Raw genomic sequence first — 71,659 nt, 5'->3', positions numbered from 1 at the left:
TTTTTTTTCATTTTGTTTGTTTGTTTAGAATATGGATTCTGGGGCTCGACCTCAGGTGTTTACAAGCCAAGCACTTTACCAGGCTGAGCTATATTCCCGAGTCCCTAATCATTGTATTTGTAAGCCCAAGACAATAAAATTTAGAAGCTAGTAAAAGCCAAATAGATTTAAGGTAGCATGTTTGGTTTTAATTCTAATTGTATAAATACAATTATTCTCTGCATCTTACTTTTTCCGAAGTTTCCAATGTGGCCTCCCTTCGGCCCCCCCCCCCAAGTTGCTTCACCAGACCCAAATCTAACCTAGGTGTTAATATTCTGTCTAAACTCCACCCCCACAGCAACAGCCAGGTATGCTCCTCCCCACAGTTATGGGGCAATAGCCAGGTAGGCCTGGCCCACTATAAAAGGGGCTGCTTGCCTCCTCCTCTCTTGATCTCTTGCCTCTAGCTTCTCTCTGTCCCCTTGCCCCCACTTCCTTTCCCCCTCTCTCCACGTGGTCATGGCCGGGCTCTACTTTTCTTCTTCCTCTCTCTTCTTCCTCTCTCCTCTCCTCTCCTCTCTTCTTCCATCTTCCTCTACTTCTCCCCCACACACACACTTTTGCCCTATCTCCTGAATACCCCGCCCTTGGAACCGTTCGGTCTGGTGTGGTCTGTTCTAAGCTGTGCCCAGACATCTAACACTAGGTTTTAAGGTCTGAGAAGGCAAGCATGTCATATGGCCCATAGCACACACGGTGACAGTGATCTGGGCCACATGGCTCCTTTTCTGTTGTCCTGGAGGATCTAAATTTAGTTTACTGGATATGCTGCAGGGACATGAGCCTGCTGAAAGAATAAGAATCGGGCACAAAAAGGAGAAAGAGGTTTAATATGGCTGGAGATATTTTAATGTCATGGCAACTGTGAGGGGTTCACTATTATTTAATTTACTTCCTCGGGTCGGGCTATTCTGCCCACCCCCTGCACTTCCTGTTGCCAGCATCAAATCAGGTTACCCTGAATTTATGAGTCTTCATCTGCCTGCAGTCCTGTCCGTTTCCAGCAGCATGAGGCTCTTCTCCTTTGCTCCTTGGACCTTTTCATGTGGTGCCTTCATGTTCTCCCTGACCTCAGACGGAGAGCTTACTACCGTGGCCCTTTCATGCAGCCTCCCCCAGCCCTTGCCCACGCGGGCAAGAGTGCCTGCAATGCCTCTCTCCCCAGCACCCCGAATCCTGTCCCTCTGCCCTCCCCATCAACTTCTGCAGATGTCATTAACACTGTTAGGCACTGGATTAGTGTGGATTACTCAGAACCCAAGACCCACAGTCCTCATAAAAGCCCATGTCTCCCTCTCTAAGCTCAAGAAAATGGCCTCTCCAGTCCTCTTTTCCAGTTTCTTTCATACTTGGAAAAGATAGCATTAGAAAGTGAATGCTCAGTTTATCAGTCAGCCTAGATTATCTTTCTCTTATAGTGCTGGGGTTTGATGGTTTACTTAGCTTAAATGGTGAGTCCCCAACTCACTGCCTGCGTCTGATCCTCCTCACCTGCAAGCTGTACAAAGTAGGTTTGAGTGGAGGGTGGTGTAGCTCATTCTCTCCCTCTCCCCTCTCCCTTCTCCCCTCTCCCTCCCTCCTCTCTCTCTCTCTCTCTCTCTCTCTCTCTCTCTCTCTCTCTCTGTGTGTGTGTGTGTGTGTGTATACAAAGCATTTCGTCACCTAGCCACTAGTTCTTAGCTGGACCAAAACACACAAGGAAAAAATTCAAACTATTTGATTGTTGTTTATGTATGTGTGTCTGTAAATCTACTTTCTATTTTATTACTCTGGGGAGGTGGGAAGGTGCCAACAGAGGTCAGAAGAGGACATTTGATCCTGTTACAGGCAGTTGTAAGCAGCCTGCTCTGGGTGTTGAGAACCTAACCTGGGTCCTCTGGAAGGGCAGTACATGCTTTTAACTACTGACCCATCTCTCCAGCCCAGAAACAGCCTTTTAAAAGACTAAACAGAGCCAAATGGGACTTTATTACGTATGGTTTTCTGGGTTGAGAATGTGCACACCTGTGAACTAGCATTTACGAAGTAAAGACAGGAGGATCTGTAGTTTGAGGCCAACATGAGCTACATGAGACTTTCTCAAAAATAAATTTTTAAAATAATGGAAAATAAAATTAAAATTTTAAAAAAAAATCCCTTCACAGAGTCAGATATGGTAGCACCATAAGCTATAATTAGCCACAGGAGGATCACTGAGAGTTAAAGGCCAGCCTGGACTACACAATGAGTTCTAAACCAGCTGTAAAAGACCCTTTCTCCAAATCAGCAGCACAAAGAGCTCCTGACGAAGGCTGTAGAGATGGCTCGATGGTTAAGAGCACTGGCTACTCTTCCAAAGGACTACTGCTCAATTCCAAGAACCTAGATGGCGGCTCACAACAGTCTGTAACTCCAGCTCTGGAAGATCCTTTTCTGGATCCCATATGAACCAGGCATGTATATGATGCACATACATGTTATGCAGGCAAACACATAATAATTTAATTTAATTTTTTTTTCCAAAAGAGCTCCTGGTGTTAGCCCTTGGAAAATCCTAAACTCCCAGGAGCCTGTGGACCTATTCTGGGTGTTGAGACCTGTGAGTCTCCCAACCCTGATCTGCTGGGTAGGAATAGTTCTTTACTAACAACCACAAGTGAACCTACATTGGCTCAGTCTCCCCAGTGTGCTCTGTGTTAGATTTCGGCGCACAGCTTAGACAGATAACGCCAGACCAAATGGTTCCACGAAGTGGGGGGGAGGTATTCAGGGCAGAGGGAAGAGAGCGAGAGGAGAGAGAGAGAGAGAGAGAGAGAGAGAGAGAGGGAGGGAGAGAGAGCAGAAAGGTAGAGGAGTAGAGGCCATGACCATGTGGAGAGAGGGGGAAGGGAAGGAGGAGGGGGCAGAGAGAAGCTACAGGCAAGAGATCAAGAAATTAAGAGAGAGTAAGAGAGCAAGAGAGGGAGGAGGGGGCAGACAGCCCCTTTTATAGTGGGCAAGCCTGCCTGGCTGTTGCCAGGTAACTGTGGGGAGGAGCATACCTGGCTACTGCCAGGTAACTGTGGAGGCGGAGTTTAGACAGAATACTAACAGTCTCCTGTTTTGGTTTAATTAAAAAAGAAAGATTAGAAAGGTGACAGCAAAGCAGGAACAGGGTCACCGTGATATCTGGCTACTTCCTGCTGGCATTGGGGGCGACGTGTCTTTAGGGGGAACCTAGAAGAATGGGTATGGGGGATGTTTGTCTGGTCTTAGGAGAGCTAGTTGTTTTCTGCTGTCCAGGGTCTATGGAGCCATCTGAGGATAGGCCAGAAGGAACAGGTCCAGTAGAAGCAGCTGTGTGTGTGACGGGAGATGGAGCATCTGGAGGTTGTGTCTCTGGAGCTGTTTGGATGCACCTGGACTTGGGAAGATGTAGGGAATAAGATTAAGTATATCTGGGAGAAAGAAAATTTTTGTAAGATGTACATTTGAAACCCAGAGGGATCCCACCCTTTGGAATAGGTAGTAAGTGGGAACTTTACGCAGATGTACTTATCTGGATGGCATCTATTTGGTCAGTAAGAGGTAGATCTGAGTGTTTCCTGTAGCTTATAAGTTTACAAAACAGATAACAGCATGAGTTAACATGAAGAGTCTTTAAGATGAACCTTTGCTTGATCATATAGTGGAATGTTTTATTAGAGTTAGGCAAGTTTATAGGAACTCGGATAATTTAAGACAGTAGGATAGTAAGAAAAGGAAATATAAAGCATTTAATTGATGGCAACTGAGTTTAGGTAATGAGGTAACAGATAATATCTGTGGAAGCTTAGCTCTCAATGTAGTCAGAAGTCTGAGAAAGAGTAAACAATAATCTACCAGTTATATATCATTTTAAAAAGTGACAGAGTCCACTAGCCAACAGTTCCCATGGTCTCCATAGTCTCTTGGGTGAAGTCAGTTTGGCTTCCAAGAGCAGAAGACGCAGGGCTTTTTTTTCTGTTGAATGGATACACATGACATGAGAAATGACTTACCTTGGTTTAGCCAAGTCATTTGACTCAGAGGATCCAGTTTAGTCCACTGCATTTGTTTGCATACAGTCCAGGCTGTATCTTCTAGGAGTCCAGTGTCCAAGTCTTCTGAAACCATCTTGGGTTAACTGTTAGAGGCTTTGGGAATTCTGTCAGCCGTAAACTTAAATATACCATTAGCAGACTTCTGACAAGATTGAGAGCCATAAGGACTGGTTATAACTGAATAGAATTTAATAGCAGTAGTAAAAATCTATCAAGACAGAGTCTTTCCTATCCTGTCTTAAGTAACGTTGGTGGGTTATGTAGGTAGAGAAAAGCACATTTTTGTATTAGCAAAGAAACATTTATCTATGACCAGAATAAGAAAGCTGGCAACAGTGGCATACAGTACGGCTGGTGGGTTGAAGCTGTGAGCCACAGGTGCTGCAAGCAGTGGTGACAGGGCAGGACTTCCTACTAGCTGCCCGAAGTCACTGCCCAGTGACTCTGGCGGCTAGAGTCTGAGTGGGCAAAGAAAAGCAAGCATGTTCCATATCACAGCAACGCTCTAGTTAGTTGTTTTTGTAGCAGAGGCACTGCTAGCACTCACTTTACAGGTTCTGGGCAGAGAGGGAGAAAGAGTGAGCCTCCCTCACGTGTCGGGCAGCCAAGCCCTTTGTGTGAGTGGTTGCGCACATGGGGAAGCAAGTCTCAGAAAGGTCCCTGGCAGGGTGCAGGGGGAAGGGAGCGAGCAGGGTCCCAGACCGCTGCTTTTCAGGCAAGGCGCTGGAACTAAATGGGTCCAGTCGGCCACAAATGACGAAGGAGGCGAAGGGGGAAGGGAGTGAGCAGCATCCCAGACCACTGCTGCTTTCCAGGCAAACCGACAGTGGGCCTAGGCTGCTGCAGATGGCAGGGGAGGAGGGGAAGTAGCATGCGAAAGGCTGACCCTTGGGAAAGACACACTGGGAACTACAGTTGGGAACCAGTGCTCCTGAGGCAAAGAGAACAGTCTGTCCAGGCCTGGCCTGGGGTACTCAGCCATGAGAAACTGTCTCAAGAGGAGAGGGGAAGTGTCTCATCCAAGGGGAACAATCGTGGAACAAGGCTCAGGGAAGGACAGTGTTAGCTCTGAGCTCAAGAAATCTTTCTTGGGATCATGTGGATGGTTACTCTGGCCAGTGGGGGATGGGGAAGCTTGCCAGTTCTAGGCTAGGCTAGTGAGCGTGGAACCTGCAGACATCTGCTAGAGTCTCCGCAATTCCCCCATTTTGGTTTAATTAAAAAAGAAAGATTAGAAAGAGGTGTGGGGTTGAGCAGGTTTCATGGCTAAGAGAACCTGGGGTGGGGAACAGGCAGGACACATGGAAGGAGTATAATAGAGGTAGATGAATGCTTAGGGAATTTCTTTCCAGTTACCAGACTGTTGGCAGTATGTGTTAAGACTCTTTAAAATAATTGGGTTCAGTGTGCCATTAAGTGGCCACGTTAGTCTATTACCTAGAGGGTATCGAATCCAAGCCTTATTGCAAAGGCATATTAATTTGGAAGGCCTCAACTCAGGCATTAATCTTAAGGATTTGAGGTTTTTCAGTAGACAACCAAGTGAGGTGTCTGTGGGTATGGACAAAGACGATGTGCCCATTGGGTGATCATGATTGTTGCCAAGTTATCAGTTGGCATCCTGAAAGAAAAACTGGTAACGAAAATCAGGCTCAGCCTAGATAATCAGGTCGTCATGACTCTATCTAAGGGCCTCCGCAGAGCTAGCCCACCAGAAGCTAGTCCACCAGGAAATAGCCACCTGGTACCAGGATTTCCGGCAGCTGCGAGAGCTTGGGGGAGGGGGAGCTATTTCCGAGAGGGAAAAATCACCCAACAGGCCAATGTCCTAAGTCATAGGTCGGCTAGAGGCCAGTCATATGGACTAGGGCCATGAAAAGCCAACCCCTTAGTCCAGGAAATGCTGGCCAGGCGCTGAGTGTCCAGGTTCCCTCTGGCCAAACGGAAACTACTTACCAGTTAATATGCTGGTGTCTGTTTGCAAGTGTGTGCAGTCTGGTATCAGGAAAGGTGAAACCAGGGGATCTGTGTGCCTGTCCTGCTACCCAGCCCACGTGGCAGAGTACCACTCAGGCGGCCGCAGTGGCACAGCTCACGCGGTGGAAGTTTGGCGAGTCTCACAGCAGTGGATGGGGCTTGTCTTCAGCAGTGGATGTTAATTCACGCGCTCGGTGATGGCAGGTAGCAGCAGATGAAGTCTGCGTGGTGTAGCAGTGGCAGGAGTGGCGTGGCGTCCATCCTGCACGGTCACAGCAACTGAAGCCTGCGGCTGCATGAGCCTCGAGGTCCCCAAAGTCTTCGTTCCTGGGTTTCAGCACCATTGTTAGATTTCAGGCGCACAGCTTAGACAGATAATGCCAGACCAAATGGTTCCATGGGGGGGGGGGCGGAATTAGGGAGAGAGGGGGGGGAGAGAGAGAGAGAGAGAGCAGGGAGGTAGAGGAGTAGAGGCCGGTCATGACCCCGTGGAGAGAGGGGGAAGGGAAGGGGGGAGGAAAGAGGGGTCAGAGAACCTGCAGGAGAGGGATCAAGGGAGCAAGAGAGTGAGGTGGGGGCAAGCAGCCCCTTTTATAGTGGGCAGGCCTTACCTGGCTGTTGCCAGGTAACTGTGGGGAGAAGCATACCTGGCTGCTGCCAGGTAACTGTAGAGGTGGAGTTTAGACAGAATACTAACACTCTGCATGCGCATCTGCTCTCTGACAAGCTTGTTTACCCAGGAAGTGCCTCAGCTGGAGGAAGATTGTAGAAATATATTTACAGTAAAAGTTACATCATGTTTGCAAGGAGATGAATCTTGTGAGTTCTCTGGGGAAAGCCATGGGTGGGAAATGACTTTAAGTAGCTGGGTATTTCAATTTTACGATGACAATGGAGGAGGGGCTTGGGTTCCCCTGTGGAGGGATGGGCCACAGGTGAGGACAACAGAAGCTAAACCTCAGATGCTTAGCCCAGTCACTCCATGTCATGGCTCAGCAGGAGAATACTCACTAGGAGCTGGGGTTTGGGGAGTAGTGGCTCAGTGATGGAGTCCTGTCTGACTGGACCAGTGAGGGGTCGAAGGCATACTCAGCCAGGAGAAGCCCTCCTGAATCCACCACCAAGGGGCTAGGAGTAGCAGTAGCAGGCTTGCCTAGTATGTACAAAGCCTTGGCACTGCATAATTAACTAATTAAAATAGATTAATAAGTAAAACCACAGAAGTCAGCACTCCATATGGTGTACAAGACAGTCTCACACCAGGGTTTCACTGTGGGTATCGTGTGCACACCCTACTATACTGGAATCTATGAGCTAGGAGCAGCCAGCTGCTATTGTTGCTGTGCACTGTCTCTGAGCAAGAGCTTATTGATTTCTAGCTCATGGCCACATTGGTAAGAAACTGGTGGAAGCCACGTGGAGAGTTTGTAAAACGAGCTCTCAGAGAAATGCACTGAAGGAAAGAACAGGGTGTGGATACCTTTGCGGGGGCCTTCGGAACAATGCAAAAGGTGCCATTGACACTTGGGTTGAAATAAAGCATTTGGCCAAATCACAGAAGAGGATCAAGTCTGTGAGAAAAACTCAGCACTGTTTACAGGAAACAGGAAAGTCCTTTCTGCAAAACCATCACTGCCAATGTTCATCCTACATTTGGCTCCAGGGACTCTGTTGGGTTCTGGGGCTCCAAATAAGGATCCATCAGTCAACAGACTTAGCACAAAAAACACCTGTAAAGGTTCAAGCACCTTTTAAGGCAGCAGTTCTCAACCTGTGAGTCCTGACTCCTTTGGCAAACCTCTATCTCCAAAAATATAAAAATATTTACATTTTGGTTCATAACAGTAACAAAATTACAGTTATAAAGTGACCAAGCCAGTTCAGTCAGTCAACAGGTTCTCCAGGGCAGGAGCAAGGATTAAAAAGAAAAAGACAATTAGATAACATTGTAGCAGGACCCCAGCCAGTTCTGAGGTTGAGGCCTGTTTATTTTCTCCCAATTTGCTTTTATGCCATTTTAATTACATGTAAGTAATAAGGTCAGGCCTAGGCTAAGGAACAAGCAAACAATAAACACAAATAGTCAAGGAACAAGCAAGGCAATAAACAAAGTCCCGTGATCACTGTTTCTAAGGGCTTATCAGGATGACCAAGGTATCTGAGCCTAGTCCAAGGTCATATTCTTGCCTGAAGCCTACTTCTTTGTTCTAGCCTAAAATTAGATTCCTGCCTGAACTTACTTCCCTGTCCTGGCCCAATGTCAAATTCCTGCCAAGCAGCCCCAAAAAGCTCTCCCCAATGAAGTAGCAACAAAAACAATTTTATAGTTGGGGGTCGCCACAACATGAGGAACTTATTAAAGGGTTACAGTACTAGAAGGGGGTTGAGAACCACTGTTTTAGAGGACCCAGCAAACATCTTCCCTAATCTTGTGGTCTAGAGCCAAGAGGAATGAATGGTAAAGACTGAGATGAACCATCCTAATGGCTTCCTTCCTGATGGAAAGGGCCAGCGAGTTCCTTCCTGACCCATACCAGAGGGCCCTGCGTCCCCATCCAGAGCCTTCTAGGCATATTCAAGACTCATTTCTGTAGGGGCAGGAATGGACGTCTATCAAAGTAGCACATAGAAAGGTTCTTCATAACAGGCTGGGCTAACCTCACTCCTCCAAGAGGACATTCTCCTCTGAACCCAAAGACAGAGGTAAGACACTTATGGCAGACCCTCCCCCTCCCCACCACACACGCACCCTCCCACCATGAGCCTGTGCCTGTTCTGAGGGGATGTTTCCTGCCCTGACATTACCCTCTTTCAGTAAAGAAATAAGCCATTTTTGCTTCTTCCTGCGGTTTTCAGCATTTTTATAGTCTAGTAACTCAAGGAGATGGGTATTCTTCATCATGTGAGCATCAGCATCATGTGTAGGGAAAGTAGTGATACAGAAGGATTAAAAACAGGAGGAGATATCATACAGCTCAAAACCAGAAAGGGATGGAACACAATAAATGCCTTTTCAAAAACTCTGAATAAGGACTGGTGAGATTCTTTAACTCCAGAATCCATGGTTTAAAAACAAAACAACAAAACAGACAAGTGTGGAGGTACATGATTGCAACCCAACCACTTGGAAGGTAGGAACAGGTGGGTATCTGAGGCCTAGACTCCTCCATGAGTTCCAAGCAAGTGAGAGACTCTGTCTAGCACACACTCACAGACACGTGCACACACACTCAGTAAGATCCTGTTTCTGTATTCATGTTTTAAAGTGATGTTATACGGGGCTGCCAATGACTCAGAAGACCCACACTTGGTTCCCAGCACCCACACCCAAGGGCTTACCACTGCCTGAAGCTCCAGCTCCAGGGTTCCAATGCTCTCTGGCCTCCTTAGGTACACTCATACACACACCCAGCATGCCGACGTGTACGCATGTACGTTTATATATATGCACACATATATAAATGAAAACATTTTTAAAAAAGATTAAATTTACATTATAATTAGAGGTATCCTTTCATATTTCCCTGCAGGAATAGAGATTTCTGTGGAGCCTAACTAAGGTCCCAGGTACCTGCCCTGAAAGATCTTAAGATCAATCCCAAGACAGACCTCAAAGAGGTCTGGAAGAGTTTAGAACAATGTAGCCTGAGACAGAGTGTACAGTGGTGTAGCCTATGCTAAAGGTCCAAAGGGTAATCCAGCCTAAACCAGAGAAGTCTCTCCCCATATGGCCTAAATGTCTAATGCCCAGGAAGAGGAACCCACACTGCCAGCGTGGCCTCCCTGGTCCACTTTGCAGGTGAGGGAGACTGGACTGTAAGCTTTCTAACCGAACATCCACAACCTTCCTCTTTCTAAAGCAGTCAGAGTGGCGCAAAAATTTCTGATAGAATTTGGGGCTAGTGTTTCTATAATTTTTCTCTTAAATGCTTTTTCCCTTTGAGACAGGAGTTCATGGCTGACTTGGAACTCACTCTATAGACCAAACAAGCTAGCCTTGAACTAAGAGATCTGCCTGCCTCTGCCTCACTAGTGCTGGGATTAATGCTACCACGCGGTTTATTTTATTTTATTTTTTCCTTTTTCTGACTGACATAACAGCCAGCCGGGGTGCAGCTCTGTTGGTAGGGAGCTTGCTTCCCTAACATGGAAGAACCTGGATTGGATCTCCAATATTATAAACAGCTTGCTGGCCAGTGTTTGTAATTGCGGTGCTGTGGAGATGGAGGTGGGATGATTAGTTCAAAATTGTCCTCCTGTACATAGTGAGTTAGAGGTGAGTCCCGGGCTACAGGAGAGCCTGCCTTAAAAAAATAAAAAATAAAAAATAAAAATAAAACGGCATTTAAGAAGGGATGGGGGTGCTGACTCTCCCAGGCGTTGGAAGGTTGGAAGTGCCTTGAAATCCTGCCTCATTGATTGTTCAAATGGAACAACTTTCTTTGCTTGCTATCCCACCCCTCCCACCTGCCATGGTGACTGTCCTTGGCAGAGGGCCAGACCGGCACCCGGTAATTCCATGGTACATTGTGTATATGTGCATCCATTTAACCCGCTATTTAAAGAGATCCTTTGCTGCCTCCTGTAAGAGGTAGAGCCATAATGACACTCTTTAAGTGGCTGGGCTGAGAAGGGGGTTTTCTTCCCTCAAAGATGCCTGAGTCTGTGAAGTGGTTGGCACTTGGAGAAACTAAAGAGACTTCTAGGGACATCACAAGTACAAGACTGGAGGCGAGAAAAGGAGGCGCGTTAGATACAGGGTCCTGGCTCCGGCTCTCCGCTTGGTGGCTCCGTCTCCAAGACAAGGAGGAGAAGGAACCGGCCAGACCTCGGGTGCGGCCTGATTACCAGTCTGCTGCCATTTGGGTTTGGCGAATTCCTGGATCTCCCTAGGGGCCTGGAGATGCGAAAGAAGGTGGAGACTGGGGACTCCTGGGTAGGACGTGTAGTCGGGTAGAATCCGGGGCACAGGACGCCCCCTGGAGTCTAGGAAACTGGCTTATGGAGGCGATTCTAGGCAGTGGAGAAAGAGGGGGCACCTGCGCTCCGGTGCCCGCTACACTTTGCAACTCTGGCGGGTAGCGAGCCGAGTGAAGTGGGGCTCGAGGGCGAGAGGAAGTCGGAGCTCAGGAGCAGCAGAAAAGCTTCCTTAGTTCCGAGTGCGCTCTAGCTGTCCTGGAATGGGATGGTGGTAGGAACATCCAGCACGGCGCACTTCCAAGTCCCCGGTGGCACGTCGCGGGGTATCCGGGGCTCCGAGCCCCCCACCCACCCCAGGCGGGTACCCTCGCGTCCCCCGGTGCTAGCGAGCAGCCAGCGGAGACTTGGACCGCGTGGCTGGCGAACAGTGAACCAAGCCAAAAGGTAAATGCCGCCGGGCCTGCCCACAGCCTGGAAGAGGCGGCGCAGCCCCGGAGCGCCTTTGGTTCTAAGGATCCTCACTTCTGGGAAAGGACCGGGAACTGTCAATCAGCGAGGGAGGGAGCGCACCGGCGCCCGGTGATGTCAGCGGATCAGCTGCTCCATAACAAAGAGGGGGTATCACAGGAGAAAGTTGCAGTGGCGGCAGCACCCCGGAGCCTCGGGGACCGGGGACGAGGGGAGGGGGAGGCGGCGGCTGCGGCAGCCGCGGCTGGCGGAGGAATTGAAAGGACTGTAGGGGGAGGCAGCGCGAGCCGCCCCGACTGCTCCTCCTCTTCCTCCCCCTCCTCCCCCTCCTCCAAACTCGCAGGGCTTAGCTCCGGAGCTCGCTCAGCCACCGCGAGCACCCGGAGGGACGGGAGCCGGCCGCACGGCCCGGTTCTGGGTAGGGTCGCAGCCGCCATGGATAGCGACGACGAGGTGGTGGAGGAAGCCGTGGAAGGTACGATAAGCTTTTCCCCGGGATCCTGGGGTGGGGATAGGCGTCTGGGGCGGAAAGCGCCAAAAGAGTGGCGGTCTGCGACGCGCGCGGGGCCGAGCCGAAGGCCACCGCGGTCCCTAAGCGAATGGCGGGTCGCTCGGCTCAGGCGGGGGCTGCACTGCCTACGCCACGCCGCCGGGAGCGCGCGGGGCGCGGCGGGGCACAGGCGAGGAATGGGGCCCCGCGGGGTCCGCGGCCCTGGGAAGGCTGGGCCCCTGCATCCCGCCGGGCCACAGCAGCATCCTCCCTGGGAGTTACGACGCTGCCTAGCACCTTGGCCTTAGTCCTTGCGGGGATGGAGGATGGGAGGGCGTCGGAGGACAGTCCCTTGAGGCCCGTGATCTCCGCGGAGCAGCGGCGTTTCAGCCACCTCCACTTCCCCTCTCCGACCGCCTGCCCTTTTCCTGGCTGAGTCGCTGCGTCCAGCGGCCACCAGGGCCGGGTCTAGGTGGGTCTTCCATCGCAGCGCACCCGGCCTCACACCAGGCACATGGCAGCCCCGGCCGCTCCTCCCGGGGAGGGGGGGGGAGATGAAATCATAGCTAGGTAGTGCACGACGCTCCCCACCAGGCTTAAACGCTCCGCGTTCCGGAGGCGGCCGGCCGGGGTCTGCGCTGCCCCTGGGTGAACTCAGCCACCCATCCTCTCCCCCTCCCTGGCTTCCGAGCGAGGTGCAGACGCGCCGTGCGGACGCTCCAGCCAGGACCCAAATTGCTGGGTGACACTTAACTTTCTGAATTCCGAGCTGTTGGCTGCGGGTGATATCACCGCCCGGGTGTCAGGTTTCTCCGCCCCTTCTTGCGCACCCTTCCCCCGACTCTCGTCGCCACGGTGTTTTGCTGAGTTTCTCCGCCTCTTTTTTTTTTTAGCCCCCTACTTATAAAACGTCCGTGGGAACGTTATACAATCTCGTTGTTTGTGTCTTGAGAGGTTGTGATTTTGTAACAATGAACACTGGAAAACACTCTTTAAGCGTATTTATTATTTCTCTTAGTCTATCCCAGATAGTGTTCCCGTGATGTTTTGCAAGATTGCGTAGTGTCGTTCCAGAATTTGTTAAACGCAGCAACTCGCTAAATAATTTTAAGTCGATGGTTGAATCTGGTTTTGATCTAATTTGTATAAACAGGTCTGACAAACGAAAAAGAAAACTAAAGTGGCGGCGCTTAACAAATGCATATGGATATGTATTTGTTAGTGCTAAGTTGGAAGAAACCCCTTTTTGGTGTGTTCATAAATACAACGTTTGCAGACTGCTGAAGGCTTAGGGTGAGATGAAGTAGAATAATTTTTTGAATTCCCGGAAAGGCATCCATTCTAATTTAAGTTATAAAATGTATTTCTTCATTTTAGTTTTTAAAACAACAACTTTAAAGTACATAGTTTTGCTTGTAACTTTTGAAAGACTAAAATGTTGTGAATTCACAGAGCTTCTATGTCTCTAAATAAACCCAGTGTTGGGATTAGTGAGGCCCAGACAGCATTACTTAAGCCAGCCATAGGAAGCCTTCCTTAACTTTCAGAGTTATTGACTTCTTGTAAATTTCTGTTATGACAGAAATAATGTTCTTAACAAATTACCACAGTTGTTCTTATTCTTCCAGGTTTTTTTTTAATAGTCCTTTTTAAGGTTTGTTTGGGTTGTTGCTGTTGTTGTTGATTTTTACTTATTTGTTTTATTTCATATGCAATGGTGTTTCTGCTTGCATATATGTCTGTGTGAGGGTATCATATTCCCTGTTACTGGTGTTATACATAGTTGTGAGCTGGCATGTGGGTACTGGAGATTGTTCCCAGGTTTTCTGGAAGAGCAGCCAGGGCTCTTAACCACTGAACCATCTCTCCAGCCCTTCCTCCTATTCTTTTACTTGCAATTTTTAAAAGCAAACCTTTGATCACAGATAGTGCCCCCAGCCCAAGCCACCTTCCCCTGGGCTGATGTTTAGAAATGTGCCCTGGTGTTTATGATCTTAGCACTAGCATGTGAACAAAAACCAGGCCTAGTGGCATACACCTGCAAGTAGAGGTGGAGGCAGGAGGATCGGGAGTTCAAGGTCATCCACCTGCATAGCAAATTCAAACCAAGCCTGAACTATATCAGACCCTGTCTCAAAATAAAAATGTTTAAAGTATGTTTTCAGGTTTCATGTTAGTCCAGTGAATTCAAAGCTTCAAAACACTGACGTTTCTTTACATAAATGGGGTGTGTGTGCGTGTGTGAAGAAGGGGGAGTCTTTCTATATAGGATAGACAGACATAGCATACTATAACTCAGCTCATTAGAGCAAGAAAGGCAGCATTAATAATTATGCTATGACAGCTGGCTTAAACCATGGCTTGTCTTGGGCACTCACTCAGTTTTACCTAAGAGTAAACAACAAGTAGAGAAAGGGTTGTTTTGCTTTTTGTAGATTTTTGGTTTTGTGGATTTTTGAAACAAGATCTCTGTGGCCCAGGCTGGCTTTGATGTCATGTGCTGAGGTTTCAGATGTGAGCAACTAGACCTGGAGTTTTAAAAGAACAACAACATTTTCTTTCCTCTCTCTCTCTCTCTCTCTCTCTCTCTCTCTCTCTCTCTCTCTCATTCTCTCTCTCTCTCTCTCTCTCTGTGTGTGTGTGTGTGTGTGTGTGTGTGTGTGTGTGTGTGTGTGTGTTGGTCAAGCAATAGGCCACTGAGCTACATACTCCAGCCCATATTTTAAAGTCTTTAGTGGAGCATATATGTAATCCCAGTTACATGGAAGGCAGGTAGAGGATCTTTTTTTTTTTAAGACTGGCAGTTCTAACAGAGCTTGGACCTATACTAGGTAGATTCTGTCTCAAAAACATAAAAAGCAGTAGAGAGATGGCTTGGTGCCTGCTCTGGAAGAGGACCTGGATTCTGTTCCCAGCACCTGCATGGCAACTCAGAGCCCTCAGTCATTCCAGTTCTGCTGGCATCAACACCCCTACTTATAAAACAAAACAAATACATCAAAAGGGGGAAGGAAAAATCCTTGAGAAGCATCTCGGGCTCAGTTTTGCAGTGTGCCCTGAGCAAGTGTGTGCTTGCAGGAAACTACACCCCTGGCCCTTCTCCAGGTATTATTTGCCTTGGCACTTTGCACTGCTTTTTACTTAAAGTCTAGCACACATTTCTGGATAGGTATAAACGAACGGCTGTGATCTTGTCCTAAATAGAAAGTCGTCTGTGTGCACGTCTCATCTCTGTGCACACATTGTCTTCTGATGTTTTCCTTGTCACAGCTATTATCAGCATCGATGCAGCTCTCCTTACAGGCAGATTCCACACTGCGCCGCTCAGACATTACCCCTCCAGCCGTGGGAGTGGGTACTATATTATACTCCTTTTACAGAGAAGCTTTGACAAGTTAAGGACAGGACACCTGTCAAAGAAGGGAGACAGTCTAGACTTGTGAAATTCTTTGTCATTGTCCTACCATTCTTTCTAATTCCTACAAATCTACATTCCTTCCTTTCTTTCCCAGCAATGTCTCATTCTGTATTTTATAGCCTAGGTTAACCTAGAATTTATTTTGTAGCCTAGGTTGGCCTGGGACTCACTATGTAGTCCAATCCACCTGCCTCAGCTTCCTGAGTGCAGAATAATGGCATGAACCATACTCATTGACATCGCTCATCTTTTTAAAGCATTTCCCTTTAATTTTTTTTTTTGCTTGTATTCATTTGTTCTATGTATATGAATGTTTTTCTTACACGTACATCTGTGTATCATGTGCCTCCTGACTGGCATTGTAGACATCTGTGAACCACCATGTAGGTGCTGGGAATTGAACCCCAGGTCTAGCAAGAACAAGCGCCTTAACCACTGAGCCATCTCTCCAGCCCAGCATTTCCTTTTAGAAACTCATTTTTTTTCTTATTTTAATCAGTTAATCAAACATGTGAAATGCTTAGTGATTGGGCTAAGAAGCAACAGTTAATACGTGATGGCAATACCATTCATGGTGATTCTGTCACTTCTGAGGTAGCTTCTTCCATAGAGGGTGAGTAGGTTTCAGAAAATATATATATATATTTGGAGAAAAAGAATCTGACCTTCAGCCTCCACAGCAAATGTCATTTCTCTTCTTTTCCCTCCTCCTCTGAGGAAGACATTGACCTGACCAAGCCAGCTCAGCCAGTCAACAGGTTCTCCAGGGTAGGAGTGAGGATTAAAAAGAAAAAAGACAATTAGACAACACTGTAGCCTGACCCCAGACAGTTCTGAGGCTGAAGCGGGTTTATTTTTCCCAGTCTACTTTTATACCACTTTAAGTATATGCAAAATAATAAGATCAGTTCTGGATCAAGGAACAAGCAAGGCAATAAACAAAATCCTGAAAACATCTTTCTAGGGGCTAGTCAGGATGACCAAGACAAAAGGAATCCACACATGCCTTGGCTGAGCCTGCTCCAAGCTTTGCATTAACTCAAAGGTAAATGTTCTTAACCTGAACCTATTTCCTGAATCCTTGCCCAAAGTCTGATTCCCACCTTGAGCTTACTTCGTTCTGGCCAGATGTCAAATTCCCAACAAGTTTCTAGAAGCAGTCCTAAAAGCTCTCCACATTGGCCTCTTCAGGACTTGAGGTCAAATGTCTTATAAGGTGGTGCACACTTTGAATCTCATGGTGACATTGCAGCCCTGGTGAAGTTTTTCTTTAATTAACGTATGTTTTTTCTTGGATGCACTTCTCATTCTGTCATCATTGGCTCTCCTGGAACTCATTATGTAACCTGAGCTAACCTCAAACCGGCCATGATCCTCCTCAGTCTCCCAAGTGCTGGGATTATCGGACCTTGTTGTCCTAGTACAGTTCTGAATATAAGATGGATGAGTCCTCACACTCCCACCCCCATGGAAAGGACTCAGTGTCAGGAGGAAGCAGTTTGGGTTGCAGGGTCTGCCCTGCTTCTGTGGGAAGCCAGTTAGCTTCCGTGCTCAGAGCACCTGGCAATTCCACTTAAGTTCTCACTCTGACACCCCTACCCCTGACGAGAGTCTTATTTTGTAACCCCAAGCTATCTTGGAACTCTGTAGCATAGGCTGGCCCCAAAGCATAATTCTCCTGCTTCACTCTCCAAAGAAGCTGGGTTTAGAAGTATAGGCTACTATCCCTGGCCATCACTGTAGCTTTAAACAACAAAACAAAGCATGGGCGAACAAGATGGCTCACACGGGTAAAGGCTCTTGCTGAGTTCAATCCCTAGTACCCACATGGAAGAAGAAACCTGACTCCTTTACTGCCCTCCAGTTTCCACATTTGCACCATGCTTGTGCTTACCTATGCATTTATAATATACACATGTACACACAAATAAATAAACATCGATCTTAGCCAGACATGGTGACCCCCACCTGTAATACCAGCACTTGGGTGCCTGAGGTGAGAGATTGCTACAAGCTGGAGGCCAGCCCGGGCTCTTGGTAAACCCCATAGTCTGGGGAAGGAGGGACAGACAGGGACACAGGTGCATGCACCTTGAGGCTAGCAATTGCCTGTAGCCTAGAGAAGTACTCAGATGAGCCTTCCCTGAAGAGGTGGCAGAATTAACCTGTGGATGAGCCTTCCCTGAAGAGGTGGCAGAATTAACCTGTGGATGAGCCTTCCCTGAAGAGGTGGCAGAATTAACCTGCGAGAGAGCTTAGTGTGGATAGGTGAGAGGCACTGAATTGTGGGGCCCCTCCAGAAAACACTCTCTGACTTCAACTGAAACATGAGACTGAAAAGAGAAAACGACACACAAGGGGGAGATGGGAAAAGGGAGCGTGGCCGCAGGCTGAGAGCATAGGTTGTGATGGAACAGAGGCTGTGGAGCGAAGGACAGGGTCAGAGCTCTGCTCGGGAAGTTAAACTGATGCACTAGGCAATTGGAAGGCATGAACCAATGGCCGAGGCTCTTGTGGTATCAGATGTGCAGTATGAGAGTAGAAAAAAAAAAAAAACGACATAAGAGACACCGAGGGAAAGAGCTCGAAGTGGGAAAATGTCAGTCTTCAGAACAAGGGACCACAGTGAAAACACACAGCTCCATGTTCTAGCATTCCCGTCCCCTCCAAACAGTCAGGGTTATTTTATTAACAACCGCCGTACTGTCCGGCCCTGCCTGTCTCTTATCTGTGTCTGCACTCTGTGCCTGGGACAGAATGCCAAGTGTCCACCATTCTTTGTGAACCACTCGTGAAACCCACAGCCCTCGCCAGCTCACATCTGTGCTCCTGTGCCTTTGGCGGTCACTGTGAATCCATCATGAAGAAGGCATGTTCCTGGCATTAATAAGCTTGCTTTTCTTAAATGATTTTTTTGGGGGGAGGGGCCATGTTTTGTCTGCAAACACGGTATGGGGCCACAGTCTCTTGTTCTGTGGGAAATAAATACGCACCCAGAGCTCTCAGATCTCTTCGAAGTGGAAAGCAGTCAGTGCCCCATCTCTGATTCAGGCCAACACAACAGACCCATCTTATCAAGTTAAAGAAAAAAAAAAAAAAAACTCTGCTCAGAGGTGACTCTAGGGAAATGTTTGACTTTCTTCTATTCGCTTGGTGCATGAAAATATTTAGAAAAAAATGGAAAAGAAAATTAGGCACGTTACTTTTTTCTTTTCTCTGGCTACTGTTCAGTCTTTCTGTAGACAGATTCTGGGTGCCTTGCTTGCTGGGGCTGTGTTATTAGCACAAAGCGATCATTCCAGTGAATTTGGCCTGACGTTTGGGCCTGGTGCCCACCTTCTGTGGAGTGGGAACTGGCCTGGAAGGTGGTTGGCTGACGGGGCACATTCTGTAGACTTCAGCAAGGACTAGAGTTTCCACACTGAGTTAGCAACACCAGCAAGGGATGAGAATCTGCAAGCAGGATATGATGTTGAGAATCCTGGCATTCCCTGCAGTCTGCCCACAAAGTCTCCTTGCCTTTCCCTATAAGGAGCCTGGGCATCGCTGGTGGGGTTTTTTGTTTGTTTTTGGTTTGGATTTTGTTTTTGTTAAGAAGATATATCATCACAGTAAACCATTTGGCTCAGTAGTGCACAGTCATTACATGGTCATACAACTGGAAACATTGATTTTTTTTTAATATGTATTTTCTTTTCCTAGTACTTGACACTGGGTTATGTAACGTCATTTTCATACATGTATGTCATGTGCTTTGAATGTATCACCCCATACTTACCCTGCCTTGCCCTTAGTTCCCCTAAACAGTTTCTCTTTCACTTTCTAGTGTAATTACTCATATTGTTTATGTGTGCAGCAGGGCAGGAGAGGGTGTGGGATCCCTGGAGATGGAGTTGCAGGCATTTCTGAGCAGCCCAGTGTGGCGCTGGCACAGGGTCCTCAGGACAGAACAGAAGAAAGCCCTTTCACTGCTGTACATCTCTGCAGCTCTTATTCTGCCACCAGCAAGGAGAAGGAGCTCCCGACTTGTTTGCCTTTCTCTAGAAAGTGAATGGGTGGGTTGGAGGCCGGGGCTTTCCACAACCTTGCACTCATTTAGAGCGATCAGCTGTCAGCGATCAGGTCACGAGGTAGTCTTTAGTCATCTGAGGTTTCAAAGAGGTACCAAGAAAGCACTTAGCCCCGCCCCCTACTGCCCCAAACAGTAGCCCCGCCCCTCACCGACCCAAACAGTAGCTTCATAGTTGTTTTCTTCTCTGGATAGTGACGTTAGGTTGGCTGCTAAGGCTGTGATGCCACACAACCTTGCTAAGACTTTTCACAGTGCTCAGATGCGGCAGGATTTTAACTTCCTAATCTCTTCCCTAGGTCTGTCTGCTTTGCAAGTCTTCTTGTTGCTATTTTTCTAATAGGGGTTGTTTGTTCATTCTGTTCTGGTCTGCTGTGGTTTGTGTCAGAGACTGAATGTTATGCAGCCCAGGCTGGCCTCAAATTTGCTGCCTACTGAGGCTGTCCTTGATCTAATCCCGAGTTGTAAGACTGCAAGCTTTTAGTACCACGCCCAGGTTGTTTGGTTTTGCTGTTTGGGTTAGCTACTTAGCAGTCTGGAAAACTGACTACAGTAAATGTGGAAGTTTCAGACACTCTCTAGTCTTTGCGTTGCTTACACCCAAGGATGCAAAACAAACCAAGTCAAGGTGGAAATCCTTCTGTGTGAGGTCTGACAGATTTCAGAACTTTCATGTGCAGGCAGACTAGCAGGGAAGATCCACCCGTCCATGTGTATCTCCTCATAGATGCACAAGGTCCTCTGAGAAGTGAGTGTCACTCAAAATCCTCCAGCAAAGCGTGGAGGGGTTCCTTCTCCATTAGCCTGTTGCAGAAAGGTCCAACAAATCAGTCATAGAGCAGGGGTGAGACTTTGTTGTCCTCACCTGGGGTCAGAACTGGCCTCCGCCTGCTTTCAGTTACAGAACACCTTCCATTTTTTAATATCTGAGTTCAGTGCAGAGGGTGCCCACATCTTCAGTGTTTGATTCAGAAATAGGACAGGGAAGAAGGAAAATACATGGCTTACACTGGCTTTCCTTCCCCCTCGGTGTTCCTGTTTATCATAATGTTTCTCTTGCTTTGCAGTAGGAAAACAGCTTTATCAACAATCACTTTTTAAAGTCTGAAGGATGTGCACCTTTCTCCATCGTGGAAGCAGTCCCACGTATCAGTAATTACTCTCGTGAGAGACTAACCTAATTATTCTGATATATCCACCAAATCAAAAGTAGGACACTAAATTCACAGGAATGTTAACGGCTACGTTTAATTGATTTCAATGTTTCGTAAGAAAAAGCTTTTAGCTCGATATTGAATGTTCTTTCATTAAATGAGAAAAAAAAGTAAATTTTTTTTCTGTTTCAATGAAAAAATGTTATCAGTAGATGGTTAGAAAATAGTTGTCCAAATTATTTCCTATGACTCTATTAGAATTATATCGTGTAATTTAGTTTTTCTACCAAAAGAAAGTAGGCTTGGACTGGTTTGTTTCCCTGCTAACCATTGATTTCCTGGTCCTTGTAGGAAATATTTGTGTTCAAAAGAAAAGAAACTAATATGCCTGTGGTGTGTTTCCATAGCCATATATGGGCCTGGAGATACGGTGCCACGATAAGAGGATTCCAGTTGGTTCCCAGCACCCACATGGTGGCTCATATCCAATTCCAGGGGATCCAACAGCCTTGTCTGCCCTCTGAAGGCTACACGTGTGTGGTGCACATGAACTCAACCAGACACACACATATGCATAATAGACAAATAATAGAGCGTATTATTGTACTGCATTCTAGGTCACTCAATCCACAGGTAAATGATAGCATGAGTATTGTACCATGTTCCAGGTAACTTATCCCATATTGAGTCAATGATAAAATGCAATCTTTTTTGCTGTGTTTTTATGCTTCAGTCAATCATATAAAGAACATTTTTTTCTTTATGACTACTTATCATCTCTTTTAAGAGACCATAGCTTTCTCTCTCTCTCTCTCTCTCTCTCTCTCTCTCTTTCTCTCTCTCTCTCTTAATTTTTATTTTGCATGGCTGGGTATTGCTTAGGTTCTCAGACACGCTATCTAAGCCCTCTGCCCAAGTTCTATTCTTAGCTTCGGACTTTATCATCTTAGGACCCACACCTTTTTTATTTATTTATTTATTTATTTATTTATTTATTTATTTATTTATGAGTACACTGTAACTGTCTTCAGACACACTAGAAGAGAGCATCAGATCTTATTACAGATGGTTGTGAACCACCATGTGGTTGCTGGGAATTGAATTTAGGGCCTCTCGAAGAGCAGTCAGTGCTCTTAACCACTGAGCCATCTCTCCAGCCCCAACTTTATCATCTTAAATAGAAATATTAGGCCGGGCAGTGGTGGCGCACGCCTTTAATCCCAGCACTTGGGAGGCAGAGGCAGGTGGATTTCTGAGTTCGAGGCCAGCCTGGTCTACAGAGTGAGTTCCAGGACAGCCAGGGCTATACAGAGAAACCCTGACTTGAAAAACAAAAAAAAAAGAAGAAAGAAAGAAAGAGAGAGAGAGAGAGAGAGAGAGAGAGAGAGAGAGAGAGAGAGATTAGGAGATTCAGTCATTCATATAGTGGCATGGTTTGTGTTTTAAGCCAGTGGGCTGGCCATCTGGAAGCCATATTGAATGTTTAAGGTCCGTGCATTGCACAGTATTTAGTGCTTTCACCCATGATCCAGGTAGTTAACCCAGGGGAGAAGGCAGTAGAGTGATGACTGCCTCTATTTTCACTCGTCTCTGCAAAATCTTTTCACCCAGATGATGGAGGGATACTAATGCGGGTGGGGGTGCCTGGGATTTGTGAAACAAGTAGGTAGTAACAAAGGATCTGGTGTAACAAGGAATCAGGAGCTTGGGCAATGGTAACCAGGCTGCGGATGGCCCTACTGACAGTATATCACAGTCACAGGGAAAAGGCAAGCCAGTGCAAACTCTAGGTCTTCAGACATGCCCAGGCCTTTCTGTATGGACCAGTCAGTTCACGAAGTATACAAAACACCAAGTAGATAATCTTCAGTAGGGCTGAGCTTGGTCCTCTCAAGACGTGGAAGTGAGGGCTGGACCGATGGCTCAGCAGTTAGGAACTTGCTACTTTTACTTGAATTCAGCTCCCAGAACCCACGTGTAATTCCAGATGCAGGAGATTGATGCCCTCTTCTGGCCTCCCTTGGCAGTTTCTAAGACTTGCCTTACCTTTCTGAGCTGACAGTTTCTCTTTCCCCAGGGCACCTGGATGATGACGGTTTACCACACGGGTTCTGCACTGTCACCTATTCTTCCACGGACAGATTTGAGGGCAACTTTGTGCATGGAGAAAAGACTGGACGTGGGAAATTCTTCTTCTTTGATGGCAGGTAGCCCTCGCTGTTCTGTCTTATTCCGGGGGCATGGGGATCTCCAACTATGTCAAAGGAAAAAGTGATACAAATGGAAGAATTCAATTAAAAGTCTGTGTGTGCCAGGCAGTGGTGGCGCACGCTTTTAATCCGAGCACTTGGGAGGCAGAGGCAGGCAGATTTCTGAGTTCGAGGCCAGCCTGGTCTACAGAGTGACTTCCAGGACAGCCAAGGGCTACACAGAGAAACCCTGTCTCAAAAAAAAAAAAAAAAGTCTGTGTGTAGCTCATGCAAAAGGTGAGAGTAACCCCAACATATATGCAAGGCTTTGGTGACCAGAAATGACGGTGATGACAGTGCAGAAGCCAACCTGATGAGTACCCGAGCCTGGGATGTGTCTGTCTAGTGATGTTCTGATTTAGGGCCCACTCCTGTCTTGTACAAATTCATTTCATGGCTACCCGGTAACCATAACGTAGCTTAATGGCATCACACAAGGTCGAAGGCAGGACAGACGCCCACAGTCTGACCTCCACATGTACCATGGCATGTATGTGCCCACGCTCACACATACCCATGAGCACAAGCACGTATGTCATATAGACAGACATACACTGGCACAACTTCAATACCCGCCGGATCCCTGGTCCCCAGGGCTCTCTTTCAAGGTGTTGACATCAACACCGCCTCTTTCAGAATCCCTCTTTCCAGAAGGTAACTCCCCTGCTTGGTTTTTATGGCAGTTTAATCATAGCTCTTCTTCTGGAAAATGTCAATTTTTACTTGGTGCCAAGGTTATTTTTGCATTCATTCAACAATGTATGTTTTTTGTAAAGGGCTGATTTCCCTTCCCCACCTAAGGAGAGTTTCCTTGAGTGCACAGTCTCTGCCTATGATGTCTTCTGTACTTTATGACACATTCTCTTAACGTGATAGTTTAAAATAATGATAGTAAAACCCTTGCCAAGTGAATGCGGGAGCTGGAAACAAGTTAGAGCTTATCCAGATGGCCACACACATGCACACACATGCGCTCACACGCATGAGCATGAGCCCGTTCATACTTTGAATTTGGTGGTTAGATGAGGCTAGCCAACAATTGACCGTTTCATAGGGGAAACGGTCCAGCAAGTTGGTTGTATTTGAAGGCGGGCCTTTCGGTGTACCAGAGCATTAATGGGCTAGACTGAGCATCTGAACCAGTGTGCCAAGATGTATTCCCTGATAACCACAGAGAGACTGATCCCTGAGCAGGCAGGGAGGAAACAGGACTCCCTGAGTGCCTTCCCCATGTGCCTTGCTGGTGGAGTCTGACTTCAAGTGCCCTATCAGGTCACCATGTGCCATGCATGTGCAGTAGTTTGCATGTGGTTCATAAATGGCAGATCTGAAGGAGAGGTTGAAGGATGTGCCCAGTCGCCAGCAGTAAATCCATTGGCTTTTCTTTTCCATTTGAGGTGCTTATTTTTTCTCTTGAGACGAGGTTTCATGTAACCCAGGCTGGCCTCATGCTCACTGCTTAGTGGAGGATTTCCTCGGCCTCCTGACCCTGCTGCCTCGACCTCCCAGGGGGCTACAGTGACAAGGTATACTACCATGCTCAACTTTTCCTCTCTGTAAAATTAATTTTAAGTTCACACGTGATTTAATTTTATCATGTGATATTTTTCACATTTTTTTTTCTGTGCTGAGGATTTGAACCCAGGACCTGGTCCATGCTATGTAAGACCTTTACTACAGAGATATGTCCTCGGCCCATATATTCCACTCTTCCCCCTACCCTTCCAAAGGAAAAAAGAAAAAAATCTAAGTTAAAGCAACAGAGACTTAATTCAAGAAACTGAGACGTCTTAACCTCTCTGGGTCCTGAGATAAGGATGTGTATGCAGTCAGCAAACAAGATCTTTTGATTCTGTTGGTGCGGCATGGTCTGGATGGAGCCTGACACTGGGTGTGTATGGTCCTGAGGCTCCTATGGAAATGTTTTCTGCCGCTAAGAATGCTTTGATATCTGCATCCTTGATTTTGCCTGAAATGGCTAATCTGGGTGTTTAGTACAGTTTAACTGGTCTGAGTTCCACCAAAATTTATAAGCATAGAGTCAGAACTTGTCATTAGCCTAGAACTGGGAGAAGAAGAAGAAACGAAGTAGCCCAGAGGCATCTACTTTCATGCTGTGGAATGGTAATTTTTGGGAGTCTTGTGGTCTAGAGCCCAAGATAAGAAGAGAGATAATTTATCATATGTATGATTGTTCTTTGGTACTGGGGAAGGGCCTCATGAATGCCAGGAAGATGTTCTACCAGAGCGTCATCCTCTGCTCTTTAAACTCTGCCTGCCTGCCCTCAAACCTGCTGCCCCTCTGCCTTTTCCTCAAGAGTGCTGGGAATCCAGTGTGTGAATATTTATTTTCAGTGCTTTTCCTGGACATGCCAGCTAGGTCTCAGAGTACTTTCTACTGCATGCCTTTATTTTTCTGTACCCTAGCCGTGCATGTGTGCGTGTGCATGTGTGTGTGTGTACATGTGTGGAGGATAAAAAGAAAAAGCTCCATTGTTTCTCAGTGACATCAACCTTGATTTTCCTTTTTAAATACATAGATTTATTTATTGGGAGGGGCTAGACATGCCACAGTGTTTGTGGAAGTCACAGCACAACTTGCAGGAGCTGGTTCTCTCCTCCTACTATGTGGGTCCCACAAATGGGGATCAGGTCACCAGGCTTGGTGGCAAGCACTATACCTGCTGAGCGTGTTCAATGTTTGTTTGTTTTTAGACAAGGCCTCTCACTGGCTTAAACTCACCAAACAGGCTAAGGCTGAGAGTACAGATCCATACCACCACACCTGTCGTCTTCTTTTTTTTTCTAAAGTGGATTCTGAGGAACTAAACCACATCCTGTCCTCACAAGACAAGTTTGCAAGACAAGTGGCTTACCAGCTGAGCTGTCACCCCCAGCCTCTCAGAGGCATTTTCTGATGTTGATTTTCTGTCTTGGTGTGTTCTGCTGAGAGGGCTCCCTATGGGCTGAGGGGAAATGAGGACACCTAAGGTTTCCCAGGTTGTTACAAATGCTTGGTCACATTTCACAGAAGCTGAGGTAGAAATGAACTTTTGATGTCACGAATCCCAGCCTCCCATGTGAGACAAAATCCTCTCTGTGTTCCTGACCATTACAGTTAAGGTGAATTCATTCCTACATTTTCTTTCTTGTTTTTCTCATGTTTTGTTTTTGTTTTTGTTTTGTTTTGAGACAAGGTTTTATGTAACCCAGGCTGGCCTTGTTATGTAGCTAGGATAACCTTAAACCCCTGATCCTCCTGCCTTTACCTCCCATGAGATTACAAGTATGAAACACTGACTAAATTCACTTTTAGAAGTCACATTTCTTTTCCTTTCTTCCTTCCTTCTTTTCTTTCTTTCTTTCTTTCTTTCTTTCTTTCTTTCTTTTTTTCTTTCTTTCTTTCTTTCTTTCTTTCTTTCTTTCTTCCTTTCTTTCTTATTTTATGCAATATGAGTACACCACCATTTCTCTCATCAGACACACCAGAAGAGGGTATCGGATCCCATCACAGATGGTTGTGAGCCACCATGTGGTTGCTGGGAATTGAACTCCGGACCTCTGGAAGAGCAGTTCGTCCTCATAACCGCTGAGCCATCTCTCCAGTCCCTCCCTTTCTTCCTTCCCTCCTTCCCTCCCTCCCTTCTTCCTTTCTCTTTCTCTCTTTCTCTTTCTCTCTCTCTCTCTCTTTCTTTCTTTCTTTTTTTCTTCTTTTTACTACATCTGCTGCTCCATTCTGACCAGCAGTGAGAAAATAGTGACCTGTCTGCTTCCTTTTTCCTGAGCTTTCTTCATTTTCTTTGAGATCACTTCTTAACTGTTCTTCTTGGTTGGTTGGTTTTGATTATATATATCTATCCCCAGTTGTCCAGGAACTCACTGTGTAAACCAGGCTGGCTTTGGAGATCCACCTGCCTCCCCCACCTTAGCGTAGGATTAATGGTGTGTGCAACCACAAGCAGCACTTCTTAGCTAGAATTGTGAAACTTCCCCAGGAGCCCTAGGATGCATTTAGCTTCTTCTCTGTAGTGCAGTAGCACTTGCTAGGAGCCTGGCAGAGGCAGAGCACATCTGGCCAGTGCCTGGGGGCAGGGTTGGATGATGATGGTGACCAGGTGCTGTTACTATAGTCTTAGTTAATGACTTAGAGGCCTACTATGTTAGGGAAGACATCAAAGTGTCACATGTCATAATGTTGATACACACAACAATCAACTCCAAAAAGTGTAGTGCCCCCCACCCCCATCAGCAATTCAGCACCAGACACCAATGGGTGTCACACATTCCAATTTGGTTCTGATGGTGTCTACCTTGGGGAGTGTTTACCTCTCATAGTTCCGGAGGGCTGGAAGCTTTGAGGTCAAAATGCTGTTAGATTCACCAATCTGGCAAGACCTGCTTCCTTGCATACAGATGTATGCTCACTTTTCTTGTCCCTTCATCCTCCCATGGTGAAAAGGAAGCCAGAGAAAGCAAGCTCCTGGTCACTAGGGAGGACTCAGACCTTGGAACCTGATCCCCGCCCCCAGTACCATTTCATCTGCTAGGACCACCCCATTGAGGAATAAGGGTTCAAGGCACAGGTTTTACAAGGCCCTAAGCATTCAGTCCATGGCCGTTCATTTTCAAGGGTTTTATTTAAAGAAAGAACTAGATTTTGCTAATTGCTGTTATTTTGAGTCTTTATGATCATCAGATTCTCTAGACTCACATCCTCTGTCAAAAACAAAAGCAATTTTGAAGGAGTCCAGCATATGGCCAGACGCATTATACTTCATTTCACTTGTCCCTCCCACTTCCAGAGGTCAAAGGTGTTAGCTGGAAGTCGCTTTAGCAGATGCCTTAGGGCTCCTCACCCTCCTTGGCTGCCAGTATTAGGTAATAGCACAGCCACATGAAACCATTCCTAGAATGATGTTCTCAAACTAAGAGCCGCAAGTTTAATTTGTTAGAGACAGGACTTGAAAGTAGAATTTGGATTCATTTTTAATGAATGAGGTTGGGCTCCCAGGCAAAGAGGCAACGGCAAGCCATGAAAACAGTGAGGATCAGAATCAAAACAAGAGGTGTCAGTGGAGTTTGGGTGTAGAGGCACCCCCTTTAGCACCCGCACTTGAAGGCAGAAGTAAGCAGATCTCTGTGAGTTCAAGGCCAGCCTGGTCCACAAAGTGAGTTTCAGGACAGCCAGGACCAACCCTGTATGGCAAAAAGAAACAAACATGACTCAGTGGGTAAAAGCTCTTGCTGGATGACCTGAGCTCAGCTCCCAGCACCCACAGTGGAAGGAAAAGCTGATTCCCAAAAATTGTCCTCGTACCTGCAGATGCAAGCCGTGGCACTCATACACTCAAAATATGTGCAAGTCACAAGAATATTAACTTGTCCAAAAGACCTGTGCCTTTAAGATTTGATCATGAATCTGAGAGGGATTGGGGTGCTTGTCTGTTGGGGTAATGCCCAAGCGCACATAGGAACGTTTTTAACACTGCTGAGAATCTAAAGTCAACCAGGTTGCAAACAGGACTAGCAAATAAAAACTTAGAACACGTGGTTCAATTAATAATTCCAGCAACAAGAAGATATTTTTTAAAGATTTATTTATTTTATGTATGTGAGTACACTGTAGCTGTCTTCAGACACACCACAAGAAGGCATCGGATCCCATTACAGATGGTTGTGGACCCCATATGGTTGCTGGGAATTGAACTCAGGACCTCTGGAAGAACAGTCTGTGCTCATAACCTTTGAGCCATCTCTCCAGCCCAAAATATATTTCTATATTTATATCTTACCTCAATATTTGGGCTCTACTCCTGCTGAAGTTTATAACCTGTCTAAAATTCAGACTTCACTGGGCATCTTGAGTCTTACCTGACAATCACTCCCAGAAATGGAGAAAGATGGTTGACTCACTTCCCTGCAATCTGTACCACATCTCCCGTCAGTTGATTAGCAACCCTTCTCCGAGTGAGCGAACAGCTCTCTTTTTTTTAATTGTGTGATTCTAATGACAGTTGCATCTCATTAATTCAGCTTCACTGAGTTTAGAGTTTTGATTACTTATGCAAAAGTGATGTTAAAGTATACTTTATTCCTGTCGCGAATTTAATAAGCCTATTTGTCATCGATAATACAAACAAACGGGAAAGAGAACTATTTATCCCCTTGGGAGACCACAAGTAGTGTAATTACAATGAAATCAGGAGCTGTCAGTGCTCGGGCTGTGAATTTCATTTAATAATTACAGATCATTCTCAATCATAAGACAAGGCTTTACTCGGCAGAGGCGGGGATGGCCCGCTCAGTCCCTATGCCTCGCTTTGTTCTACCTGCCCCAGAACATGATGTCCATCATGTCTGCTTGTCCCACTTAAGGTAGTACACAGTGTGTGCTTGTCCTAGTGTAAAGTATGTGTATCCTGCCTACCCAGTACACGGCGTGTGCTTATGCTTCATGGCCTCTTGAGCAATGTGTGCTTACCACAAAGTACTGTTGGGCTGTACATGTTCTGTGCACCATGCTGGCAAAAGCCCCACGCAGTGCTGACTACTTACATACCTTTAAATGTTTGCTTGCTGCATCTGTGAATAAAAACTGATGTCAGTCAAACCATCTTGATTTCTGAGTATCTTATATTTAAGTTTTTAATCTTTAATTACATTTGTTTATTTCGTGTGTGGATGTTATTTGTTGGGAGGCGTAGACACCATGAGCTGCATGTGGAAGCAGAGCACAACTTACCTCAGTGGGTTCTCTCCTTGCATAATGTGTGCCCAGGGGATCAAACTCATATCCTCAAATTAGGCAGCAAGCACCTTAACCCACTGAGCCATATTGCTGACCCTTACATTTTAAATTTTTGAAATTATTTGGACTGCCCTTTTCTTTATTCCAAATGGAATTCTTAGTAAACTTACTTCCATTACATAAGAATATTCGACACGAAACATATTTCTGAACTTCCAAATGTATTTTCTGAGGACCAGAGGTAAGAAGGGAATGGCAAAATTACCATAAACATACCATGAGCTTTCTTCTGGTCTAGCACCCTGGGGCTCAGCCTCCGTCAGGCTGCTAATGGAACCAGCAGGGTTGAGCCTGCAATCTTCCTCCTTTACACCACTGATTGTGTACATGAGCACATGTGTGCAGCTGAGAAACACACACACACACACACACACACACAGCACATGCCACAAAAGATTATCGGGAGAAAGATTAGCTATAGCATCTAGATTTGTGTTGTTCATATAATGACAGAATCATCTAATGACACTTACAGAGCCTGTCCTTGTCGTTAGGGGAATGCATGACTGTAAAACAAAAAGAAAGCCTGATCTCCAAAGAGAGGTCAAGGAGAGCCTTTTGATTGGGTGCCAGTTGTCATTGTTACTGTAGAATACATTAGTGACTTGAAAATAAGATGACCCATTGCATAAGCTAAGGCATACCTGAGTGATTGAAGACCCCTGGGTTTGAGCCATCCAAGAGGCCCTCAAGAGGGTCCATGAGTGCTGGCCCTCAGGGGCACTGAATGACCAGCGTGAGCTGAGTGTGACAGCAGAAATGCCAGTTCCCGGTGTTAGCTGCAGATCTGCCTGGCCTGGAGGCACAGGGAGGTGAGACTTGTTCTCAGCCCATCCTGTGACTTTTTTCTTCTCTCTTTCCTTTGGCAGAGAAAAAAAGAGGGAGGGGAAAAAGAGATTCTTAAGAACGAGGAGGTTATGGGTTAAGGCTTCCTGGAACCTAGGGCCTTGGGCATGTTAGGTAAATGTCCTGCCAACAAGCTGACATCACCAACCATGTATCCATCCTTCGGCATTTTTCCTAGCCATCAATCTATGGGAACTCCAGGTATTGTTTTAAATGCATGTAAAGGTTGAAACACAGCTGAGCCTGCAGGTCCTTGGACCTGATCCTTTGGGATTAAATGGCTCAGTGGGTAAAGGCGCTTGCCACCGAGCCTGACAACCTGAGTTTGATCCTTGGGGCCCACAGTGGAATGAGAGAGCCAACAGTAGCAAGACATACTCTACCTACCGAAGTATGCTGAGAAGAGGGGAGGTATAACACCGTTTCCTCAGACTGTTCTTTCTGTTCCCCCTTGCCTCGCAGCACCCTGGAAGGATATTACGTGGATGATGCCCTGCAGGGCCAGGGTGTTTACACCTATGAGGATGGAGGGGTTCTCCAAGGCACGTATGTGGATGGGGAACTGAATGGGCCAGCCCAGGAGTATGACACCGACGGGAGGCTGATCTTCAAGGGACAGTACAAAGACAACAACCGACACGGAGTGTGTTGGATCCATTACCCAGTAAGCTGCTATCTGTTCACTGAGGAAAAGAAATGTGCCTTAACACAATGTTTTGACTCCTCACGGTAAACAGTAAAATGTATCCTTTGTGAAGGCATGATCAGCTGATAAAGATGAGAGTTTCTGAGGCCAGCCTACCTGCTGTTGTTCACTCGGACTTAGATGACAAGGCTTTAGATTTGCTATTAATTATTCTTCTCAGTCATACTGAGTGTTCTTGAGTATTTATTCAACACTGGGACAAACTAGTTTTATTGTACCATTAGCAGAGTAGGAAAAAAAAGTTACTTTAAATTTCTTTGTCCTATAGAAGGAGGCAGAATGATATTTCATTGTTGAAATGCGTATTTTGTATGGCTGGGTGTCATAATGCATGCCTTTAATCCTGGCACATGGTGAGATCCAGGACAGACAGTCAGGGCTGTGTAGAGAGACCCTGTCTCAAAAAAAGAAAGCGGAGAGAAAGGAAGGAAGGAAGGAAGGAAGGAAGGAAGGAAGGAAGGAAGGAAGAAGAAGAAAGAAAGAAAAGAGGTAGAGAGAGAGAAAGAGGGGAGGAAAGGAGAGGCAGGATCTCAGCCTATAAATTGTCTGGCCTATGTAGACCAGACTGTCCTCGAACTCATAGAGATCCACCTGCCTCTGCCTCTGCTTCTACCTCCCAAATGCTAGTATTTCCACACCCAGCTGTTGCTTGATTTTATCTAGTCCCCTACATGTGAGATTGAATTCAGCAGTTTGTGGTCTTTTTGGAGTTACTACACCCCTGCTGTTTGCTGGGGAACAGCAAACATCTTTACCCCAGTGCCCACCCCCTCCCTCAACTATCTCACCAGCTCATACTTTTCTTTGTAAATTGTTTAATCGGCTGAGGAGATGGTTCCGCAGATAAGAGTGTTTGCTGAAGGTAGGAGGATCTGAGTTCAAATCCACAGAAACCAAGTAAAAAGCCTGGCTAGGTCCCTTATGCGCTCACCAGGCTTCCTTGCCACCTAAAGTCCAGTGACCCTGTCTCAGGGAATAAATCGAGAGTGATAGATCAGGGCATCCAGCATCGTCCTACACACAATTGGTTTGTACTGATTTTTGAGACAAGGTTTTTCTATGTTGTCCTGGGGCTCACTGTGTAGACCAGCCTGGCCTTGAACTCACAGAGATCCACCTGCCTCTGCCTCCCTAGTACTAGGATTAAAGGTGTGCGCCACCGTGACCAGCCACACAATTGTTTGGTTTTTTTTTTTCATCAGTTCAGCTTAGCACAGTTTATGCATGTGTGGGACCAGCTACGGGGGGGGGGGGCGGGGGAGCCTGAGACAGAAGGGCTTACACTTGGCCCAACAGTTAAGAGTGCCTGCTCTTCTATCATGAGGACTGGAGTTTGAAACCAGTATTGGAGGCTCCACGGGATCCAACACCTTTCCCTCCCACTACCCCAGCCCCCCATACACACACACACACACATACTAAATTTTTTAAAAAGAACTGTGGAACTGCACCCTAAGGGAAGGATGTGGTTACTCTTTGTCTAAGACTTCCCCAAGCATTTTCAGGCATGTTAGTCAGCTCTGATCCATCAGACATTGTTTAGGTGACTGTCTAGGTAGAGGCAGACAAGCCGATACTGGAGCCAAGCTGCCTGCAGCTCCTGAAGGGTGAGAGTGGGCTTCTGAGTGGCCGGGCTGCGCTCCACGCTGCCTGGAGCTGGGGAGCTACTGCCATCTGAGACGTGTCAGAAAAATGAACGGAGCCAGTGTAGGCAGAGGCTGGGAGAGAGCTGAAACAGGGATTCCCAGAGACTCCCACTCCCTGTCATTTTACGTGTGACTGGGATCAGTGGAAGTCCTCTGATGAGATTGAAGGTACAACTGAGACCTTTTCCTGCATTCATCTCACTGACTCTAGCCAAACCTAAAAATGTCTCTAAAAATGACATCTTAGAGAATATTTTACGTGTTCTTTGAGGATTTCATATATGTGTATACAACATGTCTTCATCATATGCATGCTCCCCCTCCCAACCCCCCTCAGGTACCCCTAAAACGGCAGCTCCCACCTTTGAGTCCTTCCCCCCACTCTTTTTCTGATAATCCCACTGCTTCAGGTCCATGGGTGGGGCCAGCCACTGGAGCATGGGCGACCTACCAACAGCTGTAGCAAGGTTTTACCTGTGGTCTTATCAAATACCAAGAGCAGACTCTGGGGAGGTAGTAACTAGCTCGCAGAATGGTGGAGAGCGTGCGTGGTATCTGTTGAGAGTGTCTGGAGGCTGCGTCAGTGTCAGGGACTGCCTTGCTGGTCGTCACTGTAGTAACTTTAAACTGGAGGGGGGATGTGAACACAGAGCCACAACAGGCTTCTAGATCCCTTCTGCTGCTAAAGGAGGTGTCTCCTGAGGGACCTGAGCCTTCCTGACAGTGCCTAGGACCCATTGTAGACACATCTCAGCAGCCTTTATCTTGTTAATCCCCACCCAAGAGAGAAATGTGTTGTCAGCAAGCATCTGACCTACCTTCTCAACAATCCCGCTAGGGGAAGCCAGCGAGCAGAAGAAACCAGGCAACGGCCGCTTCCCGGTACTCCTTGAGAAAGCCGATGGGCAGTATTTGTGCCGTGGCAAGAGTAAGAGTAGGAAACAAACTGTTCTGCCAATTGTTCCAGTGAGATCGCTCTCAGAACAGCTTCTTTGGAAAATCTCCCTCTAATTATGATACCAAAGTTTTGCTGGTAATGTTTTGGGTTTTGAGACAGTCTTGTGTATCCCAGGCTGGCCTCAGATTCTCTGTATAGCTGCTAAGGACCTTGAACCTATGATTCCCCTGCCTCTGCCTCCCAAGGGCTGGAATTCCAGGTGTGTGCCCCCAACTCATGTTATGCTGAGCTGAGACTCAAACCCAGAGACTAGTTCGTGCTAGCTGAACACTAGCAAGAAGCACCATGTGCACTACAATAAATTGGTTTGGTGTGGTTTGGTTTGATTTTTAGCTTCTGGTGCATTTTATTTTATTTTATTTTATTTTATTTTATTTTATTTTATTTTGTTATTTAGAGAACCAAAGGATTTCTGTTTTGTCAGTGCAAAGTAAGAAATTCAGCTTTTGAGAGAAAGGATGTGAGGCCCTAAACACAGACTTCTGCTTCAAATAAGCAGTAACGTGGCAGCTCCTGTTAGTTACCGTGTGTAAGAATGACACAGCACGTGCTGACACACAGTGGCTCAGCAGCAGCCGCCTGAAGGCAGAGCGCACAGGAAGGACCATCCCATTCTCACAGCGTTAGTAAGACTTAAGTTCAGAAGGACAAAGAACAACAAATGTGATTCTTCTGCATTTTCTGCCCATGAAAATGATGCTGTATATTTTTCCTTAAAAGTTCTGAAATTTATTTTAGTTCATAATCTTTACCCCACCAAAGAGCAGATAGACTGTGTCGAGCTGTGCAACCGGTGTAGGTAATGTCACTTATCCTTGTCCTAATAAGCAGCACCAGGGGTCACATTAGTGTCACCCTTCCTTGCTGCTTTGTGTAACTGTTCCTAGATATTTGAGCTGAGGACATTAACCCAGCTGTCCCAGGTGCCATGGTATCAAATTGTTTAGCAAGCTTACAAAGGACTTTGGTTGGTAAATTATACAGTAAGGACTTCCAGCAGATGACCCATCTCTTGCTTCCTAAATTAAATTATCCACAACACTGTGGTAGCCCACTTCAACTAAAATGTGTCTGTGGGATGACTTAGTGAGAAAAGGTGTCTGCCACTAAGCCAGACAAAGATGGGTCCCCTGGGATCCACATGCTGGAAGGTGAGAACTGACTTCTGCAGGTTGTCCTCTGACCTCCACACATCCATCATGGCACATGCCCACCCATGCAAATACATGCGCATAGAGGGTCATACACACAAAAATACCAAGCATTTGTTGGTTACCTGCTGTGACCCTGGCACTTGCCGGGACATAGAGTTACTCTGGCCTTTGTTCTAAGGAAGGAAGGAGAGCTGGCCCTTCTCTTGGAGGGAGGCAGGGCAGTCACCAATGAAGAAGGAAAGAAAGAAGTGATATAGAATAGAAAAGACATTTTTTTTAATCGCTTAGGAAATACAAACAACCCTATTGTTACTCATGTAGCCCAAATTAATTCTTTTTTTTTTCTTTCTTTCTCCCCCACAACCTCCAACTTTGATTTTTTGAGATGAGGTTTCTCTGTGTAATAGCCCTGGCTGCCCTAGAACTAACTATGTAGACCAGGCTGGCCTCACAGAGATCCTCCTGCCTCTGCCTCCCAAGTGCTGAGAATAAACACATGCTGACTGGCCCAAATTAATTCTTACATAGTACATAGAGATTTAGCTCAGCGGTAGAGTGTTTGCCATGTACAAGCATACAAGGTCCTAGGCCCTTCGTTCACTCCCAGCACCGCAAACAAATAATTTTAAAGTACATTTTAACTGACAGTTTTGTTGTGTTGTATTTTTGAGACAGGATCTCAATATATTCCTGGCTATCCTGAATAGACTGGGTTGGCCTCACACGCACAGAGATCAGAGATTCTCCTGCCTCTCCTTCCCTAGTGCTGAGATCAAAGGTGTGCAAGACCACATCCAGACTTAAGATTCTCTTAACAGAGAAGTGAGTTGGGCACTCCTGCAATTCCAGTACTTGAGAAGCAGACACAGAGACCACAGTGAATTTACAGCCAGCCTGTCCTACATAATGAATTCAAGGCCAGGCTCAAAAACATAGCAAGAACTTTTCTTGAAATAAAAAAAAAAAACAGAAAGAGAAAAGGGAAGGAAGACAGATGAACTATAGAGATTGCTCAGTGGTTAGAGCACTGGGTGCTTATCCAAAGGACCCAGGTTCAAGTCCCAGCACCCACATGGTGGCTCACAACTGGCTGTAACCCGGCTCCAGTCCTGTCATCTTCTTCTTCCACTGCATGTGCATTGTACACAGACATGCATGCAGGGAAAAGAGCTGTGCACATGAAATACGTTATTTTTAAAAGAAAAGAAAGTTTTAAGAGGTAAGACCATATGATTGGCAGGTAATACCCTGTTATAGATAAACTTGTACTTTTTTTTTTTTGAAAGAATTTAAGGCAGAAACAGTTTGTAGCCTAGACTGACCTAAAACTCACAATCCTCCTACCTCAGTCTTTAGAATGCTGAGATTACAGATGTGTGTTGTAATAACATATAGCTTATATTTCCCTTAAATGTTTGCAATTATGTTTTGAATGAAACGTCTTTGTTTCTTAGGTAACACTCCAAGCCAAAGTGTCAGTAACTAGTCCAGGATTACAAAGTACCCTTCAGTCTCCTCCCCTAAATAAGACATGCATGCCCCTGTGCATAGAAAGTTCCAGAAATGTATTTGCAAGAGCTACCTGCAGGGGCATCAAGATCTTTCACTCTTGTCAAAAGCTCTAGAGTTTTAAGTTTAAATACCAGTGTCGATGTTCTTCACGGTGGGGTGTGGAAGAGAAAGGTCTTGAACTCGTGTCCTACAGATGATCCTTTATATAATATCTCTGTGTTTCGGTTTCTCCTGCCAGGATGGAGGCAGCCTCGTTGGGGAAGTCAATGAAGACGGGGAGATGACGGGGGAAAAGATAGCCTATGTGTACCCTGATCAGAGGACTGCGCTGTACGGAAAGTTCATTGATGGAGAGATGCTTGAAGGGAAACTGGCCACCCTCATGGCCACCGAAGAAGGGAGACCACTCTTTGAACTGACGTCAGGAAGTAAGTTGGATCTGCTTCCAGTGGGGTGACAGGTTGAACAATTTTCTTTCCTTCTCTGAGTAGCCCACTTTAATGGAGTTAATCAGATTTTGGCAAAAAAAAAAAAAAACCCCAGACCCCTCGGCCCCTCCCTGCTTTGTGACAGCAAACATAAGTCTGTTGTGTCCCCAGGTTAAGCTGTTCTAGCCTAGTCTGGACTGGTGGGGCTGAACCAGGCTAGACTCTCAGCTTCTGGTCAGATTTGATCTGTGTTTTATGGTTGGGACCAATCTGAAGGCACAGTGACCACGTAGGGCAATAGTTTCTCACAGTGGCTCATAGATGTGTCAGAGTATAATCAGATAATCCCAGAAGGGCCTCCTGAAGCCTCCCACAGGAACTTTAATTCACTTTATGTTGCAAGTCACGTGACAAAGCCCAGCGTGAGAAGGGCAGAAAGGTAACGTGGTGTCAGTGGGCTATGCTGAGAAGTCACGGGAGGAGCCCCCCCAGGGGTGTCTCTAGAAGGGACAGCGGTGGTGATTCAACCAGTTCAGATGACTGTAACCCTAAAATGCTGAGCTGTGATTTTTATGCTATTAAAGAATCAAATCAGAAAGACTTCAACAGCTGTGTAAACTGGAGGGCTGTATAAACTGTGAGACAGCTCTGCTGCTCTAGGAGCTCGCCTCAAAGGCCGATGACCTGAGTTCAATCTCGGCGGTCTGTAGTGAGTGAATGAGGAGTCAATTCCCGAAAGCTGTCCTTGAACCTCCATGAGCATACACACACACACACGTATAAATTAATTCATTTAATCCCAAATGAAGGGTTTTGTTTTGTTTTTAAAATTGAATGCCTGCTGCTCCGCTCTGTCTCTTCGGCAGGTAAATGGTGGCAAATGCAGAGATCCATGGCTATCCACGATGCCTGGTGCCTACAGAAGCCAGAAGAGTGGGTTGGATTCTTTGGAACTGGTGTTACAGACAGTTGGGAGCTGCCAAGTGGGTGCTGGGAATAGAACCCAGGACCTCTGCAAGAGCAGTCAGTAATCTTAAGCACTGAGCCATCTCTCTAGCCCATTACAGTAGTTTTGGGTTTTGTTTTGTTTTTGAGACAGAGTTTGGCTATGTCCCCCATTGTCCTGGAACTTCCTCTGTAGACCAGGCTGGCCTCAAAGTCAGAGATCCACCTGCTTCTGTCTCCCCAGTGCTGGGATTAAAGGCGTGCGCCACCACTGCCCGGCTCCGTTACAGCATCTTAAGTGGGATCTAGTGGTGCGCTTTGACTTTAGTCATTGTGCAGCTCTTGCGCATGGCAGCTAAGTGTTCTCAAGTAGGGCTCCAGCCCTAGCCTTGATACAAATTTAAAACTACCCTAGAGCCAGTATTTTTGGTAGCAAGAGCCAGAACTTTAAGCTATCTGATTTGATTCTCAAATTCCACCAGCAGTTACCGAGTCCTGGTCTGAGTCACGTTATCTTTCAGAACACATGGTCCGGATTAAAGGTGGATTTTCCCACCTCAAAAGATCCGGATTAAAGGTGGTGCTTCCCACTGTAACTGATTTCATTAAGAAAACAAATCCCTCACAGGTGTATGTAGCCACTTGGATTTTGGTTAATTATAGATGTAGTGAAGTTTACAACCAAGGAGAGCCATCACACTATCCCTTGGAGTCCTCTGCCTGCTTCTTTTACAGGCTCCATTCCCAGGCTTCTGTGTAGCCGACTTCTGAGTTTGTTTAAGCCCAAGAGGCTGCTTGCTACACATGCATTGTGGGATCTGGGGAGAACATGCCTCCTCTTCTTCTTCCATGCCCCGCTCAGGAAGACAGAGCTTCCTGCTTCTGCTCATACCTAGAACCCTCTGGGCTCCCTGCTTCATGCTCTCCTGCCTCCAGTGTAGCCAAGTTCCCCACCTAAAAGTTCGACTTTTGAAATCCTTAAGTGGTCTGATCCTAGATCATTGCTGGCTAATTTGGATTTTCTAACTTAAATTTGAGGTATTCATTTAGGTTAACATTGTATTTTAAACAACAGGAAAGGGGTCTGGTAACCATGACAACCACTGAAGACCTGGCTGATGGGATTGCCAGTGTGGTCTTGGTGCTAAAAATAATTTGCTTCGTAGGAGTTTACCTTCCAGTTCCAAATCTTGTTTCTTTGTTTATGAACCCTCGGGATTCGCCAAGGTCGACAGAAAGCCAACAGTGATTCTAGGACAGTCGCATACCTGTCTTCAGGAATAATCACTCACCAGGTCCTGAGCCACCGAGGTAGAAGCCAAATGATAGTTAACATAGCACAGAGATCAATGTTGTTCTTAACTCTGTGAGGCTGACTTCACTCTCAGCAAAGGAGTCAACTGCTGGGCTCTGCTGTAGATTTTACAGACTGTCTGGTATGAAGAAAACCTCAGAGAAATTGAAAAACCATTATCCAGTTTAGTCTAACCAGAGCAATCTGAAAATTTTCTATGAAAAAGTGTTTTTGCTTAAAATTTTAAATACCCAAGCAGGTTTTTAAGACATTTGAATAAAGGAAAATCAACAAATAGGAATCCTAAGGGTTAAATCTGATGGCTGTCCATTAAGGCTTAAATTAAACCAGTCCTGGTAAATGCAGGTCTGTAATCCCATCCACTCTAAACCTTGAGGATTACAAGGTCAAAGCCAGGCTGGACAGATTAGTAGGGCCCTGTCTCCTTATTGGGGGAGGGAGGGCAAGATTCGAAAACATAATCAAAGAGTAAACAGACAGAGGTCAACTTAGCTGTTCTAACTGGCATAACCGACCGGCATGCATGCTTGACCCTTTCCGTGACTGAGGAGCACAGCTGCATGTTCTGCCGGCTCTGCACCTCAACTCACATGTGGATTTGCCTTTTAGGTTCCGTGTACCACTTTGATAAATCGACTTCCTCCTGCATCTCTAGCGATGCCCTCCTTCCAGACCCATATGAGTCCGAGAGGTAACTGTTTTCTTGTGGCTTCCATTGTACTGTGTTTGCCCTGGCAGTGGGCACCCTTGGGCTTCTGTGGCTCTCTGCTCAGGCTGGGCTCTTGCTCAACCCAAGCCCCTCCATAACGAGCACTTTTCCTTGGCACTTCTTCCAAGTAAGGACTTGGGTATCCTGAGGAAGACCAGTTGTATTCTTTTTTTTATTATTTATTTTTTATTTTTCTGATCAAGCTCTGAAACTTTAATTTCGGGTGCAGGTTATAAAGACACAGCAAACCAGGAAGTTTGGGTGAGGGTCATTGTTTAGGGCTAGCCCACTGTTGAATCCTCATTGTCTAAAACCAGTCCACAGTCATATCCTTGTTGCCCTAGACCATCCCATTGTCGTAACTGGCTCCCAGGAATGCCAGATGTTCTTTAAGTTCCTGGGGCTTGAGACCTGTGAACGTTCTTTTTTAACCTTGTATTCTCTAGGCTTTCTAGAACAGCAGGTAACTTCCTATGTTCTCTTAGGACCAATTGTATTCTTATATCGAGCCTGTCCATAGAAAGTTTCTATATTATCAAGCCAGTTCGTCTCGTCCTAGAACAAATTCTCTAGGAAAGGTATTGGGGCAGGCAGTCAGTCATTCCCTTTTACATGTCCCCTTTCTCGGGACTCTGGGTGGATGGGGAAATTGGAGAACAACTTTTGAGATCAGTTCTTTCCTTCTGCCATGTGGAAGGGGGTCAGGCTCGAAAACAGGTGCTTTTACCCACAGAGCTAATTAATGTTACAGGCCCTGTCAGGGCTCCCGCTAGGAGAGCTCTTTCAAGCCTGACCTATACCTTCAGCAAACTCCTATTCTTTGCAGCCTGACCTTTGGACCATAAAGCAACTTCTTTATTCATAAGGGAAGACAGGGTAGAAAGAAAGCTCCCCACTGAGTCAAGTCTGGCCATTTCACACCTAGCCTGTGAGATTGGCTGCCCTTTAGCTTGGTGATGGACTGTGCTCAGAATTCTCCTCACTCTCCAGCAGCTGGTCTGCTTCTGAGTAAGGACAGCCCCCAACCCGTAGGACATGGTTTATCTCTTGTTTACTTTCTGCTCCGTCTGAGAAACAAGCCTCCTCCTGGTTGGCCTGACAGAGCTGATCCCACAGTGCCACAGGCAGGGAAAGAATGCCCTCTTTTTTTTGACAAGAGGTTCTGGCCCAGGGCCGGGGGTGCAGACTGTTTTCTGTGTTAGCCCCAAAAGACTACAGGGCCAACTGTATCTGTCAATCTAAGCTGCTGTTGTGCAATTCTGCAAAGCAATACTCTCAAATCACCTAACTGTTTACAGGAGCAAGCATTTTCTGTTATACACATGGTTCTGAGGGTTGGCTTAGGTTCAGCCATTTTTTATTTGGGCTTCACCAGGCTCAGCCGGACTAGGCTGGGCTCCAGGATTCAAGTCGAGTTCAGGTCTGTTTCACATCTCTGCATTCCAAGACTTTGGCTAAAGGAAAAACAACCCCCAGGACATTTTTTTTTTTCCTGGAGACAATGGAAACGGGAAGAGACTGGCAGAAACTCACTTTGTCTGTTAACACCTGAGACCCAGCAGCAGGGCTTTCCTTCATGCAGAGTCAGGATGTACAACCCACCTGCACTGAGGGAATTGTCATGAGGTCACCTGGCAAAAGGGTGCAGTGTATCATTCTGTCACAGGAAAGGAGCAGAATTGGAAGCAATAATTCAGATTTCCAGTCCATAAAATAAGCCAAAATTACAGATGCTCGGCCACTAGCAGAGTCATCCATCACAGTGCATGAAGACATGAAGGTTTTGTTGGTGGGACGTAGGTTTCTATTACATCCACTCTGCAACCAAGAGTGCCTTTCTTGTAAAGCTGTGCGTGGGAACCTTTTTCACACTGAGTAACAATATGGAAGCTGTGTTGTCTGTTCCACAGACTAAGCTCTGACCTTGAGCCCAGCAGCAGTCAGACACAGTCTTAAGCAAACTGGGGAAGGCAACTGTGTCTCAATAAAACTTTATCAACAAAAATGAGCAGCAGTCAGATTTGACCTGTAGCTAGCTAACTCCGGCTTTGACCCCTTTGTTGAGAAATTACTGTTGGATATATCTCATTAGTTGTCACTTTTTGTGTAAACAGTCCATCTTGGCATTTAACTAAACAGTCTTTCTATGTTACCTGGCTTTGAAAAGTTTGGGAATGTTTTCTTGTCTGGTAAGAGTAAAAGTCATCATTAGCTATAAACAGTATCTTCTTTTTCAAAAAGGTGTATCAGGTATGGGTGGCTTTAGGACTCTATAATAATTACTCCTTTAGACTAAAAAATGTATGTGGATGAGTCTTTGCCTGCATGTGTATCTGTGCACCATATGTGTGTACTGTCCATGAAGGCCAGAAGAGGGCGTCAGATCCCTGGAACTATGGTTACCAATAATTGCGAGATGCCATGTGGGTACTGGGAATGAAACCCAGGTTGTCTAAAAGAACAGCCATCATCCCAGCCCTAGAGAAGACATTGTTTGAGGCCTGGGGATATAGCTCAGTTAACAGAATGTATACCTGGCATTCTCAAAACCCTAGATTTGATCTCTCACACCACATAAAATTGGGTGCTTGCGAGGTGGAAGCAGAAAGATTAGAAGTTCCTCATTATCATCAGGTAGCTATCACCGGGTCCCCTGGAAGCAGAGGAAGGAGAATCTCTGTGAGTTTGAGACCAGCCTGATCTATATAGAGAGTTCTAGAACAGCCAGGGCTACATAGAGAGAGCCTGTCTCAAAATAAAATAATAAAATGAAGTAGCCCCTGTTGTCATTGACTTCTGAGCAAGTCTGAGGCCAGCCTGAGTCAGATAGATACCTCATCTAAAGCAGTGGGGTGGAGCTCAGTTTGAATACAACTCTTACAGAGATAAAAGTTGTTTCTTCTATTCCTGTTGCTAACATACTGTGGTTTACTTTCTTTTTTTAAAAAAAATATTTATTTTATTTTATTTTATTTATGAGTACACTGTAGCTATCTTCAGACACACCAGAAGAGGGCATCCAATCTCACTACAGATGGTTGTGAGCCACCATGTGGTTGCTGGGATTTGAACTCAGGACCCCTGGAAGAGCAGTCAGTGCTCTTAACCGCTGAGCCATCTCTCCAGCCCCTGTGGTTTACTTTCGTGACCCCCCTCCTTCCTTTATTGAATAATTGGAATAATTCAGAATGGAATTTTGGTGATTGACATGACAGGTCACGCTAAAAAGCTCACGATTTGATTTTCATTATTATGTATATATTTAGGGTTTATGTGGCCGACTCTCTCATCTCCAGTGCTGGAGAAGGACTGTTTTCCAAGGTAGCCGTGGGACCCAATACTGTTATGTCATTTTATAATGGAGTCCGAATTACACACCAAGAGGTAAGAGGGAAAGATGTGAACATCAACCTAATCGGTTAAAGGGCTTTATCTTAAGCAAGCCACTTTCATGGTCATACAGAAAGTAGGGTGATGACATAGTCATGAGTTTCCTCTAGACACCCAACATCTGAAATCCACGATTTAGTCAGATTCCTAATAATGAATCAATGGCCTCCAATGTGGTTAGTTTTTAGGAAAGCCCCCACTCCTGCTCATGCAAAGTTATATGGTGGTCTCCATCTTGCCAGGAAGAATTTTAGTGGAAAAAAAAATCCAAACTCAAAAGCTAAAAGTTGAATCAGGCAAGATGTGGTGGTGCATGCCTGTAGTCTTAGCACATGAAAAGCCAAAAAAAGCTTAAGGATTGTGGGGGTCAAGTGTAGTTGACCATTACACAGCAGTGTCCCCATCTGAGTCTCAGCCCCTGAAAATGAGTTTATTCCAATCTACTTTCAGAATCCTGGGGGAGGAGGGGTCAGGCAAGGTATGTACCTGTAACCTCATCATTTGTGAGGATGAGACCAGAGATTCATGATTCCTGGGCAAACCTGGGCTATATAGGTCAAGGTCTTGTCTTGGGGGTTGGGGGGTTGGGGGTGATGGGGAGATGCTGCAGGCATTAAAGTTTCTGCTTTGCAGGTAGGAGGAATCTCATCCAGTCCCCTGAACCTCATTTTTAAAAGTTGGGCATGGTAGCATATGCTTGTAATCTCAGTGCTGGGGAGATGCAGACAGGTGGGTCCCTGGGCCAGCCTAGCCTGCTGAGCGAGTTCTAGTCAGTGAGAGACCCTGGAAAGGAAGGGAGGGAGGAAAGAAGGATGGATGGATTGATGGATAGATGGATGGATGGATGGATGGATGGATGGATGGATGGATGGATGGATGGAAAGAGAAAGTTTCTAGGACAGCCAGGAGTACACAGAGAAACCTTGTCTCCAAAAAAACAAAGGGAAGACAGGAAGGAAAGACAGAAGGCAGGCAGGCAAACAAACATCAAGAATCCCTGGGAAAGGGATACTGAAGTTGTTCTCTGGCTGTGAAACACACATTTGTGAAATACACAGCACCTCTTGCCTTTAAGACAGTCTTTGGCAGCTATTCTATATTGTTATTGTATCTACATCTTTTTGTGACAAAAATGAGGTCAGATGCAGCTTCTTCTGGTTATATCATAGCAGCCTCAAAAAAGTTTGAATTTGGAAGCATTCTGGATTTTTAAATATTTAAGCCTGTGCTTCTTTATTTGAACACTCTTCAAATGAGGAAACGAAGAAAGATTAAAGAGTTTGCCCCAGGGCACAAATACAGTGAACTTTGTAGTCCAAGGAAGGTTTTGAAAGCAAGGGCAGGCTGGCATCAGATCCTGTGATGATTGCAGTAGTGCAGGAGACGCCGCTCTCAAGCTGTGCGCTTGTTACTCTGACACCCACCTAACGGCAGCAGCACAAACCACACCACTACACTTCCGTGGCGGACTGGGAGTAATGAGGGATGAGACTGTCCACCGACTGAATGTCACATCTAAATACAGTGTATCGGAGGAAGAGTCAGTTCACCTGGGCAGGGTGGCCAACCTGGGATTCACAGACTACGTGAGGCAAAGAATCACTGCAGGCATAGCCTAACGGAAAGTTGTAAAGTTTACTTAAAGCTTAAGAAATATTGTTTTGTTTTTATTTTTTTATAGTTTCTTTTTAAAGACTTGTTTATTTTGTATATGTGAGTACACTCACTCTTGCTGTCTTGAGGCGCACCAGACGAGGGAATCGGATCCCATTACAGATGTTTGAGCCACCATGTGGTTGCTGGGAATTGAACTCAGGACCTCTGGAAGAGCAGTCAATGCTCTTAGCCACTGAGCCATCTCCCCAGCACAAGTGTGGACCTTTTAATAAATGTTTTAAAAATGCATTTATGACCGGGTGATGTTGGTGCAAACCTTTAATCCCCAGCACTAGGGAAGCAGGGGCAGGAAGATCTCTGAGCTGTTCAAGGCCAGCCTGGTCTACAGAGTAAGTTCTAAGACAGCCAGGGCTATATAGAGAAACCCTGTCAAAAAAAAATTTATTATTATTATTATTTTTTGGGGGGGTGCATCATCTGCTGCTGTTCAAGAGTGAAGGTCAGAGCACATTTCCTTGGAATAAGTTCTCTCACCTTTCACTGGGTGGCTCTGTGCACTGGACTCAGGAAGTCAGGGTCAGGCGTGGTCACGGTTGTGAGCAGCTGTACCCCAGCCATCTCTACAGCCTCTCCTCTGTTTATTTTTAGTTCGGGTCTATCTGATATTTTTGTGTGTCTTCGTAAAGGATAGGAATCCTTTTCTTCTATCTGAAATGAGGAGAATCCAGTAAGCCGTAGGTTGAGCGTCTGGTTGCACTGTCCTTGCGTGGGAAGATGTCTTGGCTGTCTTGCGTGTCTGCAGCGTTCTAACTATGAAGTGTTAAGCTAAGTGAGTTAGCGCCTCTGACACGCTGTGAGCTTTGGTGAGGAAGGCCCTCTCTAGCATGGCTTCGCTGTGTTTTGCAGGTTGACAGCAGGGATTGGGCCCTGAATGGGAACACTCTCTCCCTGGATGAGGAGACAGTCATTGATGTGCCTGAGCCCTATAACCACCTGTCCAAGTACTGTGCCTCCTTGGGACACAAGGCAAATCACTCCTTCACTCCAAACTGCGTCTATGACCTGTAAGTAGGACACGGCAGCTGCTTGGATCTGTGCAGAGGGGCCCCAGGGCCGAGGAGGGCATGGGAAAGGTCCCTAAGCTTCAGGTGGTGGCTGCTCTCACAGAGTCGGGGGGGGGGGGGGGGGTGCTGTGAACTTCAGCGTTGTAGTTTAAGGCTCCAGATCTGAACAGCTCGCCTTCCAGCCGTGAGATTGAAAGTGTGCTTTGAAAAGTAGAAATATCACAGAAATGTGGTGGCTGCTTTATTGCTCTCCTTATGTGCCCTTAGGTTTTTCTCATTTACGGATCCCATTGCAGGGCTGGGGAGGGGAGGAGACGTTAAGGCATTCAGGTGCTTGCTGCACAAACATGAAGACCTGAGTTCAATCCTCACCCAGCACCCACAGAAACAGCTGAGTTTTTGGAGGGAGCCTGTAATCCCACCACTGAGGGGACAGAGCCAGGAGGATCCCCTGGGCTCAATGACCACCCAGATTACCCTACTCAGGGAGTTCCAGGCCAATGAATAAGTAACCCAGTCTCCAAAACAAGATGGCTGGTATTTGAGGACCACACCTGAAGTTGTCCTTTGGCTTCCACATACATGTACTCACAGGAACAGACATACTGGCATACACATGTAGGGAGGTTCTTTCTTTCTTTCTTTCTTTCTTTCTTTCTTTCTTTCTTTCTTTCTTTCTTTCAAGAGGACCAGCCTCTTTCTTTTCTTTTTTTTTTTAAGTACTTATTTTTTTATTTCATGTATGTGGGTACACTGTCACTGTCTTCAGACACACCAGAAGAGGGCATCAGATCCCATTACAGATGGTTGTGAGCCACCACATGGTTGCTGGGATTTGAACTCAGGACCTCTGGAAGAGCAGTCAGTGCTCTTAACCACTGAGCCATCTCTCCATACCTAGAAGTAATCTTAGAAAGCATTTCTGCCCCCACTCTAGCCTGTGTAGCTCCCAAATAAAAGATACAGAAACCTGGTCATTTTTTTTCTAAGATCAATTTATTTTATTTGTATGAATACACTGAAACTGTCTTCAGACACACCAGAAGATGGCATTAGGTTCTATTACACATAGTTGTGAGCCATCATGTAGTTACTGAGCATTGAACTCAGGACCTCTGGGAGAGCAGTCAGTGCTCTTAAACCACTGAGCCATCTCTCCAGCCCTGATATGTTTATAAACAAGCTGTAAATCTCAAACCAGGCAGGTTCTGAACTGATCTAACCTACATCCCAGCCATACCCTTGTTACTTGCCAACTGAGTCTTGTTCTGTTTGCTCTGCTGCATGTGTGTCCTCTGGGCGATTTTTCTCTTGGCCACATGCTCATGGTCCATCATGCCTCATGGAGACCTCCTTCTCCTACCTCTTTCTCCTCATGGTCCCTGCCTGAGATCCCCTGCTCGATCTCAAGTCCCGCCCTCCTCTCTCTCCAGCCCAGTCACAGGCTCTAACCTTTTATTATCCAATCAGAGATCACTGGGGAGCATTCTTTACAGCACATTGGTCAATACAATGCCCATATCCAGACAGCAACCTGACCTTGGAACACCGAGCTCAGCATCTGAATACACAGTGCACGAGACAGATCTCAACACACATGTGCACCCTGCTTACATACGTGCGCACTGATAATGGGATGGCAGTGTAGCTCACTTGTAGAGCATGGCCTTCCGTGTTTGGTGCTATAGTTGCAGCCCCTCTGCTGTGCATGATCTCAGCATGATCACAGCAGATATGTCCAGAGCATGACTGTGAACATCTCATCTGTAACACCATGCCAAGATTTGGGGCTTGCTAGGAAATGTCCCAAGACTTGACCTTAAGATGCCTTGGAAATCGTCCTGCCAGTGACTAGCTTTCCTTGGTAGCCAGTGACAGGTACCCTGGAGCTCCAGCTGCTTCCAAAGGGCTAGCTGCAGTGGCAGAGGACGTGTCATGTGAAGCAAAACTGACACTATTATTAGTTTCGGGGTTTTCACGCCTAGTGTACATTTGGCTGAAGCTCATTCCCAATGGACATAACAACAGCCCCTTAATGCCATGGTAACTAACCATCCAAACCACCACTCAGATCTCCTCCTTGAATCAAGCCCGTTCTGTAACTTCTCTGCAAGGATGGCTTTTCTTCCCAAGGCAATAAAGAACTGGAAACAGGAGAGGTTTCTGATTGTGCAAAATCACTCTCCACTCGGCAGGTTTTGTTTGGGGGTTTTCTGTTTGTTTTCTTTGTGTTTGTTCCTGGTGTTTGTCTTTTAAGCCCAGTGTGGCCAAAAGTCAGTTATCTGGAGGAATGAGAAGAACCGCTTGAATAATGACCAAGTGTAAACTTCAGATTACAACTCCTGGTGTCTGTGTGTTCCTCAGGCCACCGGCATTAACATACACATTCATAGAAATGAGCGAACATTTCCCTATGCTGCTTTACTGAAGTCTGGCACAAAACTGCCCAGGGAACATTTACACAAGTAAATACGGTACCATGTCTGTCAGCTAAGGTCCAGAGCTGTGTGGCCCAGAGGTTTGGGTTCCTTGCTACTTCTGCAGCCAAGGTCTCTGAGCATTCATTCCAGGTCCCTCTCCTCCCCTCCTCCCTTCCTTCTTATGTAAGAGATTTAACCTAGGCCCTCACATGTGCTAAACTCATATTCTGCCCATTTACCCTGGCCCTACTCTGGATGCCTTTCATGTTTTATCTCATTCACCTCCCCCAGGACCTTCTGGTCAGCTTAGGGCTCAGATCTGGAGGCAGAGTGGCCCCGTGCAGTGTGCCCCCAGTGCCCTAACATCTGAAAACAAGCTCTTTCTTTTTATTCTGTCTACTCAAACTAAGAACGTGCTGGATATGGTGGTGCCCACCCGTAACTCTAGAGCCTGGAAGTCTGAGGCAGAGGGAGACTGAGTTCTTTAATCTCAACACTCAAGAGGCAGAGGAAGGAGGATCGCTGTGAGTCTCATGCCAGCATGAGCTACTTAGTGAGACCACATCTCAACATAAACATCAACAAAAAACACATCAAAATGAAAAGACAACAAAGCCAGTGAGCATACAAGTAAAGCTACAAGAACATTGGAAAAGAAGTCTTAGGTCCAAAAATTTGACATCAGGCTCCCTTCCCAGGCCCCCAGTAGATCTTCTAGGAAGTCAATCAAAGCTCCATTTCAGAAGTGTTATTTAATTTTCATACGGAAGTCATATGATGCAAATTATAATGAATCATGTCAACTTCAAGACAAAAATTGTCTGGTGTGCTAGCTCGAGTCTTCAGTCCTAGCACTCAGTAGGCAGAGGCAGAAGGTTCTCTCTGAGTTCAGAGATAGCCTGGTCTACATAGTGAGTTCTGAGCAAGCCAGAGCTACACAGTAATATGCTTCTATCTGCTTTCTATCGCTGTGAACAGACACCATGACCACAGCAACTCATACAAAGGAAGACACTTCACTGGGGCTGGCCTACAATGGAGGTTCAGTCCATTGTCGTCATAGAGGGAAGCATAGCAGTGTTCAGGCAGACTAAGTGCTGGAGAAGAAGCTGAGAGTTCTATATCCAGATCCACAGGCACCAGGAAGAGAGAGTGACACTGGGCCTGGATTAGGCTTCTGAAGCATCAGAGACCACCCCCAGTGAGACACTTTCTCCAACAAGGCCACATCTCCCAATAGTGCTACTCCCTGTGAGCTTATGTGGGCTGTTTTCATTCAAATCACCATAACTATCTGTATATACATATATGTAAGTGGATTTTAATAAACTATTAGTTATTAATATGACCCGACCAGTCTTCCAATAACTGAGGCAGAGTCCTATGGATTTATTTAATCAGCTCTTGCACAATTACTGAGCAATTACCCCTAATCTATTTTTCTAAGGCTATACTGGCTACTTCTCCAGCTGCTCTCCCCATGGTGCCTGCTGTTTGAGTCTTGCCCAAGTTAATTCTGCTCCAGCAGTTTGTCCTTGGGGGTCCATTTCACTTGGGCATGTGCTGCTTGCTGGACCATCACCTCAAATGGAGAGCTCCTGTTCTCTCTGTCTTCTTCCTCCTTCCACCATCTCTACCTGAGCCCCCCAGCCCAGTAACTGAAACTCCACCTACCTCTACTCTCCCCAGTAACTGGCTGTAGCCCCCTTTATTTAACCAGTAGTTTTACATTGGGGAGCAAGGTTTACATAGCATCACTTGGTGTATGTGGGGATCTGCTAGTCGGGAGCAACCAAATCTTGGGGGACAGCGTTTAGTATTTATATACACAGCACCAGATCAACCCCCAGCAGATACACACACATACATACATTCATACATGGATACATACATACATACATTCATACACACACATACATACATTCATACATACATATACATACATACATTCATACACATGCATACATTCATACACACATACATACATTCATACATACACACATATACATACATACATACATACATACATACATACATACATACAAAATTGTGATCTTATGGTGCTGGGGATCTGTGTGCCAGCTAGGTATTTACTCCACCCAAAGCCACAGTTTTAACAAAGAGTTCTGGATCGATGGTCTGGATATCTTCTTTGTGAAGGATCATAATCTTAGATCACTTATATGTCCAAATGCACATGTATGTATACACATGTACTCATATGAATGCCCACCCATGGCTTATAAGTGCTGTTCACATATCCGCTTACTTGCATGGTAGCTGATAGCAGAATCTCAGTTTGTACGAGCCACTGTGTTAGGGACATGCTACATGAGACCCCATTTTCTCACCACAGAGACCATCTAGGGAACATCTTACTAGTTTGTAGTGATCTACAAAATCGTCATGATTTTGTAGATCAGGAAAGTGAAATTCAGGAACACAGGAACATATGAGAACACAGTGATACATATGAAACCAGAACTTACAGCCATCCAAAACTCTTGACCCCAAGTTAAATGCCCCTTTCATGAAGCATGATAGCCAAGTAGAATGGATAGAGGCCTCATTGGTGTCAAGTAGAAGTTGTTCATTTTTATTCCACATAAAAGTTATCCCAAATCACATACACACATCTGGAAGCGTAGCCCAGAGAGGGTATTTGGTTACCAGTTCTATTCCAGTGTTCTAAGAAAATGTCAGACAGACACCTTTCTCCATAAACAGAGGAACCATCCAAATACTTAGCTCCATCAGGCCTATAAATCTGATTTATGGCTGGCTTTTTCCCATTTGATGTGTCCTCTGTCCTTTGTTCACTATGGGGGGGTCTACATGAAGGATGAGTGCTAGTAAGCTAGCTCCACAGCTAGAGGCACTCGTCACCAAGCCTAAAAACCTGTGTTTAATCCTTGGAACCCACATGGTTGAAGGAAAGGAGCAACTTCTCCAAGTTGTCCTGTGACCTCCCCAACATGTGCTGCGGTGTTCTGCTGTGAGGTTTGAGGTTTTAGTTTTAAGACAGGATGCTGTATAATCCCAGTCTGGCCTCACACTCACTATGAAGGCAAGAACAACCTTGCGTTTCTGATTCCCCTCCCCTACCTCCTGAGTGCTAGGACCTAGTGATGGTTTCTATATGCTCTGCCCAGGGAGTGGCACTATTTGGAAATGTGGCCTTGTTGGAGTAGGTGTGTCACTGTGGATGTAGGCTTTAAGACCCTCATCCTAGCTGCCTGGAAGTCACCCTTCCACTAGCAGCCTTCAGATGAAGATGTAGAACTCTCAGCTCCTCCTGCATCATGCCTGCCTGGATGCTACCATGCTCCCGCCTTGATGGTAATGAACTGAACCTCTGGACCTGTAAGCCAGCCCCAATTAAATGTTGTTTTTATAAGAGTTGCCTTGGTCATGGTGTCTGTTCACAACAGTAAAACCCTAACTAAGACAGACCACTATGCCTGGTTTATGATATGCTGAGAAAAGCCTTAGACTGCCATACATACTAGATGAACAATCTACCAACTGAGCTACCCCACCACCTGCCTAGAGTGTTCTAACCCAGCAGATCTGGGTCCTGCTGAAGCTGGTGGACCCATGCTCATTCTCTGAGAATGCAGGAGTGATACCCAGCCGGTGCATGTGGGCGAGCTGCTCCCTTTGCACTGAGGTCCTGGGTTGGCCCAAGAGTGACCTTTCCCATCTTGATGTTTAGGTTTGTCCACCCCCGTTTTGGGCCCATCAAGTGCATCCGCACCCTTCGAGCTGTGGAGGCTGAGGAAGAGCTGACCGTTGCTTACGGCTATGACCACAGCCCCCCGGGGAAGAGTGGGCCCGAAGCCCCTGAGTGGTATCAGGTGGAGCTAAAGGCCTTCCAGGCCACCCAGCAAAAGTGAAAGGCTTGGCCCTGGGTTCCAGAGACGTGGAATAGAAACTCGGATCTATGCACTACATTTATCTGACAACGGGACAACCAGGGACTGTTCACGCCGTGACGTCACATCCTCTCACCCCGCGTTAGCAACGATTCTCTCGCATACTAACTAGGTTTGACTGTATTACTCATACCAGATTTAAAATTAGCTAGCCTTGCAACAATGCCCTACTGAGAGGTACTGTTGAACTGTTGACAACATGGTGTTCTTTGATGGTTGGAGTCTAAATCTGGACCATGTTCAGAGATACCAAATGATGAGGCTGAAAAAGGGAGATGGGGTTCTTCGGTCACTTTTATTTTATTTTTTTATTTTTTTGGTTGATGGTTTTGTTTTTTTTTTTCCATGACGTTTTCTCTATGGCCAGTGCAAATGGTGTTCGGTCACCCTTGCATGTTGCCAACGGCAGGGCAGGAAGCGATTACATCTTTATATATATATATGTAGGGTCATTTGCCTTTTAACCTTTGATCTGTATCTCTTGCAATAGAATGGCTTTGTTTTTGTTGTTACTCTCCTAGTGAATTGAAGCCCAGTCTTTTGAGTCATTTCTTTAGCCTCACTATGTTAGCTATACTTTACAAGAAAAAGCTTCCAAACGAATTGTGCATTCGTAGCAGCGTACAGGTCTCTCTGGTTCTTTCTCTACCATCTCATTCTTATGTCCTGATATAAAGTCCTGGCTCATAAGGCCAGACTCTTATTATAGACTTACTATTCTCTATTCTCGCATGTAAACAAAGATATCTTTGCTTTCAGATGTGAGAAGAAATGAACTTACCTTGTTTGCATTAAGTTATGAAAGAGTTGTAAGATACACTTTCAGGAAGAAGAGAGGAAAATGAGTATTTCTTAGCAGTTGTTCTGGCAATTTTACAGTATCTTCAGTAGTGTGGGTAATTTTTTTTCCTTGGGTACTCATTAGTTGTACATAACCTAGCACAGTCTGGCTTGTGACACAGCTCACTGAATTCAAACACAATAGCCAATGAGCATTCCAAGGCAGAATGCAAAATCCTCTCTGAAGTCAGTGTCACGAAGGCAGACATGCTGCTGATCACTAGGTCCAAATCAGATCTTTAGCTGAAGCTTCTCATCACAGCGATTTCAGAGCACTTAGCTGCTTCCAGGAGCTTGAAGCCAAGAGCTCGCACCTGCGCGGCTAATCCCGCTAGCGCTTCAGCTCTCTCACTAAGCCATATGTAATCACAACTGCAGAAATACAGAGAAAAACCCCATTATTTTAGTTTAGCACATTAGATCTGTAACGTAACTGGATTGCTCTGAATGAATGCCGAGTTTGGGGGACACCTCCTCCAGGCGTCGCTCCATCACCAAGAAGCCCTGGGAACAAGAGTGGCTGAAGCCTGCCGCGGTCAGCAGTGCTACCTGTAGCTTGTGTTGGTTTAGGCTCAGAAGCTAAAGCTTTCCAAGCTGCAGTTGATCGTTGAGGGAGCTGGGAATGGGGGAAGATGCTTAACTTGGGAGTGGGTGGGAATGGAGGGAGGAGACAGCTAGAGAGAAGTTTTGATATTCTGTGGTCAGTTGCATCTTGTTCTTCATGGCTTTCACGAGCGCTCCAACCAAGGCTGCAACACAGCTTGCCCAGCAGACAGCCCCAGGTGGAGACCTCAGCCCTCAGTTATGATAACCACACCTGGGCTCTTTCACAGGCTTCCTGACAGACCTACTGTCAGGCTCTGCACCCAGGTGACCCATGCTTCCCAGGAGTGCTAGTCACATTCCTGTTCCAAAGCTTAAGGAGACAGTTCCCTCTGGAGAAACATCCTCAGGACTTGTGAGGAGCCTCCTGCCAAGAGGACCGCAAGTCAGCAAGATAGGATGGCTTCTGTTCTGTAGAAAGAGACCATTCAGTAAACTGTGACAGAAGGTCCAGTCTGTGGATTTGAATTCTGTGAGGAGCTTTTATGTAAATGTGTTCAAAGAGAAGTTGGCTGCATTGGGGAGAAAGATGGCTGACTTCAGTCGCCAGATGAGACAGAGGAAGAGAGGGTAGGTCCCACTTCCAGTCACCTGGGCTCACAGGATTTCACACCTGGGGATGGAACTTTATCCTCAGTTGCTGTAGGGGCTCAACCTCTATCCTAAAGGGCTACTCCTTCTAGCAATCTCATCCAAATGGAACTCAAAAACAATTTCGGGGGCTTGAGGGCCAGCAATATGGTTTAGCAGGTAAAGGTGCTTGTTGCCAAGCCTATAGTCTATATAGTAGAAGGGAAGAACCAACTTCTGCAAGCTGTCTTCTGACCACACCCAGCGTGCCACACACACACACACACACACGTGTGGCAGGGAAACAGGCTGTTCTACTTTTCCCATTCCATAGTGGAGGAAGACACACTGGACTTCAAACCCAGCAATGTGTCTATGACCCTGAGAGCAATCACAGGAAGTGATTCTCACAGCTGAGCCTCTCAACCCTCTTGTGTGTTTCCGGTGCCTTTCTTCCGCTGTGTGAGAAGCCTAGGTGTATGTGCAGAATGGCAGCCCAGCTGACTGTTCCACCTCTTTCTTTGTGTCTTAAATTCCTCTCCTCTCTTGCTGGACTCTGCCTTTCCCTGACTGTGACCCACTGTTTTCCCCCCACCTTCTACCTTCCTCTCCCTCCCCCTTCGTCCTCCTCCCTCTCCCTCTCCAAAATACCCAGCATCATCACAGGTTGCAACTGTTAAAGAGGCCAGAACGTCACTATGGGGTAGAGAAGCGGACAGCGTAGGCACTGCATAGGGAATTAGCTGCTGAGGGAGATTGGGGTTTGCTCCTTGCTCGAACCAAAATGGAAAAGCCTTCTACTTCACATCTGCTGTAGAAGGGAATAGGAAGCAGACAAGTCTGGTCGTCTCTCAGGATCATAATCACAAACCGACATGACTGAGATTCTATGTGGTAGAGAAAAAAAAATTAACTGTCTGCTGTCTTCCAAACAGCTGGAGCTTGCGCACTTGCCTGACGCCTTGGTGTCGAGGGGACTCATTCAGAGCTGTCTCAGTCCAACCCTGCATGCCTTGATTCATCTTTAGCATCTTTTCTATGATGAACTATTATTACCTTGTGTTAGAGTTAGGAGTTAGGACTAGGAACTAATCCACAGAGCATGTTCCCCTACTGGGGCATTCGCTGGAACTTACAAAAGCAAAAGTAAGAACTGAATTTAAGACACAAAAGAATGAGAAGGTTACAAAGTAACAGGCGGAAGACTTGAGTTTCTTAGTACAGATTCTTATTTTAACCCTCTCGATTCCTGATCTCCCCAGCAACTAAAAAGGAAACTTTTTTTTTTTTTTTTTTTTTTTTTTTTATACCAAGCCCTATTTGAACGAGACTGGGACTAGAGTTCAGCCTCATTACTCTTTGGGGATCATCAGACTTGAAAAACTATTTCCTTATCACCAAACCATACACACACACACACACACACACACACACCAACAAGGCCATGTAATCATTTACAACATTTAATTGTGACAATTAAAACTGTCTTGGGCTGCAGATAAAGCTCAGGTCCAACATTTGCCTAGCAACTCGAGGCCCTGGTTTACACCCCTAGTCCTGGGGGTGGAAGGGTCGATTATGAACAGAGAATTAAAAGGTTGTCCTAGTGAGACAGTATTGGCATTTTTATTAATTTCACTTTATTGGTTTTTTAAAAAAATCTAAATTTCTCACTGCAAAATGCATTTGCAAATCTTCCAGGAAGGTCAAGAATTCTGGACTCTGGTTATTCACCAACAGCCACCTCAAATTCTGTCTTCAAAGTAGTGATTTAGAATCCAGACATCTTTTGTTTTCGACAAACAAGCAAAACTATGTTGCAAGGTGGATAGTTGCAATGTTTCTTTGCTGCAGATCAAAGGTTCACAAATATATTCAATTTACAGGTACATGATGTACCTTGATAGAGTCTCCCAGCACACCTTGGGTTAAGTTTTGGTGTCAGAGTTTTTTGATTTGGATTTTAGTTTTGGGGGGTTGTTTTGGTTTCTGGGTTTTTTTTGTTTTGGTTTGGTTTGCCAGGGTTGGGGAGGGGAGGGCAGGGGTGGTGATTTTGTTGTTTTCAAAAATACTAAATTTTATAAGTTTTATTTTGCCAAACATGTGCATACATATTCAAAGCAATGAAACTATTTCAAGCCATAAAGACGCAGGGGTGGAGCCCTTTTCACAAATTTTAATGTGTTTGTATGTAAATAGATGTTTGTATGAAATATTTTCATGGTAGAATGAATATATTTAAATGAAGTTGACTTATTCCAGTGCTATTTAAACACATGACAAAAATTTTTGGTGAGAATTATCTGAGTCTATTGAGATATAATGCAGATCAATTTTCATTTTTAGAAATCAAAAGCCTACAAACCGCTCTGACTGGTGACCACCTCCTGGTGGGGTGGCGTCTGATGTGAGGTAGGCTTCCCCAGTGCCTCAGCCGCTTTCTGGTGGTAAGTTCGGTGCTAAAGGAGACGTGTTTACCTTTTAGTGATTCCTCCTGGCCTCCGAGGGGCCTGAGAGCGAATCGAGGCGTTAAGAGACACCGGTGCAGTTATCCGAGCACAATTTCTTTGCAGGGCAGCAGAATCAGAAGCCAGACTTGGCCGTGTAAACCTCGGAGCTGGGTTTCCCCGGCTACCCTCACTCGCCACCCCTAACTGCCTAGTCACAATGTCAGGGAGGCTACCCTCAGTGGAGTTGGGGTCTGGACCCCGGGGTGGGACTTCACAGATTTACCAATGCTTTTTGCCTTCCGACCTCCCTCTCCTCGAGGGAGGAGGAGGGCAGCCGCTGGCAGGGGCCATTCTCAGCACAGTCCTTATCCTGTCTCAGCTCTGGAAGACTATGCATCTAAGCACCCGACTTCAGCCAGAGAGGGAGACTTCCATGGATAACGGAAACCCTTGATTCCTGTCTGTGACTTTACATGCAGTTGTTAAATGTCATTTTAATATGAAGACCATTCATGTACCTAAGACATACCTCCCAACTCTTCCAACTCTTGAGTTACTGGAAAGAAAAACAAAACAAAAAAATCCTTTACAATGATATTCCACTTGAGTGCGTTCCCCAACCCACCTTTGGCCCTGGGTATAACAATAATCTGACAAATTTCACTGTGTACACTAGCAATATGAACACTGAGCCAGTGCACCCTCATCTATCTACTTGGTTACTATAGTTACTCTGGATACTACAGGGACTACGTACGTCATACCTGATGGCTGCGTAAGAAAGTTATGAAGTTATGTCCATGATTCTTGGCTCCTTTCTTCAAACGTTTTTTCCTCCTGTTTTTTTCTATGTTCTCTTTCTATCCTAAGAAGCATTTTATTGGGTTGTGAGGTACGTTTACGGAGTGGAAGCCAGGGGTTACGCTTTTGGCCTTGATTGTAACCAAAAGTCAACCCATCACAGTTAAAAAGAAAACATCTTTGGTCTTTTGTGGAATTTGAACTAAATCTATGAGCCTTATTCAATATCTATAATTCTATGATTTTTTTTTAAATTATGGGAAACCAATGGAAGATGTTTACATGAGTAATGTTTGCCCTTACTGTGTTATGAATGAATTTTTTGTAGTGTGTCTGGGCGCATGTGCAAGAAAGTAGGAAAAATGTTTCTGAAACAAAACTTGACAAATATTTGTAATGAAAAGTAAACTTAAAGATTGCTATAATCGCGCTATAGAAACAATGCAAGTATTAAACAAAATATACAATCACCTGTTGTCAGTTTTTTTAGTTGTCTAGGGAAGAAAAGCAGCAACAGTGTCCATTGAGTGTGCCTTCCTGTGTATTTAAATTACTAAATGAACTTTACATTGTAAGTTGTTTAAAAATTCTAATACAGAGATGGAGCTGAGGTGACTCAGTGTTTAAGATCACACACTGGCTGGCCTTCTGATCCCAGTACTTGGGAGGAAAAGACAAACAGATCTGAGTTCAAGGCCACCCTGATCTACAGAGCAAGTTCCAAGACAGCCAGGGCTACACAGTGAGACCCTGTCACAAAAAAAAACAAAAACAATCACAACAATAAGAAACAAAAAGATTACACAGTGCTCACTGCTCTTCCAAGGGACCGGAGTTCCAACATCCATGTCCAGTGGCTCACGACTGCTACTCCCACTCCAGGGATCCTCATGATGGCCTCTTCCAGCCTCTGCAGGTTCATGCACTCATGTGCACATAATTTCACACAGACACACACTCATCCACGGAATTAAAAGTAAAATGGATCTTTAAAATAAAATCGTCAGCCGGGCGGTTGTGGCACTCGCCTTTAATCCTAGCACTTGGGAGGCAGAGGCAGGCAGATTTCTGAGTTCGAGGCCAGCCTGGTCTACAGAGTGAGTTCCAGGACAGCCAGAGCTACACAGAGAAACCCTGTCTCGAAAAACAAAACAAAAAAATAAATAAATAAAATAAAATCGTCTTATGAAGACCGGCTTAGATGGATCAGCAGGTAAAGGTGCTTGTCACCAAGCCTAATAACGGGCTGAGTTCAACCCCTGAGAGCCACTGGAAAGGTAGCAAGAACAGAACCAACTGTTACCTCTGACTCCTGCAAGTTACCTCTGACTGCCACATATATACTGTGGCACATATGCCCCTCGCCAGTAATAACAAGAGTTTAGCTTAAAAAAAAAATATTTACCATAACCTCTTTCTTCTTTTCTATGAGAGCCTGGACTCTATGCTCCATCAAGTTAGCTGTAGCTAACTAGGACACACCCCTTTGCTCACAAGCGCTGAGGGGTCAGTGTCTTCCTGGATGTGTAGAGTGTCTTCCTGGATGGCAGAATGTAAAACTGTGTTCTCTGTTCATTCATAGTAGCAGGCCCAGAGGCTGTCAGCAAGCAGGAAATGAAAGCATTAACAAGCCTCGAAGTGACCAAATGTGCACCGGTGGGTAGACTTGGGCGCAGAAGAGGAGTAAAGAATATGGGGAAGGACTGAACCTTGTAGCTCCGAGTCGGGGAATTTTCCTGAGGGTGGAAAAAAAAATCACCATTCCAGGCTGGGGAGAGACACCTGCCCCTTCCCCCGGGAGTCTGAAAAATCATGTGTGGATTTCACAGGGACCTCAGTAGGAGTCAGGGCTGGCAGCAGAGAGAAAGGAGTGGGGCTGGTGTCCAGTGAGTAGCGGGGAACCATGTTCCTAAAGGCCTGGAAGCCATTTCCCAAAAAGCCACTCAATGGAGTGAAGCTAGCTTTGTCTTTAAAAAAGCAATTTTGTTCAACAGAGCTTATTACAGTTTTTAGAAACAGTATTGTTTTGTTGGTTAGGAAAATATTTTAAATTGCATTTATTTGCTTACTGGGAGTAGGGGTGAGGTGGGTGCATTTGTGCCATGGTGGAAGGGTGGGGTATATGTCTGTCTGTCTCTGTGGGTCAGAAGATGACTTTAGGGTGTGAGTTCTCTCCTTCAGTTAATTTCTCTGGGATCTAACACAGGTTGTCAACACACACAGTTACCCACTGAGCCATCTTGCCATCTTTGTTGTTTCAAGTCAGGGTCTGGCTGTGTTGCAGAGTGGCCTCAAACTGTGGGCAGTCCTCCTTCCTCCAAGGTTCTGGGATCACAACACTCTTGAAACCTCCACGTGCTAACACTTGCTCCAGCTGTGGTCTCAAGACTCCAGTGAAGATGGAGGGAGGCCCTGGTGGAAGCAGGGAGTGGTGCTGAGAAGAGGCAGAGCTTAGGGTGTTTTTCTTTTTAATTCTTTTTTGTGAATTTCACACTATGCACCCCAATCCCAGTCATCTCCCCTCCCCCTCAAACCCTTGCAACCAACCCCTCCAACAGAGAAACATCTCATTGTGGACGCTGCAGTGTCACACAGCACACCCTTTGTCCACACTTCTTTGCTTGCAAGTGTTCATTGCAATGAGCCATTGGTCTGTTTTGAGGCCTCTGGCTTCTGCTATACTGTCAATACTGAAACCTCACTGGGACTCCTCTTGTTGTTACTCTGTGTTTTGTAGTTTGGGATCTGTAGGTCCAGCCCCTTCATGCACTCTAGCAGTTTCTCCATGGGGTAGTTGTTGAGGTGACCCAATTCAAAGCCCTGGATCTGGGCCTGAGAAGTATCTGAGCTGGTCAGTCTGCTGGCTCTCCCACAACCACACCATAGGGGCCACTATTCTAGGCTGGCTCACCCAATGTCACTGCCAGCAAGGGCAGAGACAGCTTTCCCACTCTCATGCTTTCTCATGCCCTCCTGGCTGGCTCATCCACAGCCAGGCCATCAGGGCCAGCTACTGTACTGCCCAGGCCAATTGCAGAGCCTGGTCTCTTTGGGATGTGTCTTACAATAGCAATTGCTGGACTATAGGGTTAAAAAAATGCAGATGTGGGGCTGAAGAGATGTGGGAGAGGGGCAGTGACAGGGTGAAGACAAGAGGACCACTTTGGGCTTGCTGGCCACCAGCCCAGCTCCAGGTTCAGTGAGAAACCCTGCCCCAGGAATAAGGCAGAGAGTGGTAATGACCGATACCCTTTTCTGGTCTCAGGAAGCTTACAATATACACCACCCACACAGACACACAAATATAAGATTTGTTGTTGTTTAGGTATGATGATAGAAGACGAGGACACAAGTGTCAGTGAAGAGATACTGTGTCAACAAGACTGAGGAGGTGACAGGAATCTAGAGAAGATTAGGGCAAGAGCTTTACCTGTGTCTAATGCAGGAAGGATGTTGAGTCGGGAAGCACACCACGACTGGATAAGCTCTGGGGTGCAGGATCTTTGGAGTTCAGACCTCGGGGTGAAAGTGACAGGAGGTATCCTAGAACTGTACAGAGACGACTGACGTTGTAACCCCTGGCTGTGCTGGTTTGCGTGTGAAAGGCACCAGTCTAAGGTTTGTAGTTGTAGGAAATGAGTTGCCCTGGGCAGGCAAAGGCTCCAGAGTAAGCCAAGGGCTGCCATCAAAGCCAAGCTGCAGCTCTGTTACAGAGTGCTCACCTCATGTCCTTGAAGGTCTCGGTTTGGGTCTCCAGAACAGAAAAGAAGATGCTGGGCAGTGAGTGACAGGTGAGCCCTGTGCTTGGAGTTTGAGCCACTGAAGTGAAGAGAAAATGAAAGTTACCTCCCACCCGCTGATTATTCAGGGGCTCCCCGGAAATTGCTTTCACCACCAGCTTTTGCTTCCCAGACTTGAATTGCTCTATGGCTCAGCTCCCTCTTGTGGCAAGGATTTATTCTCATATCATTTCCTAAGACCTAGTTCCTATGTATCTTCAAAAGAAACACAAAGGCCAGGCACGTACCACTTAAGAAGGGAAGCAGAGGCTAGAAAATCAGGAATTCAAGTCATCCTGGGGTTCATCAAAGCTAGCCTGGGCTACATAAGAACTTCTCAAAACAAACCAAAAAACACAACAACAAAACAAACAAACAAAAAAAAGAAGAGTAAGAAGGAGGAGAAAGAAGTCTGCCCAGGTTGGGGTCCTGAGTGGCAGGACAAGTGCTCAATATGTGGGAGGCCCCAGCAGCATGCACACGTGTGCGCGCGCACAGACACACACACACACACACACGTGCACTCAAGTACACACACATCCATCACAGCTTTACCTAACTTTTCTTAATCACCAGGTTGAACTTTGAATAGCTTTTTAATTGTTTTAAAAGCCCACATTTAAGGGGGCTAATAGTACATTTGGTGCCTACAGTAAACTGTATCGAACAAAGCTGGCTTATATTTAAAGACAAAAGCTCTTTTGTCTTGGTTTGGTTTGGGGTTTGGGGTTTGATTTTTCAAGACAGAGTTTCTCTGTGTCCTGGAAGTCACTCTGTAGACCAGGCTGGCCTCAGAACCCAGAGATCCACCCGCCTCTACTTCCCAAGTGCTGGGATTAAAGGAGTGTGCTAACACCATCCTGCACAGAGGTGCTTTTTAAAGTCTCTCTGCACTTTAAAGAGCTTAGCTAGAAAGCAGTTATCTGCCAGATGTGGGTTATGCACCCATTAGTCCTAAAGGATCTAACCCTGAACTTCCCTACGTCGACTTCAACGCGCAGTCCCTGCCTCAGGGAAAGAGTCCTGGTTCACGGACGATGTCTTCTCCTTCATCATATGCACCAAGCACAAGGAAGTAAATCAAGTTACAGGTGGTAGGCAGCTTCGTGAATCTCTTCTAGATTCTACAATCCAGCTGCTACCTCTGGCAGAGAGCATACCTAAAACAGGGACGTCTTAGGCACCTTTACACAGAGATGGAGATAAGCCAGAGATGTCAGCACTTTAATCCTAACCTTTAATCCTAATGCTCAAGAGATGGGAGGCAGGAGAATCTGAATATGAGTTTGAGGCTAGCACAGTCTACATAGCAAGTTCCAGGGGCAACCAGAGCTACCTAGTGAGACCCCCCCATCTCAAAAAAAAAAAAAAAGCTTGAATTGAAAATTAAGTCAGGGATGGCCAGACGGCTCAGTGGGTGAAGGCACCGACTGCTACTGTGGAGCCTGAGGGCCTGTGTTCAGTCCCACATGGTGGAAGGAGAGAATAGACTCCTGGAAGCTGTCCTCTCTCACATCCACATGTGTGCACACAAGCATGTACAAAAATAAATTAAAATGTGATTTAAAATTTTAATCTCTCTCTCTCGTGTGTGTGTGTCTGTGTGTGTGTCTGTGTGTGTGTCTGTGTGTGTCTGTGTCTCTGTGTGTGTGTGTGCGTGTGTGTGTCTGTGTGTGTGTGCATGTGTGTGTATGTGTCTGTGTGTATGTCTGTGTGTGTGTCTGTGTGCGTGTGCATGTGTCTGTGTGTCTGTGTGTGTGTGTCTGTGTGTCTGTATGCGTGTGTGTGTGTGTGTGTGTGTTAACATGAATGGGGAGTCAGCCTGTAGAAGTCCGTTCCTTCCAGTGTGGATCCCAGGGATGAAACCAAGATTGTCACAGTCCCCTCATCCCTGCTTTCACTGGCTGAACCGTCTTGCCAATCCATAAAAAATAATTTTAAAAAATTCACATTCCAGCTTGTCATTTGAGCAGGTTATGTATACTAAAGGAAGTAGCGTACCCCATAGCAACTAAATTGATTCCTAAAAGAGCAGTAAGATATTTATCATCTCTTGTTTATACATTTATATTATAACCATAAAATTATATATTACAATTATAATACTCCACCCGAGTGCATGTGTGAACACATGCTTTGCGTGTGCGCATATGTGTGCACAAGAACACCTCTCAGGTAGGTAATGCCTATGACAACCCCAGCACATGGCATACAGCCGGAAACCTGACAGAAGCCAACCATTCAAATATCATGTACTTTCCCTTGACACAGTCACTGTGGAACACCAGACTTGAGACTCAAGAGTCTCAGATTCAGGGAGAAGGAAATCCAGCCAAAGAGAGAGGAGTGGGGAGCGTCAGAAGAACAACGTTGATTTTCTACAGTCCTCTGTGCGGGTTTTGAGGACCATGCACCACCTAGGAGCCTTATGAACCAGTGACAACATTCCTGAGTCCACCCTCCAACTTCAGTGGGTCCAATAACTTTACATAGGAGATTTTCAAATGTCGGGTCTCTTGAGCTCTACGCTCACCCATTAGCTGTATAGAGTTGCCTGGGCAGGACACAAAAACCCTGGAGCTTTGCCTTGCATTGGAGTCCAGTAGTTGATGCATATGGTAGTCAGTAATTGATGCATATGGTAGTGTTTCTGGGTAATTACGAAAAGGTTAAAAGGAAGCAAAAAGGATGACAATGACTGTCTTGAAAGTGTTCTCTGGGGGCCATATCGGGATCCAAGCAGTGATAACTAACGTCACCAGAGAACAAGAAGAATGAGCTTCAAGCCAGCCGGATGAGATTGAATAAAATGTCCTTCAAAGCCATCACAATTTTTGGAACTTTCTTCAAGACAATACAGGGAGTGGGAGAAGTTGAAGTGTAGATAAAACCAGACTGGCCGCATATGGAAGCCGAGAGACCAGCACTGGGGAGTTCATTAGATTATAATGCCTGCTTTTATGTTTTTCAAATCTGGAATAAAAAACACATAAAACAATTTTAAGATTCCCAAAGGTTATTAACTATAAACATATCAAGCTCAAGAATCATTGAGGCAAACATTACCTGTCATAATTCTAGCTGAGGAATTGCCTTTCTTTAATTTCTGGGACCCACTGGCATCTAATCCCTATGGGGAAATGGACGGCTCAGGTTTCATTAAATGTTGCGTTGCTATCAGAGAGCCCTCCTCCAGTCTGATTCCCTGCTCATTAGGCTGTCATTCTGCCTTTGGGGGAAAAGTGTTGGATGTATTAGCACAGCCTCTCTGTCCCTGTGACAGTCACATTTCCCACTAACTGTGACTACTCTGGGATTCTTGCTCTGAACATTGGTCTTACGAGTTTGGTTCATAGATCTGTCCTCAAAGGTGGAACTATTCATAGTATGCTAGCAAAGCATCCAGGTTCTGTGCCTTTGAAGGTCTGGGAAAAGAATGAGCTAAAGGAGGTTTTGCCAAGATCAACATCCCTCCTCTTGTCTCCATCCTGAGCCCCTGTTCCTCTTTGTTCTATGGCCTTCTGTCTTTCATACTTGACAAGCATGTTCCTAACTCCAGACCCTGACACCCACTCATCTCCCCCAGTGCTGTTCTCCAGTCCCCCACACAATTTCTCCCCACCTTCGGCACTCGACACCATGTCCTTGTGAGAGATGCCTTCTGGGCCATACGTATCCTGCTCTGGCCCGCTCTAACATTCCGTGTTTGCTTTCCGTTATTCTTCATGGTGCATCTTCTGCTGAGCACCACTGAAGTACAGATTTGCTGCCTTATTGCAATGAATTAACCCTTTGTATGGTGCCTGAAACACTGGAGAGTCTCATTCAACATTGACTGAACACATGGATGAGTCTCTCCTGGGAATCTCCACTTGTAGCAATTGTTCTTCAGTGAAGGAAACATGGGGCTAAACGATAGTGCACAGCAGGAGTAAGGAATGCAAAAGCAGACACCCAGAATAAGTGGATGACGTCCAGCAAGAGGTAATCGGGAGTTGGATGAGTAGCAAAATCAATCTATCAACCAATCAATCAATCACTATAGCAGGAGAACATTTGAGGTGGGCTAAAACTGGAAAATAGTAAGAAGCGTGGGGCCATCATTCTGTGAACTACTGTGCTACACATCTGCTCTAGTCTTATAAAGCAAGGTTGAGGGGACAGCCCTGTGGAGTCAGCTCTATCTTTTGACCTTTGGTGGAAAGCTGTCCTCTGACCTCCACACACTCCCTGGCATTTGTCCACACACAAAAACACACCATGCACACTGTGTACACACACTAATGATAATAAGGAATAAAATTGTTACAAAGCTGTCTCAAAAAACAAAGTAAGAGTAAAAAATTAATACATAGCAAGCTGGATGTGGTGGCACATACCTTTAACCCCAACACTCAGGAAGGAGAGACAGGTGATCTCTGTGAGTTTAAGGCCAGCCTGGTCTACATAGTGAATCCCAGGACATCCAGGGCTACATAGTGAAACCCTATCTTGAACAAAACAAAAATCGACAACCAAAGACTAGGAAGCTATGTGCACACGTGGCCCATGCCTGAAACCCCAGCATTCCAGAAGCTGAGGCAGAGATGGAGAGATTGAGGTCAGCCTGGACTAGACAGGAGGACCCTTTCTCAAAAATATAAATATTAAAAAAACTAAAATGTATGGGAATTGGAGAGGATGTTTAAAGCAGTTAATACTTGTAGATAATATGATAACCTATATACAACATCAAAAAGAATGGACGAGTAAAATTTTAGAATTACTAAAAATTCTGTTCAGCTCCTTGGTACTGTATCAATGGGCTAAAGTCAGTCTTATTTCTATACATTAGCAACAAGTCATTAGAAACCTAAAAAATCATGGGGCTAAAGAGATGGCTCTGCAGTTAAGCTCACTTGTTCTTGTAGAGGACCTGGGTTCAGTTCCCAGCACCCACAGGGTGGCTCCCAACCATCTGTAACACCGGTTCCAGACGATCCAATGCCCATTTCTGATCCCTGAGGGCATGTGGCACACGTGTGACACATAGACATACAAACAGGCAAAACAGCATACATGTGAATAAAATAGGTAACTCTCAAAAGAAAGAGTAACAAGGCTGTGAGGGGTGGAGGACACCCGTCAACCCCTGACCTCCTTAGGCACATGGACAACGCACACATACTATATGCACACTCAATGAAGTCAAACCCTTAAAGACCGATTCCCTTTTAAAAAGCAACAAGAATACAATTCTTATAACTAAATCCAGTCCCTTAAGAAGAAAATTCTAAATCCTCATTAGAAAATACTAAAGAAAAGCTAAAGAAATAGAAGGATTTACTATGTTCTTGGACAGAAGGATTTAACTTTATTACAATGTACCGTACCCATGTTATTGTGAATTTTTTCTTATAGTTTTTGTTTTGTTTTGTTTTGTTTTGTTTACTATTGTTTGCCTCCGTGAGCTGTCACGATGGCTCAGTGGGTAAAGGCACTTGCCACACAAGTCTGGTTTTTAAAGTACTTTTGCCTCTAAAACGATTTAGTTACAAGAAAACCTTTTAATCTGTAGTTAGCATTTTGCAGCAAGTGTGGTGAATACTTGTCAGTCTTTTGAAAAGGGATAATATAATGTGCCTTTATCTGTCTCCAAATATAATCACTATTTTCATAAATACTGGCTTTCTTGTGGTCCTAGTACGGCCCCACGCATGCTAGGTAAGAGTTCTATCCAGCTCAGTGAATACTAATAATTATTAGTTAATAACATCAGTATAAATTTGAGTCTATGGTTATTTAGTTAAATGCATAGTTTGTTATATTCGTTTTATTTTCACATTCATGTTTTGGGGGCAATCCATTTTGCTTTCTTCTGAGTCTTCTACATGTTCATAGGTCATCCGAAAGCGCCTTGGTCTAGTGTCAAATAATGATTCAAGAAGCCTTGAAGCACTCAGGAGCTAGAAGGCAGCTCAGTACAAAAACAGACACCAGCTAGAGCCCAGAGGGAGCCACCAACTCCACCAGGCAGCTGCTACTCACAAGCTCCTAAACTGAACCGAGGTGAAAGTGAGAAAGATGACCTGTGCCCCCAAGGACAAGGAAGAGGGAAGCAGGGCCAGATGGCAAAAGCCACTTCTGCAAAACACGAACTCCCAGCCGTTCAGTGTCTGTGGGTCGGTTGTGGAGGAGACATCTGTGAGAAGCTAGCTGGATCTCCGCAGAGCCAGCCTGTCTCTCCGGGGCAGAAACAACTGAGCAGGTACGCACCGCAGAGCTCAATGACTCTCTGGATCTTCTGTCTCTGTCGCAGAGGCTGAGAGACTGGAGGTTCATGAGTTCAAGGCCTGCCTCCGTTACAGGGTATGTTCAAGGTCAGCTTCTGCAACTTGGTGAGATAGCACTTCAAAATAAAAAGTTAAAATTAGGCCAGGCAGTGGTGGCGCATGCCTTTAATCCCAGCACTTGGGAGGCAGAGGCAGGTGGATTTCTGAGTTCGAGGCCAGCCTGGTCTACAGAGCAAGTTCCAGGACAGCCAGGACTACACAGAGAAACCCTGTCTCGAAAACAAAACAAACAAAACAAAACAAAAAAAAAAACCAAAAAAAAGTTAAAATTAAAAATTAAAGTTCAAGTGGGCTGGAGAGATGGCTCAGCAGTTGAGAGCACTGACTGGTCTTCCAGAGGTCCTGAGTTCAATTCCCAGCAACCACATGGTGGCTCACAACCATCAGTAATGGGATCTGATGCCCTCTTCTGGTGTGTCTGAAGACAGCTACAGTCTACTCATAAGAATAAAATAAATAAATAAATCTTTTTAAAAAATATTAAAGTTCAAGGTCATCCTGGTCTACAGAGCGAGTTCCAGGATAGCCATGGCTACACAGGGAAGCCCTGTCTCGAAAAACCAAAATAATAAGAAGGAGGAGGAGAAGGAGGAGGAGGAGGAGAAGGAGGAAGAGAAGGAGGAAAGGAAGGAAGGAAGGGAGGGAGGGAGGGAGGGAGGGAGGGAGGAAGGAAGGGAGAGAGAGAGAGAAAGAAAGAGAGGGAGAGAGAGAGAGACAGACAGAGAGAAAGAAAGAAAGAAAGAAAGAAAGAAAGAAAGAAAGAAAGAAAGAAAGAAAGAAAGAAAGAAAGTAAGTTAGCCAGACAGTGGTGCCACACACCTTTAATCTCAGCATTTTGGAGGCAGAGGCAGACGGATCTCTGTGAGTTTGAGGCCAGCCTGGTCTACAGAGCGAGTTCCAGGACAGCCAGGGCTACACAGAGAAAGCCTGTCTTGAAAAACAACAATAGTAAAAATTAATTAATTAATTAAAAATAAAACAGTGAAAAAGATTTAACAAGCAAAAGTGGCCCTTGCTTCTGTCAAAACGCATCACAGGAAGGTGAAGAGATCGGTTCCTCTCATTCTCCTTTCTCCTGAGAGAGGATGTTATGTGGACCAAGCTAGCCGTTCTCCGTCAGCCTTCTGAGTGTTGTAGTTCCAAGTATGTGTGCCATGCCTCCCCCCATCACCTCCTACAAGGGAGGGATACTAGCTCAATACACTTAGCAGAGAAGACAAAGTCAGAGTGTGTGACTCTAGGTTTACTTTCCAGTAACGACACTCCCAGAAGGCGAACATTCCTAGCAAAACCCCAGTGCAATATTGCCAGAGCAGCATCATGCTGGGCAGAAATTGCTCATTTTTACAAATCGTGATTCAACCATCACATCAGGAAATATTTCCTCTTGTAAAGCCCTTGGAGCCAAATTGTTAGAGAATCAAGAGGAATCGGTTTTACGGAGTGATTCTCAAATGTCAAATGCTTTGGGAAGGAGGGATGATTGTGTGGTAATTGAATACAAGACGCTGGCCTCAGAAGGTGGAGACTGGCACAATCAAAGCTATTATAAACAGAATTAATGAAACCACTTCTCCTCCCAACCATGAAGAGCTATGGGAGAATTCTAAGCCCTTTACTGTGCCTTGCACAGTGAGGAGGCATGGTGTCACAAGGCCACAGAGCCACAAGGCCACAGAGCCACAGGCTGCAAAGTAGTAAGCTAAAGTGGCAACTCCTGGTCCCGAGAAAGCTGGTTTACAAAACACTAACAAAGCAGTGTGTCTGGGGTCGTCAAACTCATCAGGTGATATATCCTAGGTAAAATGGCTATCAGCAAAGGTGCTTGTGCCCAGTCTGGAGAACTGAATTCAATACCAGGGACATACACAAAGAAAGAATTGGCTCCCCAAAGTGATCCTCTGACCTCTATAGGTGCCCATACTCAGAACACACTGTCCAAGTTTGCTTTCTGTGATAAAAAAACAAAAAAAAAACAAAAAAAAAAAACCTATAACCAAAAAGACCTGGGAGGAAAGGGTTTTTTGGCTTATACATCTCCACCACACTTGATTGAGAGATGTTGAGGCAGAGGCCGCTGGGGAATGCTACCTACTCATTTATCCACTATGGCTTACTCAGCTCTCCCCCATCAACGGAGCAGCCCTGGCCAGGCTTAGCCTTGTCCCTGGGCTCTCAGTTCCACCAGAAGCTATGCAAACGCCTTTACCGGAATTAATCCATTTGCTAGGTTGGCATCTCCCCTAACTTGCTCTTGCACATTAATTAGGTGTCACATTTGTCTTTTTAACAAATGGGTCCAGAGTCTAATGCAACTCTAAACTTGGAAGAGATTTCAACAAGATAAAAAAAATTCTAACTTTTAAAATGCTGAGGTGGGTGCAGTTTTTGACATGCTATAGACTTTAGGAACAAAAGCACATCAGATCAAACCTCCCTAAGGAAGAGACAGCTTAAGTATCTGTCTGTCTGTCTCTTTTTTTCTTTTTTCTTTTTTTTGAGACAAGGTTTCTTTCTCTGTGTACTCCTGGCTGGCCTCGAACTGTCTCTTTTTTCTTCTTTCATTTCTTCCTTCCTTCCTTTTTTTCTTTCCTTCTCTCTCTCTTTCTTTCTTTCATTTTGTTTTTTGAGACAGGGTTTCTTTCTGTGACCCTGGCTGTCCTGAAACTTTCTCTGTAGACCAAGCCAGCCTCAAACTCAGAGATCTGCTTGCCTCTGCTTCCCCAGTGCTGGGATTAAAGGCGTGCAGGTTTGTACCACCACTACTTGGCTAAGTGTTTGGTTTTCTAAAAATAATTATCAATGGGAGCTACCTAGATGCCCATCAAAAAAATAATTATCAGTGGGAGCTACCTAGATGCCCATCAAAAAGATGACTGGATAAAGAGAATGTGGTATATAGACATGAAATTTTATTCAACTGTAACGTGCTCAGCTCTAAATGGGACCTCCCACTGATACTCAGGGATCATCTCAGAAAAGAAGGTGGATAAGAGCCAGAACTAGAGGACTACTTCAACACTGGTTTCCAGACATGACAAGGCTGTCACACACATGAGCTCACAGCACCTGTGACTTCATGCACAAGACCTGCACAAGGTCAAGCCAGTGAAAGTTCCAGCACAGTCCTACCCATAGCTGAGGAGCTATTGGCAATTGATGGCTGCCAGGAGAATCAGTTTTCCCTTCATGCGTCCCCTGGGCAGCCCCTGCACACATTGGCAACAATAACTGGACTTAGTGGAGAGACAGTTCAGCAGTTAAGAGCACTTGTTGCTCTTTCAGAGGACCTGGGTTCAGCTCCCAACATGGACATGCTGGCTAAGAGGACATGACGTTGAAAGGGAAAGTGGTAGAAAGGATACAATAAATATTTAAAGGAAAAATGAGCAGCTATAGAGATGGTTCACTGGCTAAGACCACTGGCTGCTCTCCCAAAGGATCCAGGGTTCAATTCCTAGCACCCACATGACAGCTAACAACCATCTGTAACTCCAGTTTCATGTGTGCCAATGCCTTTTTCTGGCCTTCCTGGGCACCAGGTACATACATACAAGCAAGGCAAAACACCCATGCAGAGGGGGGGGGGGGGGGGAGGGAGAAGGAGGATTGATGATAGATAGATGACAGATAGATAATTGATTGACAGATAGCAGATAGATAGATGGATAGATAGATAGATAGATAGATAGTGTTTGTTTGTTTGTTTGTTTGTTTTTAATGAAATGACATTTGCAGGACAGTGTATGAAACTGTGGATAGTATGTTGAACAGAATAAGCCAGACTCAGAAAGACAAATGTGTTGTTGATTTGGTTTATTGCTTATCTTAATTGGGTTCCCAAATTACACAGGAATTCCCACATCTGCAAGTAAGGCTTGCGGGTCCCTGCCCCCAGTAGGTTCTCATTGGTAAATAAAGTTGCCAGTGGCCAGAGGTGGGATTTTAGATTTCCTGGGAAAGGGAACCACGGGAAGACGTTTTTTTAGAATCTCCATGTCAGG

General features: G+C 45.7%; 1 protein-coding gene across 1 annotated transcript; it reads left to right on the top strand.

The window, feature by feature from the left end:
• The first annotated feature begins 11,824 nt into the window (after positions 1-11,824).
• On the top strand, positions 11,825-53,079 carry Setd7 (SET domain containing 7, histone lysine methyltransferase). The gene is made up of 8 exons (XM_028763584.1): positions 11,825-11,922; positions 22,656-22,785; positions 30,944-31,145; positions 36,696-36,885; positions 39,755-39,836; positions 43,121-43,238; positions 45,768-45,925; positions 52,061-53,079. The coding sequence occupies exons 1-8, from the start codon at positions 11,883-11,885 to the stop codon at positions 52,239-52,241; spliced, it is 1,101 nt and encodes a 366-aa protein (XP_028619417.1). The 5' UTR covers positions 11,825-11,882; the 3' UTR covers positions 52,242-53,079.
• The last annotated feature ends 18,580 nt before the right edge of the window (positions 53,080-71,659 follow it).

This window comes from Grammomys surdaster, unplaced genomic scaffold (genome assembly GCF_004785775.1).
Source record: "Grammomys surdaster isolate TR1022 unplaced genomic scaffold, NIH_TR_1.0 139, whole genome shotgun sequence".
Classification (NCBI taxonomy): Eukaryota; Metazoa; Chordata; class Mammalia; order Rodentia; family Muridae; genus Grammomys; species Grammomys surdaster.
The sequence above is the reverse complement of the archived record's forward strand: the minus strand, read 5'-3'. Positions and strand labels throughout refer to the sequence as shown.

Bases quoted from the DNA above. Each gene is read 5' to 3' on its own strand.
- Setd7 (XM_028763584.1), top strand. From the start codon at position 11,883: ATGGATAGCGACGACGAGGTGGTGGAGGAAGCCGTGGAAG. The intron at 11,923-22,655 runs GTACGATAAGCT...CTCTTTCCCCAG, and splicing joins GGTGGAGGAAGCCGTGGAAG to GGCACCTGGATGATGACGGT. The intron at 39,837-43,120 runs GTAACTGTTTTC...GTATATATTTAG, and splicing joins GACCCATATGAGTCCGAGAG to GGTTTATGTGGCCGACTCTC.